Raw genomic sequence first — 69,622 nt, 5'->3', positions numbered from 1 at the left:
CTGGGGCTGTTTCTAGCTATCCCTGCTGGCAGTGCTCCCCACCCCACCAGGTTGAGGACTTCTGTACTAAATAAAGGGTTCCATGTGACCTCTTCTTCTGCAGACTCTGGTCTCAGAGCAATAGTTAAAGCAGGAGACGAGGTGGGGGGCGATGAGTCACTGCCTCACTGAGCAGGAAATGAACACCAAGGGAGCCTAACCTGGCGGCAGGGCTGGAACAAATGGATTAGTGGCCTTTTGAGCCGCTGGCGAAGGAGGCTCCTGTGGGCGAGCTTATTAATGCTTCCTTCCGCTGACCGCCAGTGCAAACCCGAAATGACCAGCACTGTCGAAAGTCGAGTTCAAACCTGCAAAAAACACGAGTCCTGGAGTTTCAGAAATTCCAGAGATTTGGTGGCACCTGGGCATAGGGCACCTAGGGTTAGTCCCCGGGACAGTGTGTGACCCGGCATCTGCCTTCTTTCTCTGGGCTCCGTTCGGTCGGTACACAGGGAGGCAGAACAGCTTCCAGCCCTGACATGGTGCTGCCACGGGGGCCTTTGTGATGGACGTGGCCTTAGGTCACTAAGCAGAGGTAGTGGAGGCTTTGGGGGGAGCACGAAGAAGAGCGGGAAGATGGTTTCTCCAGCTTTTACCCCAGAGCAGAGGTGGACCGCCTGCCGCTTTGGTGGCGTGTGTGTGGGGAGGTGGGTGCTACGTGGGCAGTGGTGGGATTCATCACACTGAGGCACAGCCTTGGTTTTCCCTGGTGGGGAGGGGAGGAGAGGAGGGGGCAGACAGAGCAGCCCAGGGTCAAGGGCAGCGGGGCGGTGGACGTTAAGAAGATTGAGCTGGCCGGGGCTCCTGGGTGGCTCAGTCCGTTAAGCCTCTGACTTTGGTTCAGGTCATAATCTTGCGGAGTGCGGTTCGTGAGTTCGACCCCCACGTCGGGCTGGCTGCTGTCAGCCTGTCAGTGCAAAGCCCGCTTTGGATCCTCTGTCCTTCTCCCTCTGCCCTTCCCCTGCTTGCACTCTCTCAGTGCAACATTTAAAAAAAAAAAAAAAAAAAAGAAGATTGAGCTGGAAGAAGAAACAAGATCAGGGTGGGGGGGGGTGCAGGAAACACACCCCCAGTCCAGAAGCTGTGTACCTCAGGACTGGGAGGAAGGAGCTTGGAATCAGCCTGGCATCGCGGGTCTCCCAGGTTGTGGGACTTGAGCAGATTCATGGGTGTGGATTGGCAGAGCTGGGGCCAGGCCAGGCCCTGCACCTGCCCCTGGGCCGCTGGGGTTAGAGTCCTACTTCCTGTGATTAGGACCTAGAAACCAGGAAGCCCCTGCCACGTAACTCTTTATCCTTTTTATTCTTAAAAAGACAACGAGAAAATTCTTTTTTTTTTTTTAAATGTTTTTACTTATTTTTGACAGAGAGAGAGAGACAGAGCATGAGTGGGGGAGGGGCAGAGAGAGAAGGGGAGACACAGAATCTGAAGCAGGCTCCGGGCTCCGAGCTATCAGCACAGAACCTGAGGTGGGGCTTGAACTCACGAACTGCGAGATCATGACGTGAGCCGAAGTTGGACGCTTAATCGACTGAGCCACCCAGGCGCCCCAACAATGGAAAAATTCTTAAAGGAATCCCAGTACCTGCTGGCTCTGAGACAAGGGTTTCTATGTGCCCTCCCCTCTCCCCACCCCCCAGCCTCGCCAAAGCTGAGGCTGCCTTCCCTGAAAGGCCTCTAAAGGCAACAGGTTCTTGTTTCTCTAAATTGTCTGGCTTCCTTTTTGTTATGTAAAGCAACCAGATTCACTCCAAGCTTTCTGCAGTTGCATCTCCACCTGGAGTGGAGCAAAACACAGCAGCATTCCGTTTTCCTCGGGAAGGAAATGTGCTGGGGCTGGAGGAGGGGGGAGGGAGCGTAAATCCGTTTTTCTCTCTTCTTTTCTCTTGGTGGGATCTTTGTACTCTTTTGCAAAGAAGGTTGGGGGCGGGCTGGGGGTGTCTCTTCCTACTCGGAACCCAGCCCTGTGTTTCTCCTTCTGCTGTTGCAGATGGGGGTGCCTGCCAGCATTTCTTTCCAGGAAGCGCTGGGACTTTGGCCCTGTCTTGGGGGGGTGGGGTGGGGGGTGGGATGCTTAGAAACAATCCCGTTCCATTTTCCCAGAGTCTGAGTCTCTGGCAAGTATGGGTGGATGGAGGCGTGTGTAACTAGGGTCCCCCTCCTGGGTACATCTGCCACCCGTCCCCCACCCCCTAACCAAACACGCAGAGATGTCTGGGCAGCTCTGAGAGTTTCCCTGTCGCCGACCTTATATTCTGGGGTCTGTGAGCTGCTGGGGCCTTGGGCCAGCCTGTGCACACAGGAGGCAAATTATGGGATGTGCTCATGACCTGGGTGGAACAGTCTGCTTATACCAAAGGGTGTGGTCAGGGCTCCTCCTCCTCGGGGAGATTGACCCCAAGGACCACTGAGTGGACCTGTCTTTGGGTCCAGATGACCCTGGCACTATCTGACCACCACTGGTCCTGTTTCCTAGGGGCCAACGTGGCTCTGAGCCAACTTACTGAACAATCGGAGCTGGATGGGGTGCAAGGTGGGAACAGAGGGTCCCCCTCTTCGTTTGCTGCCTTTCAACTGGTTCTGTTCCCAAGACCCTTCCTAGGTCCCTCTCCTCTGTTCTGTCTCTCTGGGGACAGGTCCTGCAGCTGTGGCTCCTAAGCTAGAAGTTCCACCAGCGGGAGGCCCTGGTGGGAGACTGACTAGGGAGGGGGGTGGTGTCTTTGCCCTCCTCTCTCTCCAGCAGGGACGGACAGGCCTGCAGAGGTCCAGCTTCCCCTGTTGAGCCTGGCCACTGGGTCTGGGAACACCTTTTCCTTTCGCTGTCCCTGGTCCTGGACTGGAAGTATCTTATCTGCTATTGCCCGGTGCCTGCCTTCTTCTTAGTTCCTCCCGCCCCGTGAACTAGGGGGTCTCTGTGCTAGCACCCCAGGGTTTCTGCTTCCTGTATCCGGCTGGTTCGTTTATCCTGGCCCTAATGACACTGGCAGCAAATCTTACAATCGCTTTTTGATTACGTTCGGGTATTAAACAGCCCCATCAGGTTAATTTAAAAGTCCCTTCTGTCATCCACTCCAAGGTTTTCCTCTCCTCCCAGGCCCAAGGTCCTGGCCTGGAGATAAGTTGGGTTGGCTTCCCCTCCCTGCCTGCTCTCTGCACAGGCTCCTGGAGGCCAAGCTGGGGTGGGAGAGGGATTGAGGAAACATTTTTCTGCTGATGTGGCCTGTTCAGGCTGTGCTTGGGCTCTGGATGGCAGATGGCAGATGGCAGATGGCAGATAAGTGAGGCCCATTAGGTTGAGGACAAGGTGGAGAGCAGGGAGCTGTATGGGGACCCTCTCCTGCTGGGTCAGGGACATATATGCAGAGAGCAGGGAACTCATGGTTGGAACTTTGGGGTCGTATGATGCTCAAAGATGTCGAGGAAGTACATGAAATTTTAGGTCTTACATTAAAAATACACAGGAGTCCTAGGGGCGCCTGGGTGGCTCAGTCGGTTGAGCACCTGACTTCAGCTCAGGTCATGATCTTGTGGTTTGTGGGTTCGGGCCCCGCGTGGGGCTTTGTGCTGACAGCTCGGAGCCCAGAGCCTGCTTCGGATTCTGTGTCTCCCTCTCTCTCTGCCCCTTCCCTGTTCACGTTCTGCCTCTCTCTCTCAAAAATAAATAAATGTTAAAAAATTTTTAAAAAAATAAGTGGAGGTTCTATATGCTTAATACTATCAGCTTTGGGCTTTACAGAAGATCCATAGACACTGAAAACCCATTCTCTTGGGACTTTTCCAGGCCTTGTTCTCATCCTTTGGGGTTTGTTTTTTTAAGTTTTTTTTTTTTAAATTAATTAATTTATTTTGAGAGAGAGAGATACAGATTGTGAGTGGGGGAGAGGCAGAGAGAGAGGGAGACACAGAATCTGAAGTAGGCTCCAGGCTCTGAGCTGTCAGGGCGGAGCCCAACTCGGGGCTCAAACTCCCGGACCGTGAGGTCATGATCTGAACCTAAGTCGGAGGCTTAAACAACTGAGCCACCCAGGCTCATCGTCCCCCACCCCCCAATTTTAAAAATGGCTGAGAAAAACTTTGTTGATTTTAAATATTGTATCAGGTGTTATAAAAGTGCTTTGTCCAAATCCTATAATGTTTGGGCTCTTTCACCTTTTTACTGCCATACAAATAAAAGCTTCCTGGGTTCCTGGAATATGAAGCACAACGAACGTTTGTTTGCTTAATTAACATCCCTTGGGCACCAGGGAACCCAGACTAATGTTGCCCGGACCACAGCCATGCCTTCCCACCAGATTCCCTGGGTAGGAACAGGCAACCAGAACAATATGGCAAAGGCAAGCAAGGTCACACTAATGGCCAGCTAGGGGTGGGTCCCCCAGCCTAGTGGACGAGCCCACGCAGCTTCTCTTTAGGGGAGACTACAGTAGGTAAGGGAAGTGGGGGAGCTTTTCTCTAGCCCCTCCAAAGCCCAAACTCCAGTCTCAGATCTTCCTACCAGTGAGGTGCAAGGCAAGGATAAAATGATGGCTACCCCTCCCCCCACAATTGGATGGATGATGAAGAACAGGAATGGGACGGGTTGGCCAACTCCCAGATCTTCATTCAGGGGTGTGATAGGGAAGAGAGAACTGCATCTGTGGGCTGATTATGTTCCCCATGCCTTCGCTTTGGGATTGGAGGAGAAAGTCTGGGGAGAGGTAGGGACCCAGGAAGAAGCAGGCTGCTTTCTCCATCAGTGCCATCAATGAGCAACGGGAGTCCCTCCCGTTCCCCTCCTTTTCTCTTTTAAAATTTGGATTTTATTTATTTATTTATTTTTCATGTTTTATTTATTTTTAAGAGAGAGACAGAGCATGAGCAGGGGTGGGGGCCAAGAGAGAGGGAGACACAGAATCCGAAGCAGGCTCCAGGCTCCGAGCTGTCAGCACAGAGCCTGATGCGGGGCTTGAACTCACGAACCGCGAGATCATGTTTTTATTTTTTAATCCTGAGAATATAGTACCCATTCGAAACCATTAAAATCCAAATTTTAGGGGCGCCTGGGTGGCTCAGTTGGTGAAGCATCCGACTTCGGCTCAGGTCATAGTCTCGCGGGTTGTGGATTCAAGCCCCACGTCGGGCTCTGTGCGGACAGCTCAGAGTCTGGAGCCTGCTTCAGATTCTGCGTCTCCCTCTCTCTCTGCCCGTCCCTCACTCGCACTCTGTCTCTCTGTCTCTGTGTCTCTCAAAAATAAATAAACATTGAAAACAACAACAAGAAGTCAGCACTGGAGAGAAGGCACCCTGGCAGTGGCTGTGTGGGTGATTATTGCTCTCCCTAGGGTGGGCAGGGCCTGGAGGAACCCAGAAACTGACCTGCCCCTCCATTGCCCCGCCCTCCCCGTCCTTCCCTCTGCTCCACCCTTCCACCCCCCTCCCTCTTCCTCTGAGTGAGGATACATCCAGAAATCAGGTCTGCAACCCAGAGCAGGGCCCTCCCCGTGCCCACGCTGGCTCCCTGATCTTGGACTTCAGCCTCCAGAACTGTGAGCCATAAACTTCTGCTGTTTATAAGGCACCCAGCCCGTGGCATTTTGTTACACACTAATTGTGTGTGACAGGCAACCAATTTCATTAGTATCTTCCTGCCTGTCTTTCTAGGGCATGTATAGACCCCCAAGACCTTTCTCCACCAGTGCAGAGAATGTTCTCGCCCATACAATTTCTTTCACAATCACCTGGAATTGCGTTGTGTGGATGCAGCATTGTTTATTCAGACCTGCAGGATCTCACTAGTAGATGGATATTTGGGTTGCTTCCAGACTTGGCTATCACGGACGCTACTGTAGTGAATCACACATGCGCATGTTTTCCCCGTGTTGGTAGCTAGATCTCTGCGTTAAAGCCCTAGGAGTTGGATCAGTGTGTCACGGGGTAAAGGTGCTTTCTGCAGCGTCTTCCTTGGCTGAATCACTTTGCATGCCCATCAGCGACATCCCAGAGGCCCCGGCAGACTCCCAAGGCGCAGCTGTCGGTCTATTTTTTAAAGCCAATCTGCTAGGTAAATCTAATATTTCGGTGAGTGTCATTTGCCCTAGTAATAGAGGTCTTTTCTGGGGTGGAGTGGACCAAGGTGAAGGGAGGTCAAGGCCACTTGCTTTCTCATCTGAGTGTATCTCACATGCATGACCTACTGTGTGGCCCCGTCCCCTGTGCCTCCCGCAAGAAGCAGCACAAGGAGTGGAGCCTGAGGGGTTTGTTGCCTGTCCCTGAGGGGGCACTTGGGCTTCTAGGTGGGGTTAGCTGGGGGTCCTTCACACAGGCCTGTAAGTCCCATTATAACTAAAAGGGTCAGGCATTAAGCAGTCCCCCTCCTCCTCAGGGATCCAGCGCTGGACGTAGTTGGGGCCACCGTCCCGCGGCCACACGATCACGGGGTCTCTGGACGCCAGGGATGGGTCCTCATCGAAGAAGTTGAAAGGCCGGAGCAGGAAGCCCACGGAGTTCCCTGGTGTGGCAGTGTTAGGGATGTCCTCTGAGTGGGGGATGTGCAGGAAGCCCACTGTGACCCAGGCCACCAAGTCCTGTGGGAAAGAGGGGTGGGCAGGGCAGGGGAAGCTCAGAGAGGAGAGGGGTGGGCAGCCCCCTCAGACCCCATTAAAAAAATTTTTTGTTACATTTATTTGTTTTTGAGAAACAGAGTGAGACAAAGTGTGAGTGGGGGAGGGTCAGAGAGAGGAGACACAGAATCTAAAGCAGGCTCCAGGCTCTGAGCTGCCGGCACAGAGCCTGATGCGGGGCTTGAACCCACGAGCTGTGAGATCATGACCTGAGCCAAAGTCGGAAGCTCAACCGACTGAGCCGCCCAGGCGCCCCCCTCAGACCCCATTTTTAAGGGGCAGACCACTGAGCTTGCCCGCCACACGGCGAGTGGCTGCCGTCCATCTTGGAACCGGGCACAGATCTGGTCTCGGGCTAGGGCTTGGGGAAGGCGGGGCCAGTACCTCATTTTCGATGTTCTCATTGTTTTTAAGAAACTCCTCAAAGACCACAGGTGGGTTCCAGGGGTCATTCTGGTTATAGATGCTGCTGCTGCACACTTCTGATTCCCGGTACTTGGTCACGGCCAGGGGGTACCTGCCCAGAAGAGACACCAGGTGGCTTTGGGGGCCAGGGAACCTCCCAGCCCTTCCGAACGATGGCGGAAAGTTACTGCCTTCCCCCAAATGTGAGATCATCTCCGGGGCGTCAGCCAGACTGACCGAACGTCAACTGAGGCTTTGGTGCTTGGCAGGGCCCTCCCCCCCTCCCCCCTCCCCAAACACAGAGCCCCAGACACACACGTGCTCGCAGGTCCAGAGACACCACCGAGAGGACTCAGAATCTCGTAGATAGAAACATGGATGCACACAGACATTTGAACACTGAGAGGAGCCCGGGGCCCTTCTCTGCCTCCCAAGCCTCCCTTACCTGGCCCAGGTGATAGCCTGCTCCTCCTGCCAACCCAGGGGCAGCACCTGGTCGGCCATGGAGTGGATCTGAAGTCGGTAGCTGCGCTTATGGCCCCAGCGGTTCTCCCTGGGACTGGCAAAGAGCAGGTACTTGGGCAGAGGCTGTCTGAAGCGAAAGGCCGCCTGGCGCTCCCGGTGGTAACTTGTCTGCTCCAGGGTCGGTTGCACCAGCTGGTGTCTGGGGCTCCAGGGATTGGTGATATTTTCTAGCTTCATCTGCAGGGTCTGGAAGCTATTTTTGGTGCCTACAGGTGTGCAGGAAGAAGGAGGATGAGAACCAAGCCCCCTGACCTGAAATATCCTCATTTTGTGCTCGGATCCCCATCCCAGACGCCCTCTGAGAGCAAACCACCAGGAGAGGAGCACAGAGGATCCTGGGGATGCACACCGAGCTTGCTGTAAGGGTAGGAGGAAGGGATTAAAACCAAGAAACCGTGGAGGAATGAGGAGAAGACTCCGAGTCAGGCCTGTTCTGATAGTGATTTGAGGTCAAGCCAAGTCTGTCATGATGCCCCTGCCATATTCTATGGGGACATCATCAATCCAGGAGACAAGGAGTATTGTGGATGACATCTTAGGGTGCTGGGCAGCGACATTTCCTATACTCCAAGGCAATGTCTCCACCGTAACCCTCTGCAAGTGCACCTTTCTGCCTAATCCATCCCCTTGCGGGGGGGCCAATGCAGCCCCCCTGCTGGGGAAGGGCAGGGTGTCACATTCACTGCTTTTCAGGGGCTCACAGATTTCTAGCAAAGGCTCCTGATTTTATGATGCAAGTGTTTGGTGGGAGGGTCTTTCCAGAGCCCAAGTCCTACCTGCCACATCCAGGTCGACGCGGTAATGCACTAAGTGAGTGTGCATGTTGCCAAGCAGGTGTGTGTGCAAGCGGGTCCCATGGCGCAGCCCCTCTGGGGTATAGAAGGTGGCGTGGACGTAGCCGGTGGCATGCATCTTGGCCTCCATCACCCCGTTGGGGTAGAAGATGAAGTCCCAGATGTAGTCATAGTTGTAGACTGTTGACGTTGTTCGTAGCACCAGCACCTGGCCCTGCAGGCCTGCATAGAAGTTGAAGCCGCCGCTGAAGTTGGAATTGAAGTGTCGCCTGAGGGGCACTCCCGTGGGCATCTCAAAGACACAGAGGGCTCGGGGGTAGCACACCGGGTCATCGGCATCGTAGTAGTGGAGGGCATCTAGGAAGGTGGCTGTGTCCGGGCAGTCGATGCCAGGGGCTAGCTCATGAGTGACGCTGCCCAAGCCCCAGCCCACGTCGATGTACTTGGTCTGCATGCCCGCAGGCGTGTGTCCTCCATACAGCGCCACCGCCTCCTGCACGCTCACCTCATAGGCTACACGCTCGCCCCCGAAGTGCGCGTTCAGGACCTGTAGCCCTGAGGAGGAACGCAGCCTGAAGGAGAAGCTCCAGCCGCCGTAGAGCACGGTGTTGCCCTCCAGCCGGTAGCGGGGACCTTGGGGCTGGACCAGGCGGGGGCCAGTCACATTGATGGGGGTGGGCAAGTCCCCACGTGGCTTGTAGGAGGAGAAGAGGGGTGGTTCCTTCGTGCTCTTTTCACTCTTGCCTTTGGGCGATGGGTCCTCCAGAACCACCACGTCTACCTCTCCGTCCTCGTACTTCCGCGCCAGCTCTTCCGGGCTCCGGTAGAACTTCCCATTGTACCAGACCCGCTCCACCGTCCAGTTTTGGGCGTCGGTGCTTCTGTGATCCAGGAGGAGCTCCAGCCCAGTGGGGTGCAAGAAGTAGCCTTCTACAAAGCGCTGCAAGATAAACCAAGAGCGGCGCTCGCCGGAGGCCAGGCCCCGAGGCGCCACGTCTGTGAAAGTCAGGCATCGGGAGTGACAATCTTGGTAGGAGAAGCCTGTGGTATCGAGGAAAAACTGGTGCAGGGGCTTCGTGGCCTCCTTCAGGGCGTGGCCCAGGAGGGCATACTCCGCCGAGGAGATGGGCCTGGAGGCCCAGGTGGCCTGGTGCCCAGGCTTGGGGGGCAGCTCTCTCATGTAGTAGGGCCATGGCAGGGGCCCCACAGCGAACTCGGTGATGTTGGGGTGCTCCTGGGCTCCGAAGAAGATGACGGCACGTGCCTCCCGAGCGGGAGGCCTTCCACCTTTGTCCAGAAATTTCAGTACTTGTTGCTTCTTGGGCAGCAGCATCTCAATGAGGAACACGGAGTTCTTGGCCATGGTCGGTGTTCGGGAAGGCTCCAGCCTCAGCTCCTTATGGGACCAGAGGAAGTTGCGCACGGCCTTCAGCTCTTGGGCACTCAGGTCCTCGAACACCCTGGCCTTGTGGTGCAGGGTCCGTGGGGTGCACTTGGTTGCGGCCACTGTCTGCAGCGCCAAGATGGTGGCAATGGCCCAGCCAAGGGCCAGGGTCTCTCCCTGCATGGCTCTGGAATGGAGTAGCAGAGATGAACTTAGTTGTTTTATGGGAGGAAGTGAGTTTCCACGAGCCCTGCACAGCGATGTCCCTTGGCTGGGTGGTTTTCCTGCAGCCGCAGCCCCCTCCCTCACCCATTCCTGTGGGAGCCAGGCCTCCATGGCAGCTGGGGCCCCAATGCTGCTCAGGTCTGTGCTTCCCATCAATTGTAATTGTGCCCTCTCCTTGCTCATCTGCAGGCCTCTGCGAGTCCTGTGCATTTTCTTACCTAATGAGCTCGTTTTGCCCTTTTCTGTGTATTTGCTCAGCAGGGCAGAACTTTGGGTTCTTACCTCTCCACCTTGAGTGCTAGTTGTGTCATTAGGTATTGACAGCAAAACTACATTTCTGATACAATATGATATTTTTCATGTAGATACATTTTGAAATTTAGTGTAGAAGGTCAAAGAGTCAGCCCCAGGGTCAGGCTGCTTGTGCTCGGGTCCTCGTATGTGCTACCACTAGGACCAGCTGTGTGACCTTGGGCAAGTGGCTCAGGGTCTCTGGGCCTCCACTTTTTCAACTACACAATGGAAATAATGACTGCGACAGCTACCTCTAGAACTGATGCAAGAAACAAATTGGACAATAAAGATAACGTGTTTAGAACTATGCCTACCTTCTAGGAAGCACCCAAGAAATGCTAGCTACTCTTCTTTTTAATTTTTTTTAAGTTTATTTATTCATTTTGAGAGAGAGAGGGAGAGAGAGAGCGCATGAATCAGGGAGGGGCAGAGAGAGAGAGAGAGAGAGAGAGAGAGAGAGAAAATCCCAAGCAGGCTCTGCGCTGACAGCCTGATGCGGGGCTCAAACTCAAGAACCATGAGATCATGAGCTGAGCCGAAGTCAAGAGTCGGACGCTAAACTGCCTGAGCCACCCAGGCGCCCCTCCTCTTCTTTTTAAAGTCAACTATGAAGATACGGTCTGTGATACCAACATACGTAAAAATGGAAGCAATGTAAAGTAATTCGACTGTGATTAGGCTGTAGACCTGTGGCTCTGAGGGTGCGGACGGGGTGGCCAGCCCTGCTCCAGAATGTTTTGACACTTCTGGTGGAGCCCCCAGCTTGCGGCTGCTGGACCATCCACGCAATGTGGAGCCATCCCAGGTGGCATTCAGGGAGATGCCTCTCCCCCTTCCATTTTGGGGGACTGTGTCAGGCTTTTCACGTCATTTCCCCCCCCCCCCCAGGGCAGCCACTAGAGCCCCCTCTGGGTTTCTTATCTTCTCCCCTGGCCCTGGTGGGAGGGCCCTAGGGACTCACAGGAGACTTCGGGACTGCTGGGTGAATCCAGAGCCAGCAAAAGGACATGGGGTGAGCGTGTGATCTGCTATTAAATTTGCCAAGGCTCACCGCCCCCCGCCCCTGTTTTTTAGTAGATTTTACTTTTTAGAGCAGTTCTAGGATCACAGCAAAATTGAGCACAAGATACAGAGATTTTCCGGGTACCTCTGACCCCTACTCATATGCAGCTTCCCAATGAACAATGTTCTTCTCTAAAGTGGGTCATTTGCTATCATCTATGAACTCACACTGACACACCAAGGTCACCCAAAGTCCACAGTCGACATTAGGGGTCACCTTTGCTGTTGTACATTCTACGGGGTTTGGCAAATGTGCCATGACATGCATCCATCATTATAGTATTGTACAGAGCATTTTTTTCTGGCCTAAAAATCCTCTGTGCTCCATCCATTCATCCCTCCCTTCCCTCAAACCTGTGGCCACCACCGACCCTTTTATTGTCTCCAGAGTTTTGCCTTCTCTGGGATGTCACGCAGCTGGAACCCTACACTGTGCAGCTTTTCCAGATCAGCTTCTTTCACTTAGTGATAAGCATTTAAGTTCCTCCGTATGTCTCTTCTCGGTCAGGCTCCCCCCCTTTTTTTTTTAATAATCTCTCTCTCTCTTTTTTTTTTAATAATCTCTTAGGTCCAGATTTCTTTCTGCTTTGCTAAGGAGGGAGATGCGGAGGAGATCCGTGGTCCTTTCAACCTGAACTTGGCTGTTCTTTTAGCTTTTACCTTTCCTGGTACAATCTTTTTTTTAATTTTTATTTAAAAAAATTTTTTTTCAACGTTTTTATTTATTTTTGGGACAGAGAGAGACAGAGCATGAACGGGGGAGGGGCAGAGAGAGAGAGGGAGACACAGAATCGGAAACAGGCTCCAGGCTCTGAGCCATCAGCCCAGAGCCTGACGCGGGGCTCGAACTCACGGACCGCGAGATCGTGACCTGGCTGAAGCCGGACGCTTAACCGACTGCGCCACCCAGGCGCCCCTCCTGGTACAATCTTCTACTCTGACATCCAAGCGGGCAGCCGGTGAGGTGGACAATGGCAATGAAGCCCCAGGAGGAAGGAGAATTGGTAGCCAGGGAGAGCCCAGGCCGAGAAACGTGAGGCATGCCCTTCTTCCCCACTTCTCATCCCCAGCACCCTGAGAACAGCATCCATGCCCTCTCTGTGCCTTTCCTATCTCACCCCTGGGCGGTTTATGTTGCATACGAGTGTGCTGCACCCTGGAGTCATTTCCTCTGGGTTCTTGCCCCTTGTATTCTGGCTCACCCACCCCTTGTGTCTGTGTTTCTCCTGCCCCTTCCCTCCACACCTTTCTCCCCCTGCTTCCATCCCCACCAGTCACCCCTTCACCCCTTCCCCTGCATCCCCCATCAGAACGCACCTGTGTGTTCCCCTGTGGGCTTGCCTCCGCTACCAGCCTTTGCCTCTGACTCCTTGAGCTTTATGGCTCCATGGACCCCGCCCTGGAGGGAGGGACAGGGCGAGGCATGGACTGACCAAGGTGAGGAACTGCAGCTCAGGGGTTCCACAGTTGGCATAAAGCAGCGTGAAGACGTGCATGGGGCTCTGGCTGCTGCAGCCAGGAAAGATCTTGTTACACCTTCAAGGACCCACGTCTGGAAACTCCTCAGTCCTTCACCACTGTAGTGACCAGAGTCCACTTCTGTTTTCCCAAACAGCACATGGTCCTAGATCTGTCTCCCTATCATTCCTCCTGCCGCAGGGGACCTTCCATGAGACTTGTGTGCTATCTTCTCCATTTTGAGCTGCGTGCACAATGCCGTCATCTGTTAAAGTAGGTGGTGAGTTTCTGGGGGTGCCTAGGTGGCTCAGTCAGTTAAGCATCAGCTTTTGACTTTGGCTCGGGTCATGATCTCACGGTTTGTGAGTTTGAGCCCCACATCGAACTCTGTGCTAACTGCACACAAAGACTGCTTGGGGATTCTCTCTGCCCCCCACCTTCTGCCCCTTCCCCGCTCGTGGGCTCTGTTCTCTGTCAAAATAAATAAATAAACTTAAAAAATTAAAAAAAAAAAAGTAGGTGGCGAGTTTCAGAGGTCAGAGATAAAGACCAGGGCAAGTTTACTAGTAAGGAAGCAGCCTCACTCGAAACAGTTACATGGACAAAGGCAGGGGCTGGTAGAGTCAGACACCAACATCAACAACAGAGAATGTGACGCGTATGTAGAATAGGGAACCAGAGATGGAATAGCTTGGGAGGGAGAAGCCCCTAAGTTAGTCAGAAGGTCTTACTAGCCATCTCTATGGGGAAAGGAGGGAGGAGCTGGCTGGGGACAAGGTCGGTCAGGATGGCTGGGGAACCTGGGAGTGGGGAGGGGAGCAGCACTGTGTAGCTCAGGTTTGATGGTAAGGGGAACGTGGGCAAAGGAGAGAGCTCGTGGTCAGAGGGAAAGAATAGAATCGGGAATAGTGAGCGGCTTGGAAGGAGAGGTTCATTATTCCCCCCATCACTACGTCTTGACTTCCTGTTCTTTTGTTCTTATGTGGCTTTTGTATTTCTCATCATTATCTTCCTGTTACTTGTATTGCAAGTGATTTTGGTATTTATTGGCAGCTAGATCAAGGAAGGAGAAAACAGTTAGTCAACCTGTTACTTGTTTGCAATTCCGGAAGGCCTTTGGTGTCTCTAAGGAAAGGGATTAGCTCTAAAGGTTAAACTGATTGATGTGATGACTTCTCTTACATCCTTTCTCCTTCATTGTCTGAAGGATTGAGGGTTGGTTAGTCTCCATTATGGGCTCACCAACACCATGGAGACTTGAGGATGTCCAAAAGAGACAAAGAGAGTTATAGGAACAACTTGACATTGAGAAGTGCAGTCTGTTTCCGTTCTACAAAAGACCTCATAACCAGGATAATGGGGTGAGGACAGATCAGGAAAAGATACTTGTAAAGATTAGAACAGAGAGGGACCACACATAAAAGAATGAAGTTTGACCCTTAGCTCACACTATACACAAAAGTTAACTCAAAATGGATCAAAGACGTCATGTAAAAGCCAAACTATAAAATGCTTAGAAGAAAACATAGGAATAAGTCTTCATTTTTTGAGTTCTTTTTAAAAAAATTGTTTATTTTGAGAGAGAGTGAGAGCAAGCAGGGGTGGGGCACAGGGAGAGGAAAAGAGAGAATCCCAAGTGGGCTCCACGCTCAGTGTGGCGTCCCGAGTGGAGTTTGGTCGCACGACTGTGAGATCACGATCTGAGCTGAAATCAAGAGTTGGACACTTAACTGACTGAGCCACCCAGGTACCCCAGAATAAATCTTCTTGACTTTGAGTTAGGAGGGATTCCTAGCCATGGCTCAAAAGCAGAAACAACCGAAGAAAAAACAGACAAACCAGACCTCACCAAAATCATAAACTTTTGTATTTCAAGGGACACCATCAAGAAAGTGAAGACAACCCAGAGAATATGAGAAAACGATTTGCAAATTATATATCTGATAAAGGACTTGCAACTCAATAAGAAAAAAAGACAACTCAATGAAAAAAGTGGGCAAAGGATGTGAATACATATTTCTCCAAAGAAGATACACAAATGACCAAAAAGCACTTGAAGAGATGCCCATATCATTAGCTATCAAGGAAATGCAAATCGAAATTATAATGAGTTATGACCTCACACCCACCAGGTTGGCTGGAGTCAAAAAGCCAGATAACGAGTGTTGGTGAGGATGTGGAGAAATCAGAACGCTCATGCACTGCGGATGGGAATGTAAATGGAGCAGCCACTGTGGAAATTGTTGGCACTTCCTCCAACAGTTAAACACAGAGCTACCATCTAAATACCCAAGAGAAATGAAAACATATGTCCACACAGAAACTTGTAACAGATGTTCATAGCACAGTTACTCCTAGCAGCCAAAAGGTAGAAAAAACCCAAAGGTCTGTCACCTGATGAATGGATAAACACTGGAATGGTATTTGGCATTGAAACAGGGTGAAGTGGGGCGCCTGGGTGGTTCAGTCGGTTAAGTGTCTGACTTCAGCTCAGGTCACGATCTCGCAGTCCGTGAGTTCGAGCCCCGCGTCGGGCTCTGGGCTGATGGCTCGGAGCCTGGAGCCTGCTTCTGATTCTGTGTCTCCCTCCCTCTCTGCCCCTCCCCCATTCATGCTCTGTCTCTCTCTGTCTCAAAAAATAAATAAACGTAAAAAAAAAAGGTGAAGTTAGGTCATGATCTCACGTTTCATGGGTTCGAGCCCCACATCGGGCTCTGTGCTGACAGTTCTGATCCTGTGGCCTGCTTTGGATTCTGTGTGTGTCTCTCTCTGCCCCTTCTTCACTCATACTCTGTCTCTCTTTCTCTCAAAAATGAATAAAAACATTAAAAAAAAGAAAAGAAGAGTGAAATACTGATACATGCTACAGTATGGATGAATCTTAAAAAATATTATGCTAAATGAAAGAAGCCAGTTAAAGAAGACTACATAGTATATGCTTCCACTTAAATGAAATGTCCAGAATGAGCTAATCTATAGAGGCAGAAAGTAGAATTCGTGATTGTCGAGGGCTAGGGAGCGGGGTAGGAGTGATAGCTAATGGATATGGAGTTTCTTCGTGTGTGGATGACAATGTTCTAAACATGACAGTGGTACATGTTGCACATTTCTGTGAACATACTAAAATCCATTGATTATTAACTTTACCAGTGGATTGTATGGTATGTGACTAGCTCAAGAAAGCTGCTTTTAAAACAAAGTGACAGGGACTATATCTAGGAGCTCCTACAAATAAGCCAGGAAGAAGAAGCAAGGAACCTCGGGGCAACTTACAGAAGAGGAAACCAAAATGGTCCAGGGACATGAGGAGATGCTCCCATGTGGTGGGGATTAGAACGATGTGATTATTCGACAACAAGATCTCATTTCATGCCCGTTGCTGGCAGAAATGAGAAAGCGAGGTGGTGGAGATGTGGCGAAACGGGTAGCTCGAGCAGAGGCCGTGGGGAGGCATGCGGATGATAGAGCCTTCGGGAGGGCCGGCCCAGTATGTGGGCACCTAGATAGTTGCACACCCTACGGGACTCAGGGATGCTACTTCTGGCGAACACGCCACAGATTCACCCACAGATCCACCAGGTAGGACTCAGACACACACTGTGGTGGAAATGGGAGCTGGAGGCCATCTGGGTGTCCATCACCAGGATAGGCAGCCAGCGAGAGGCGGTCAGTGTGCACCGTGGGGTACCGTGCAGTTGGTGGAAGCAACGGAGTGGTCCACATAGCCACTCACTGGGGTGGGTCTTAAGAATGTAAGAGGAGGGGCACCTGGGTGGCTCAGTCTGTTAGGCTTCCGACTTCAGCTTAGGTCATGATCTCACGGTTCTGCTTATGGGTTTGAGCCCCGCATGGTCTCTCTCTCTCTCTCTCAAAAATAAATAAACATTAAAGAAAAAAGAACGTAGGAAGAAACAGGATGAATGATAGAGCACAATACCATTACATAAATTAAAACATGTGCACACAGAGCAACTGACATATTTTTAAGAACAGATGCAAATAAAAGGATAGATGCTTCCCCAGGAAATGTTGCCTGGGGAAGGTGGAGTGGGGACACACACACACATGCACACACACCCACAAGCACGTGTATGCCCACATATATGCACACACACACATGTGCGTACAGACACATCCATGCACCCATATATATGCATATGTACATACATACACACATAAGAGAGACAGGGGAGACTTTGCATGGCCAGTGATGATTAGGTCTATGCACTGGGGTACATGCTTAATTCTGTAATGGATGTCTGTAAATACATAAAAGAAGGGTCTGAGAAGAAAGGCGAGTGGCTGCACGTTATCATCCTAGGGTAGAGGGGACAGGGTGGAGAGGACAGGTAGAGAGGACAAGGTAGAGGGGACAGGTAGAGGGGACAGGTAAAGAGGACAGGATAGAGTGGATAGGTAGAGGGGACAGGTAGAAAGGACAGGTAGAGAGGACAGGTAGAGGGGACAGGGTAGGGGGTACTTTTGTAGGCAGGCAGGGAGGTGGGACGTACAAGCCTGAATCTCCCTTTTCATGTAAAGGCCAACCCAAAGTGTACACGGAAAGGTAAATCACAGGACAGGTAGCACAGAATAAAAGTGACACGAGCCATGCCCGAGGGTGAGTTCTGCCGGAGTTTAGAAAGAGATGCCCCTCGGGACTGCAAGACTCTCCTGGTCTAGGCTCCGGCCCCTTCACACCACATTCCCAGGGCTGTGGCAGCCAAGCACGACTAACTGCGGGGCTTAAAACAACAGAACACTTTTTCCTTACAGTTTTGAAGACTGAAAATCTGAGATGAAGGTGTTGGCAGGAACAGGCTCCCTCTGAAGGTCCTCGGGGAAGTCCCTCCTGGCCTCTTCTAGCTTCTAGGGTCACAGCCAACCCTTGGTGTCCCTTGCTTCCTTGGCTTGTAGACACATCACCCCACCTCTGCCCCCATTGTCACCTGGTGTTTTCTGTGGTTCTCTGTCTCTGGGTCCCTCCTCGTATAAAGACACCAGTTACTTAATTCAGGGCCTGCCCTACTTCATCTTCACTGATTACATCTGTAGCGACCCTATTTCCAAATAAGGTCACAGTCTGAGGTTCCAGGAAGGATATGAAATTTGGGGGACATCATTCAATTCATCACAACCTCTTTACATGTCCCCCCTTTCAGATTCCAGTCCACGGCAGGCGAGTGAATTCTGAGCCCTGAGCTCAGGGCTGCTGACCCAAGGGCTCACAGATAAGAGCCTGAGTGGGGTCTTGGGGTGTATGAGGGACTGAGGAGGAGGAGGGTGCCCTGGGCAGGGGTCAGGGAGGAGCGGAGCCTTGGTGCTGAGATGTAGTGTGCTCCTGGGACCCTGAGTAGGGTGGGGGTTCTAGGCAGAATGGGGCACTGTGCCCAGGAAGGCAGAGGTGGAGATGTCCCAGATGGTGTGGACGGGGTGAGGACCACATTGTGCACTCCTGTGGAAATGTGGGGGTGGGAGAAGCCTGAGGGAATGCAGGGGAGACCATGCGGGACAGAGGTGTCTTTAGGAACGACCTCAAGGGACCGGAGACCAAACGAACACTTCTTGGGCAGAGTGCTGGGTGAAGCCATTGGTTTTGACTTAGGCGGGGGAGTTGAGGTGTGAAGTTCTGGAATTCGGCCTCATTGCTTTGTTAGCAGCTCTTTTCCCTAGCTCATCATGCTCTGTGTTTGGCTCTCGTCCCTCCCCATTGTGGGTGACCTTGGTTTCTGAAATAAGTCTCTCTCTTCTTGGGGTTAATGATTGACAACTGTTACAGATAACACTTGGGCAAAGACTGAGTCCTTTAAGTTCTGGGCCACCTGCCTCTCTTAAAGGGGCAGAGCTGATGGCCTTGGGGATGACGTAGGGGGCAGCAGGCCTGTTCTGGCGGGGAGGGGCAGCGGAATACGTGAAGATGGGTCTAGTGTCCAGGGTTGGTAGGCCAGAGATCACAGCTCAGTTTTCCCATTGCTAAATCTTGACGCTGTTTCTAGAAAGTCACAGCACACCAGAGATAATTGGAGATAATCTAGAGAGTGGGAAAGAAAGAGCTTCACAGGGGCCTCCCCAGCTTCACTGGGGGTCCCAGAGCAGGGTGGGGGGCTGCAGGGGAGGGCAGCTGAATCCCTTGATTAGATCTCTGGGCTAATGAGGGACATCATGAGCTTTATCTCTGATTAGGGAAGGCTGGTTTGCAAAGGAAAAATTCCACCACCTTCTGAATGCAGGGTCATTGGTCATGAGGGACCCTGGTACTATTGATATTTTGAGTCTGACAATTCTGTGTTGTGAATTCTGTCCTATGCACCATGGCACCTTTAGCGGCATCCTGGCCTCTATTCACTAGATGCCGGTCGCCCCCGCTCCCCGCCCCGGTTGTGACAACCAGAAAAGTCTCGGGACATTGACAAGCAGAGGCCTATTTGTTTTCTTGTATTTCGCCATATTGCCCCATGCAGATACTGCGTTTTATACAAATGGAAGGTTTGGGGCAACCATTGCATTGGGCAAGTCTATCGGGGCCGTTTTTCCAACATTTGCTCACTTCGTGTCTCTGTGTCAGATGTTGGTCATTCTCACATTATTTCAAATGTTTTCATTATTATTGTATTTGCTATTGGTGATCGGTGTTTAGGGATCCTGGATGTGACTGCTGTAACTGTTACGGGGCATCTCAAACTGCACCCATATGAGAAGGTGGATTTAATGGCTACACGTCACGGGTGGTCTGGCCGCTCCACCACCTGTCCCTTCTCCCATCCATCTCCCTCTGCTCAGGCCCCCCTAGTCCCTGAGATGCAACAATATGGAAATGAGGCCAATTAACCACCCACAGTGGCCCCTAAGTGTGCGAGTGAAAGGAAGGGTCATATGTCTCTCACTTTAAAATCAACAAAACTAAAAGGCAACTGAAGAAATGGGAAAAGATATTTGCAAATGACATATCCGACAAAGGGCTAGTATCCAAAATCTATAAAGAACTCACCAAACTCCACACCCGAAAAACAAATAATCCAGTGAAGAAATGGGCAGAAGACATGAATAGACACTTTTCTAAAGAAGACACCCAGATGGCCAACAGGCACATGAAAAATGTTCAATGTCGCTCCTCATCAGGGAAATACAGATCAAAACCACACTGAGATACCACCTCACGCCAGTCAGAGTGGCTAAAATGAACAAATCAGGAGACTATAGATGCCGGCGAGGATGTGGAGAAACGGGAACCCTCTTGCGCTGTTGGTGGGAATGCAAACTGGTGCAGCCACTCTGCGATGGAAGTGGAGAGTGTTATGCTAAGTGAAATAAGTCCTAAGAGAAAGACAGATACTATATGTTTTCACTCTTATGTGGATCCTGAGAAACTTAACAGAAGACCATGGGGGAGGGGAATGGGGAAAAAAAGTTATAGAGAGGGAAGGAGGCCAACCATAAGAGACTCTTAAAAACTGAGAATAAACTAAGGGTTGATGGGGGGTAGGAGGGAGGGGAAGGTGGGTGATGGGCATTGAGGAGGGCACCTGTTGGGGTGAGCACTGGGTGTTGTATGGAAACCAATTTGACAATAAATTTCATATTAAAAAAATTCTTATTCAATTAGGGGAAAAAAAAAAACTAGACGTGACTGAGCTCAGTGTGGAAGGCATTTTGAAAACCAAGGTGGGTCACAAGCTAGGTCTTGGGCATCAGTGAGCCAAGTTGTGAAAGTGGAAGGAAACGCTCAGGAAGGAAATGAAAACGCTCCTCCGGGAACACATGGGTGGTAAGAAGGCAACAAGGCCTCCTGCTCCTGTGGAGAGAGTTGCAGGGGTCTGGACAGAAGGCCACACCAGCCACACTTGGACTCCTCAGATGGATCTGAAGGCGACTGAAAACCTTCTGGGAAGGATTCACCGTTCTAGAAGCCATTAAGAACATTCGTGATTACAGGAAGAGATCAGATTATCAACATAATCCGGAGTTTGGAAGAAGGTGATTCCAACCCTCCTGGTGAGGACATGGAGGGTTCAGGACCTCAGTGGAGTCACTGTAGACGCGGTAGAAACAGCAAGAGAACTGGGATCAGAAGTGGAGCCTGAAGAGGGGATGGGGTCGCCACCATCTCAGGATGAAACCTGGACGGATGAGGAGGGGCACAGAAAGCGACTTCCTGAGGTGGCATCTCCTCCCGGTGGAGATGCCTCGAAGACACGGTCACAAGGGATTTGGAACGTTCCGGAAGCCTGGCTGGGGAAACAGCCGCGGGGGCTGAGAAGACAGACCCCGGTTCGGGGAAAGTTCTCTGGGTAAAATGCCATCAAACAGCACCGCCCGCCACAGAGAAATCATTCGTGACGGGAAGAGCCACCCGGTGCAGCCAACGTCCCCGCTGTCTTATTTTCAGATGCTGCACAGCCACCCCGGCCTTCAGCGCCCACCACCCTGCCCGGTCAGCAGCTGTCACCGTCGGACAGGACCCCCTCCAGCAAGAGGATTAGGACCCGCTGGAAGCTCAGACGGTGGTTATCACGTTTCAGCAATAAAGTCTCTTTTCACGGAGGTGTGTCCACTGTCGTTTTGGCCGCGGTGCTGGGGCACACGTCACACGCCGCAAACGTGTGTGGTGCAAACGTGCCTTCCGTGCACCGGGAAACCAACACCTCCCTTGACTCACTTTATTGCAATATTAGCTTTTCTGCAGTGGTCTGGAACGGAACCCGCGATATCTCCGAGGTACCCCTCTATCTCCTGGGGGGCAAAAACGCCCTCCTGCAGAGAGCCATTGGTCTGTGTGAAGCCCTCCTGATCTGTACCTGGAAGCGGGTGGCCTCCCCCTCCGACTCTCACCTGGATCTCCCAACCTGTTCTCCATGCTTTTGTGAGAACACAACTCTGACTGTGGCCCTTTCCCTGTTTTGGGGGGTTCCAGCTGCCTACTGGGTAAAATGTAAACTTATTTATTGGCATGAAACACCCCTGACCACCCAGCTCAATCTTCCTGTTTTTCTTGGAACACCACTCACCTCCAAAGTGCCTCCCGCCCCCTGCTCCTTCTGTCTAGCCTGGCTTGGGGGGCCGCTCCTGGACCCTGCCCCTTTCTTCCCTCGCCCCTTTGTTCTCTCTCCTCCTTCACTTACCGGCTCCGGCAGTCAAGGCTCAGCACCACGGCCCTCTCTTGACCTGTTTTACACGCTCCAGGCAGCTGTGGTTTCCCTTTGCATCCAGGGCACACGTCTGGCTCTCTTACTGTGTTCTTCTGTCACCGGGCAGGTCTCTGGTCACAGGTTGGCCTCCTCTGCCACCTCCTTGTGGGCAGGGACTCAAGTCAGCATCTCCATTTTTTCAAAGCTACAGAACCCAATACAGTGCCTGGCATACAGACAGTGGGTTCTCCTGTTTTGTTTTCAGAGTGAATGGATAAACAGATCATGTGGCAAAGGGGGGTAGAAGACATGTTAGAAGTCCAGAGGTCAGAAGAGTTTTGGTTAATTGCTGTTGGCAATCTAAGAAAAAAACCCTGCTCCAGGGTGAGGTTTCAACCAGGTTACTATTTTTTCCCAGATTTATTGGAATATCATTAACTTACAACATGGTATAAGTGTAAAATGCACAACACCTTTGATTGGATGTACTTAAATGTTGCAATGCGATTACCACTGTAACCTTAGCATATCCTCATTGCATCACACAGCTACCATTTCTTTTTGTGTGGTGAGAACACTCAAGATCTCCTCCTTAGCAACTTTCAAGTATATACTATGGTATTGTTATCTATAATCCCAGGGCTGTGCATTAGATCCCCGGAACTTGTTTGTTCTGGGTAAAAACTGGAGCTTTTCACCCCCTGACCAACATCTCCCCCTTCTCCCCACCCCCAACAACCACCATTTTCCTTTCTGTTTCTATAACTTTGGATTTTTTAGATTCTGCATATAAATGAGATCATACAATATTTCTTTCTCTGTCTGGTTTCTTTCACTGAGCATAATGCCTTCAAGGTCCATCCACGTTGTCACAAAGGGCAGGACTTCCTTCTTTCTTGTGGCTGAAAAATATTCCATGTTTACACGCATGCCTATGCACACACATACACACAATGGAATATAAAAATATTCACACACACACACACCCTACATCTTCTTTATCTATTGGGTGAATGATATTTGGGTTGTTTCCACATCCTGGCTATTGTGAATAATTGTGAAAAAACATGGGGTGCATTCAAGATCCTGATGTCACTTCCTTTGGGTTTATACCCAGAAGTGAGATTGCTGGATCATATGGTGGTTGTATTTACATTTATTTTTTTAAATCTTTTTTTTAATTTACAGAGAAAGAGAGAAAGAGAGAGTACGTGTACAAGTGGTGGAGAGGGAGAGGGAGAGGGAGAGGGGGAGGGAGAGGGAGAGAGAGAGAGAGAGATTCCCAAGCAGGCTTGATGCTCAGTGCAGGGCTTGATCCCATGACCCTGCAATCATGTTCTGAGTCGAAATCAAGAATTGGACTCTCAACCGACTGACCACCCCCCCCCCGGGTGCCCCTGTATTTTTAGTTTTTTGAGGAACCTCCATACTATTTTCCATAATGGCTTCACCAACTTAGATTCCTACCAACAGTGCATAAGGCTTCCTTTCCCTTCATATTCTCCCTAACATTGTTGTATCTTGTCTTCTTGACGATAGCCATTCTAACAGGTATAAGGTGGTATCTCCTTGTGATTTCAATTTGCATTTCCCTGATGTTGAGCACTTCTTTAGAAAAGTTTCTGTTCAGGTAGTCTGCTCAGGTTTGAATCAGATTTTATTGTTATTGAGTTGTATGTGTTCTTTATATATTTGGGATATTAACCTCTTGCCAGATATATGATTTGCAAATAATTTCTCTTGTTCCTTAAGTTGCCTTTTGATTTTGTTGATGGTTTCCTTTGCTGTGCAGATGCTTTTTAGTTTGATGCGGTCCCTCAACCAGGTTACTGTTAAGATGACCACACAGATGGGGTGTGGGGTGATCAACTGGAAGAGAAATCTTTGTATGGTGTCATAGGCCCCTTAGGTTGAACACACGTGAGAGTGATGTGAGTCAGCTCAGCTTCAAGGACATATGACCTATGTGGTCTTCCAGGGTCCCACACTCAGACGGGTACTGCCCTTAACTTATGCTTTACTATCGCTGTCTTGAAATTCTTAACTTTTGAACAAGGGCCCAACAATTTGATTTGATACTGGGTTGTGCAATTTATATAGCTGGTCCTTGCTTTAGAGGATCAAGGGTTAAGTCTGGATATAGAAGGCCAAAGAGGGGGTAGGGCAGGGAGACAGGGTAGAGGGCAGCCAGGCTAGCTCAGTGCCGGAATGAAGGTAGATGAACAGGGTTGATAAGATTAAGGGGTGAGGTTGAATTGCAGAGGGACCCAGGTCAGGGGTCAGGAAGAGAGGCTCCAGGCAGATGGTGGCAGCAGCAAAATTGTACCAGGTGACTGAGGCCAAAGTCTCAGAGCCTTTGCTTCCAAGCCTGACCCTTGCTGGCTCCAGTTCATTATTTTTACTGATTTGGGCTTTTTGCCCCATTCCTCCTATATAGCTCCCCATTTGCTGAAGCAAAGAGTGCCGGGCAAGCAAACGGCCATTTGTGAAGTTATAGCACATGGGTCTGGAAGCTCTGGGGCTGCTTGAGAACCCACGCTCCAGTCTACAAGTGGCACCAGGAAAAGCAGGAGAGCGTGTCAGGCTCCTCTGCCATTGAACTTGTGTCCCAGGTCCTTCATTCCTCTCCAGCTTAGAGACTTAAAAAGAAAAAAACAACCCACATTTATTTATTTATTTTGAGAGACAGGCAGGGAGAGAATGAGCTGGGGAAGGGAAGAGAGAGAGACAGAGGGAGAGAGAATCCCAAGCAGGCTCTGAGCTGTCAGTGCAGAGCCTGATGCCAGCCTCAAACTCATGAACTGTGAGATCGTGACCTGGGCCAAATCCAAGAGTCAGACGCTTAATTGACTGAACCATCCAGGTGCCCCAGCTTAGAGACTACTTATTAAAAAAAATTTTTTTTTTAATGTTTATTTATTTTTGAGAGAGAGAGAGCACGGTGCAAGCAGGGGAGGGGCAGAGAGAGGGAGACCCAGAATCTGAAGCAGGCTCCAGGCTCCAAGATGTCAGCACAGAGCCCGACACGGGGCTCAAACTCACAAGCCGTGAGATCATGGCCTGAGCCGAAGTCAGATGCTTAACCGACTGAGCCATCCAGGCACCCCAAGACTTCTTATTTTTTATTATCATTACTACTTCTATCTCTGTTATTGTTTTCCTTTTGCTAAAGATGAAAAGATGATATATCATCATGCATTATCCACATCAGTACAGGGACGAATGAGGTCCAGGCAGCCAGCTCAGATTAATAGCCAGACTGATAATCAAGATCTTAGAGCCACGATGGGGCTGGGCTCAGGGAAGACAGAAGGAGAAGGGGCTTTGTGGGCCTTGGCTATGCAGGATCAGCCCCCCATGCTCCGTGCACCCGGTTTCACCCTTGTCCTCCTGTCCTCTGCCACCAGGATCTGGCAGTTTTGTTTTACAATCGTCAGCCTGAGTGAGCTGGGACAAGGGCCTTGCAGTCAGGACATGACATGGGAGACACAGGCCATTGGCCAGCTCCTCTCCATAGTGAGGAGAGGCCCTTTCACACGAGCACGGGAAGGTCTGTGTCTTACTAATGAGTGAATACCTACTGCCACACCCACCTCTCCCGGAGGCCCAGGCTCCACTGTGCCAGCGACCCTATGTGCATTGACCTTACTTAATCCTAGAGATGATTCTGGAAACAGGCATCATCCCAAGGCACAGCTGGTCAGTGGCAGAACCAGGATCTTCACTCAGGTCTCTCTGTCTCCCTAACAGGGAGGTTTTTCCCTATGACAAAGTGGTGTCGAGCCCCATAAGGGGGCAAATGGGCACTGTCCTGTAGAAGAGTCCTGTCTTGAGCCCACTTCAGCAGCATGGGGAGCCCTTCCGTGTTGGTTTCTAGAAAGAAGCTTTTGTGTCTACGCTGGGGTGAGTGTCAGCAAAAAGTCCCATTGCACTGGTGAGTATGCTCCTGCTTTTGTTTGTATTTATTAAAAAAAAAATCCTTCGAATGTTTGAGTATATCATTTATTCAAGTTTATCTCTTACCATCTCAATGACATTATAACGTTTCCTAGAAGGCAGAGCCCAAGTCTGAAAAATTAGCTCTTTTGGGTAAGGGTTAGATGTTCTCACACCTAAATAGATGCTTAATCTCTGATTTTAAGCCACTGGAATCTGTCCTGGATAAATTCAGATTCCATACATGGGAGGGTACATTTTCAAGCTCCTGGTCCCCATTCTGGACCAGACAGAGCAGGTAGCTGAAGGGACCCTCAACAGCAGGGGTTTAGCGGTGCTCCACAAGGCACTCCTGGTGGTTCCGTACATGAGAAGGTTCCCTACTGACGCCAGCTGGCTGGAGCCCCACCGCGTTCCCCAGAGGCACAGCACTGACTTCCCAGTGCACATGATGAATGGTCTGCCCAGTATGGATGTTCAGGTCTGTTAGCAGGCTACCTTGGCTTTGGATTCAATTCGAGGCTTTTCTAGACTTGGAGGGGCTGATTAGCCAGTGTTTTCCGTAGGCCTCCACAGCTTTGGGGATTTGCGAGCGCTCAGGGCAGAAAAGGTTTCTCTGCCACGGGGCTCTGACACTTGCCAAAAGAAGCAAGGTCTTGGCTATGTTGTGCGTCTTGGGTGTCAGGTTGGCTAATCCCTTTACGGGTTTCCATGCCAAGAACATCTCTGTGAGTGTCGCTAATCCCTGGGTTTTTCTGTTGCTCAGGAAATGGGCCACAATTCAGCTTTTTCCTGGGTTTGCCCTCGGCTGTCATGGACAAGGGCCCAGGATGTTCATTGTCTTCCTCTTCCAGTGGTGTGACCTCCACGGTGCCCCCAGGTCTCACGAGAGACTGTCCAACCTGCCTTGTCTTTGAGACTCCTTTCCGGCATCCGCATTCTTTACCATTGTGGTTTCCAACAACATCCTTGAGAGTCCTTCCCAGAATCCGCGTTTTTTAACGTTGTGGTTTCCAGTCACATCCTTGAGAGTCCTTTCCGGTATCTGCGTTCTTTAGCATTGTCGTTTCCAGCCACAACCTGGACACCCTGCTCTGGGTGTCACTCATTGGGAAAACGTGACTGAAAGACATCATGCAGACCCTAAGGGATGGTTCCAAGTGCAGATATGAAAGCCCTGGTTCCTGCTCTTGGGGATGTGGTCCTGAGTGGGGAGAGACAGGCCTGTAGACAAGTAAGGGTCACACATGGTCAGATGCGGAGACCGATGTGTGCCCGGGGTACAGAGAAGGGATGGACCACTTCTCCGGGGGTGGGGCAGTGGTTTACCAAAGGCTCCCGAGGGGGTCTTGAAAGAGGTACTGGACCTTGAAAGAGGACCTGGAAAGCCAGTAAATGTGGTGCTGATTGTGTGTGAGAGGAGCTTATGCAGGGGCAGGCAGTTACTACGGGCCGAAGGAGCACTGTCAGCAGCTGGTCCAAAAGTACAGGCAGACAAAAAGTGGGAACAGCTCGAAGTCCACCAGCAGGTGAATGGATAAACCAATAGTGGCCTGTTCATATGATAGAATGCTGCTCAGTAATAAAAAGGAACAGACTGATACTGATACCTGCGACACGGATAAGTCTCAGTGACATCATTCTAGTGAAAGAAGCTGGAAACAAAAGACAAAACACTGTATAATTCCATTTGTAGGAGGTTCTAAAAGGGGCCAAAAGATCTGAACCGTGGTTGCCCCTGAGTGGTGGGAGTGGGAGGGGGGACTGGTGAGGAGGGAGTATGAGAGAACTTTCTGGGGCATATCAGGATGTTGTCCCAGGGCTTGCCAGGGGTTTGGGTTACACAGGTGTATGCATTTGTAAGAGCTCATTAAATGGTGCATGTGCCAGGCTGAAAAATGGCTCTCCAAAATGACCACATCTTAATCCCCAGAACCTGTGAATGAATAACTTTGTAGCAAAAGGAACGGCACAGATGGGATTAAATTAATGACACTGAGATGGGAGGTTTATCCTGGATTATCCAGGTGTGACCACAGAGTCCTCGTGAGAGGGAGGTGGGAGGTCAGAGTTGGAGCTATTTGAGGATGTGGGGCGGAGGCGGTCCCGAGCCAAGGAATGTTCTAGAAGATGAAGATGGCAAGGAAATAGATTGTCTGCTTACAGCCTACAGAAGGAACAAACTGCTTACACCTTGACTTTGGTCCAGTCTCATTTTGGACTTCTAACCCATAGAATTCTGTGCAGGAGAATAAATTTGTGTTGTTTTAAGACATTAAATGTGTGAGGATTTGTTACGACAACAAGAAAACCGATACATGCTTCTCAGATTTGTACCTTTTGCTGTATGTTAATTCTGCCTTGAAGAGGAAAAAAAAAAAAAAAAAGAACCAAAGACAAATGTGAAACTCTAGTTAATAAGGTGCATGCTGAAGTATTTAGAGGACGTGTATAGATGTCTACACTTTACCTTGAAATGCATAAAAAGCAAAATGGATAGAGGGAGGGATAGCTATGTGATAAGGCAGAGCTCATAAAACATTAATTGTAGAGTCTGAGTGGCGGATATATGAGCATGTGCTGTAAATGCCCCTCCAACTTTCTGTATGTTTGACAGTTTTCACAGTAAAAGATTGGGGGGAAAGGCAGTCGACTGACCCTCGCTGGAATGTTCAGGAATGGTGAGCAGGTCTGCCCAGCTAGGTTGTTGGGTTTGTGGTGGGAGTAGTTGGTGCAACTGGAGAGGTAGATGAGGGCCGGATGTGGACTTCATCCTGGAGGCATTGAGGAGCCAACAGAATGCTTTAAACAGGGAGTAACAGAAGTGGGTTTGCCTTTTTACCTCTCTGCACAAGTCACACCCTGCTTGAATTTTCTGAACAGCTGTTTACTTGACTTGAAACACAAACCATCTGGAGTGCGGTTAGGAGAGAGCAGTTAGTATTAGTTGAAGGGTTTCCTCCCCCTGTGTCTGCCTCAGTTAGTGGGGGTGACAAAACTAAAACAGTACAGATTTGAGAGCTCACAGTCTGTAGCAAAAGGGCAGGCAATTCTAGCCTTATCTTTATGGCTTACTTGTTCTTGGAGGCAAGCAACATGAAGAAATAAAAATAAAATCCTGGTATAGACTGAATCACAGAGGAGTCCATTCAGGAAAATGATGTAGAAAAAGCCCAGGATCAGGAGTCAACCATCAGTTATGACATTTCCTGGCTGTGTGGCCTTGGGCAAATCACCGAAATTCTGAGACTGGTTTCCCATTTGTAAAATGGGGATAACGCCAGTCAGTGCCTCATAGGGTTGCTGTGAGGGCTACCGTAAGTGAGGGAAAGGTATTCGGCAGAAAGTCCTTGATATAGTGCCTGGCGTGTAGTCAGTTTGGAAGAAATGTTCAGTGTTGTACTTACTGTTCACTGGTCCACTTCTCAACAAATAGCATTGCAGTAGGAAGCTTATCTGTACTCGTGGCCTATGCCATTTCTCTAACGTCTTTAAAATGATTATTAAGTGTCTTACTGTAGTCCGGGCTATTCGGAGCTTTAGACCTATATACTGTTTCCTCATGGGTGTCTTCATTTGCTTATCCCATTGGTACCACAAATTCAACAAAGTCCAAGCAGAACACATCATCCGCACAGGTTTCTTGCCTCCTTTATCATGGGAATGGCACCAGCCCCCCACCCCCCCCATCAACCCAAATGGCCCAGCCAAGCATCTGACAGTCCCACCAGACTGGGACCTCTTTCTCTGGCAGCCTCCGCCCCTGTGCGACTTGTGAGCAGCACGCAGACGCTTGATTTTTCGTCTGCACTCTGGTCCCCCTGCTGTGGGCATTACGGTTCACCTCCCTTCCCACAGGAGACCCTTCCTGACCTCCCTGCTCCCAAACTTGCCTCCTCCAGTCTGTTGGTCTCTGCCATAATGGAGATCTGACCATCCACTGTCCCGTCCAAGTCCTCCAGAGGCCCCCACTGGGATCCAAGGGCTTCCACAGGTTGGCTTCTGTGACCTCTGCAGTGACTGCCACCTGGGACTCCTATCGCTCTTGCAATGTCCAGTTGCCTGCAGCTCCCCCCTGCACCCCATATCTTTATGCTGCCTCTGCCTGGAACCATTCTAACCTGTCCCCTATCTTTGCCTGGCTGCCTGTGCCTCTGTGATGCCCCCTTGACCATTTCCATCCCAGGCTGTGCCCCGGCCGGCACTGACCTCCAACGCAGTCATCATTGTCCATGACATTGACTGTCTGTAACCTCTGTCTTTCATCTTTGCAACCCTAGTGTGTAGCTTTGCATCCTTGGCATATTGTAGATATTATATTTGTCTGGTGAATGAGGTTGACTCTAGGATCAAAGGAGAGTAAAAGAAAACTCAGCATGTCAGCTAGGGGCCTGTTAGGAAACAGATGGCATTCTCCCAGGGGGAATGAAAAGACTTTAAAGAAGGGACTATTTTCAAAGGTGAGGCAGGGTTAAGGGAAATCATCAAGGGACAGTGAAGCACCCTGAGGCCAGCAGCAGTTGGAAGCCATTTTTTAAAAAAAAAATGTTTATTTATTTTGAGAGAGAGAGAGACAGAGAGCATGAGCAGGGGAAGGACAGAGAGAGAGAGAGGGGGGAAGAGAGAGAATCCCAAGTAGGCTCTAAGCTGTCAGAGTAGATCCCAAAGTGGGGCTTGAGTCCACCAACTGTGAGATCATGGCCTGAGCTGAAATCCAGAGTCAGATGCTTAACAAACTGAGCCACCCAGGCACCCCAGTTGGAAGCCATGTTCACCCCTAGACCCGAAGGAGGCAGAAGTGGTTCTAGAAAGAGGGAGACTTGTAGGACAGAGCCGCCTGACAAGATCTGTGGCCTTTGGTAGAAGGACACTGCCATGTCAAACTAGGGTCTTGGACGGAGGAAGCCAGGGGACCAAATACCTTGATCTCATTTACCTGTGAGGGCTACCTGCAGACTGAATCCATGGCACGAGGGAGTCCATGAATGCAGTCCATAAAGGCCAGCCTGCCAGGGCACAGGGCAGGGTGGAAAGGGTGGGAAGTACATTGGAGGATCAAGAAAATAGGCACTTAGGAATCCCGGTCTCCTGTCCACAGACTGGGTCTAGGTCCCTGAGACGGAGCATGGAGGAAGGAAGGCACTCACATCCATAAGAGCACAGTACTTCCTTTCTTCTTCCGGCTTCACCTTTTCAACCAGAAAAAACACAGTGGCAAGTGAGGAAGTCTGGAGCCATTCCTAGTCCTGGCACAGTAGTCACCAGGGCTCCTAGAGACAGACGCTTGATATCCAGTCTCTCCTGGACATTCCCAGCGAATTCTGTGGAGGCCTTCCTATGGTGAGCTAGCGTTCTCTTCTGAAACCATTAGAACCTGGGGCTAGTTTCTGTAGCTCACAGCAGTCAGGAGTGAGTCCATGTTCTACTGCACGCTCAGCATAAACTTTAAGTACCCCACTTTTATTTTTGACTTCAGGTCTGGCCACATGCTCTGTTAGGAAGGAGCCTCCTAAACCAAGTCTCTAGGGCTGCACCTAATTGGTTTCCTCCTCTTCTATTCTGAGCACCCAAATTCAGCCCATGTGCCTCAGGCGGGCTCAGTTCATGCGCCTTCAGGCAGAAAACATCATGTTCGGAATCATGGACAAGACTAATCAGAAGTAGTTGGAGTCACTCTGTTCCCCCTGCGATCCACTTTTCTTTCCCTGGTAATGGAGTGACAGGAAAGACTCATTCTGTTATGATCGGGCACAGGGAACCAGCATTGTCCCAGGAGTTAGGCTGAGTTGGGTAATGTGTAAGAGCCCCCGCCCTCTGGTAAGGACTGCCGGGAGATGCAAACACACCTGAGCCAGTCCTGACTTCAGGGTTTATGTGCTAGTTGGGGAGGTAGGGGGGGCTACAGAGAACACGCAGGGTGGAAGTGTCGGCTGGGGGCTTCCCGAGCGAGGGAGGGTCGCCTGCTTGCGAAAGGGTTGTAGACGTAGATGGGGGCAAGTGGGGTCAGCGTGATTGCAAATACGAGCTGGGCGCGCAGCGGGGTGGTCCCTCTCCCCCACCCCCCCAACCCCCGCGCCTGATCCCAGGCCCTCCGGAAAGGGTGGGTGCTCCCGGGGCAGCCCTTGGAGGTTCCGTCCTGCAGGGTGCCGCGGGTCAGGACGGGCGGCGGGGTATGGGGCTCGGGGACCGGGTACGGCCTCAGGGGCGGGAGCGCCCTTCAAGGCCACACCCCACCGCGCCCGCCTCCGCTAAGTGCAAAAGATCCCTTGCTTCCGGGGTCAGAGAAAAAGCCCACCGCGCGTCGGGGCGTTTCCTCTCTCGAGGCCACAGCTCCCTGCTCATTGGCTGTCAAGAGAGTGAACAGCAGGCAGGTTGTCCATTGGCTACGAGAACATGGCCACACCCTCTCTCTAAGCCCCGCCTTCCCACCCCGTGATGGGGAACAGCGCCACCTCGTGTCCGGGTAGCGCGGCTTCGCGGGGTTCAGAAATGCTTCTGTTCCGGTTTTGGTTGCGCTCAGCAAATGTTGAATGCATGCCCACCGTGGGCAGGCACTATGCCAGGGGCTGATTTCCCCTACATGGCAGGGATAGGCTTGTATGCTACTCGGGATAGCACCACCCTTCTAAATTCCTCTCATCTCATCCAAACCACGCGACCCTTTAGGAATTCAGCAATGGAATGAGAAGTTTCTAGCTACGGTGGCATATCATTTCCTTCAATCCTTACGTCTAGCCTCAGCTTCTTTCACTGCGTTTCCTTTTTCTGGCTTTAAACGTTTTGGGAAGTTGAGGCATCCCTGATGTTGATTTTACTTTTTTCTCCAAGAAAGTGCTGCTCCGCGTATGAATTCATCTCTAAGATTGTGGTTCTCAATTTTGGGGAGTGTGTTTTCAGTTTGCTGCGACTTCTAAACAACTAGAGTACCTGATTTAGATGTGTCTGCATCCATATCTGTCACAGTAATGGGACACCCTGAATCTTATTTATCATCCAAAATAGGGATTTTAGAACTTCAAGGAGGTGGTCGGTTAGCGTTCCCTCTTGGATTTGGGTCATATCATTTCTGATTTTCAAGTCAGATTATAATCTATAGATTTCTAGCCAGGTCACTTACCACTTCAATGGAATGTGCATTCCTGTTAAGATTTGTTGAAAGAGCTTTGAGTTTGGCAGAACCGTGACTTCTTCATCTTTCTTAAAATTTTTTTTTAATGTTTATTTTTGAGACAGAGAGGGAGAGAGAGAGAGAGAGGGAGGAAAGGGCAGAGAGAGAAGGAGACACAGAATCTGAAGCAGGCTCCAGGCTCTGAGGTGTCAGCACAGAGCCTGATGTGGGGCTCAAACTCACGAACTGTGAGATCATGACCTGAGCCGAAGTCAGTTGCTTAACTGACTGAGCCACCCAGGCACTTTGTCTTTCTTTTTAATTGTACAATCTAACATATAGATAAATACACATTAAACATATAAATATGGTTGTGTGATTAATTATAAAGCAAACTTACATACCTCTAAATCAAGTCATTGCTCAGTGCCCCGAAAGCATCTCCAATATCCTCATAATGACGTGCCCTCCTCTCCCTCACTCCACAAGAGGCATGTGTGCTGACTCTTGCCAAGCCACTTCTTTTCTCCAGACTAGTGTTCTGCTGTCTATGTGTGTGTCCCTAGAGGTTATAGATTGGTTTTGCCTGGTTTGAATTTTGTATAAATAAAATCTCACGGAAGGCATTTTTTTTTTGTATCTTGCACATTTCGCTCAATTTCATATAGTTGTGGGTTGTTCATTGCTATCTCATTTTCTACTTTGGGAGTTTGCAACAATTTATATCTCCATTTTATCAACACTAGATATGACAGATATTAGGCTTGTTTTCGGTTTGGGAATGTTACGAACAATGTTTCTATAAATGTCTGGTGCTGGTGAATATGTGTACCTGAGTGTATGCCTCAGAATGCAGTGGTGGTCCCATTAGCCATGTATCTCAATTTTTCTAGTTCATGCATGTTTTTCAAGGTAGTTGGTGCCAGTTTACTTTCCTGCCAGCGGTGTGGGAAACTGTTTATTGCCCCACACATCCTCACCAATATTGTCAGACTTAAATATTTTTGCCCAATATGGATGATTATTTTAAGTTATGTTATTGTGGCTTTAATTTACCTCACCCTGAATATTGATAAAGTTGAGCACATTTTGCTTTTGTTTTTGTTAAAAGATTTAAAAAAAAATGTTTATTTATTTTTGAGAGAAACACAGCGTGTGAGCAGGGGAGGAGCAGAGAGAGAGGGAGACACAGAATCCAAAGCAGGCTCCAGGCTCTGAGCTGTCAGCACAGAGCCTGATGCAGGTCTTGAACCCATGAACTGTGAGATCATGACCTGAGCTGAAGTTGGACGCTTAACTGACTGAGCCACCCAGGTGCCCCAGTTGAGCACATTTTGTAAGCTTATTCATCATTTGGATTTCCTCTTATGCAGTGTGTCTGCTCAAATCTTTGATCATTTTTCAAATTGGGTTGTCTGCCTTATGATTTGTAAGAATTCTTTTTTTTAAAGTTTTTTTGTGTATGTAGGGGAAGGGGTCAAGAGGGAGAGAGAATCTGTCAGGGCAGAGCCCGATGCGGGGCTCGAACTCACAAACAGTGAGATCATGACCTGAGCCAATATCAAGAGTTGGACATTTAACCGACCGAGCCACCCAGATTCCCACCCCCCACTTTTTGAATTTATGTATTTAGAGCGAGAGGAGGACAGAAAGAGAGAGAGGGAAGAATTCTTTATGTTGGGTTAAACCATACGAAATCTCTAGTATTTGACCATTTTTGACTTACAAAACAGGTGGTTTCATATGGTTCAACTGAACACATTCTGGATACTGGACCTTTGTTAATTATATGTATTGATAAATATTTTATCACACTATATGGCTAATCTTTTTGTTTTCTTCATTTATTTTTTGAGGGTCAGAAGTTTCTAATTTTAATGTAGTTGGATTTTCAGTTTTTCCTCTACATGGCTAATACTTTTTATGTCCTGTTTCAGAAACCCTTCTTGTCTTTTGTGCTGAAGGTGACCAGACTGTGGGGGCTTGGAGCTGTGTTCCTAGGACGTTCTGTTCTGGGGCCTGGGTCACAATGCTTCCACTGTGGGGTAGACAGATTCCTTTGACACCTAAGACTTGGCTGGGTTGGGTGGAGGAGAGAGACCACTCCTGGGGTTCTTCTACCATGGATCCCAATTTTCCAAGAAGAGCTTTCCAGAAGGCTGCTCCCCCACCATTCTTATGAGTGTGGAAGGTCTTCTCAATGAGCCGACCTGTGTGCCACTTGGGGCAGGACTGAGCTAACATCTCCGTGGATGCTCAAGCGGGGTGGGCTGTGACAGGGTGAGTCCAACTCAGAACTGGGATATCTGGTTCCTGAATTGTGTCCCTGGAGCAGATGAGGTGGCACAGGGAAAAAACTGGCTGGAGACAGTAGAGCAGTAGGAAGCACCCTTCCCCCTCTATATCTGGAGTATTGGGAATGTAATAACATGATTCTGACCAATTGGCTCACGAGGAGCAGGTGGCCTAAGGACATGCCTGATAGAGGAGGGGGAAAATGTCATGATTTATTGGATCTTATTCCTCAGTGTCACCAGGGTTGGGCAAGGCAGGGAACTGTCCAACCTGTTTAGTTTCACTTCGACTATCCACAGTGCCTGCCACATGGAGATAATAGTAGATATTTCTTCAAAAGTGCATTCATAGTTTTCAAAGAATTGTGTGAAAAAAGAGTTATTTTTTACTCTTCTAGTTTCATCTGAACAAAACTTTTAGTAGCCACTAGGTGGCGAGGTTAATCACATCTGTGTGGCTTGTAAGGGGGATTTCTGTTTCGGGGATTTGAATTTAAATTGAATCTTGTTTTAGTTTTGTTTTTGAACTCAGTCATTAAGTTTGAAAAGCATACCGTCATAAGAACCAACTGCAAAGTTGAAATAAAGGCCCTGGTGAATTGCTTTCTTCCTCAAGCTAAAGATGGTATGAATTTCTCTTCCATAGTGTTTCTGAATCAGTCCTTTTATGGCTTGGCTGGATGTAAATTCTTTCCATTCTTTATTCAGATAAACGAATGTCAACTCAGTTTGCCCTTCTGCACAGAAGTCTTTTACTGTCAGAATCTGGCAACCTCCTTTGTTTATTGCCTCTGGCAGATCTGAGTCTCTGAGAAAAACCTGGCCCATTTACAAGTCACCTCCACGGCTCTTCCTCAGCCCTCCCCCCACTCCCCCCTCTTCTGCCCCAACAGCCTCACAGAGTCCCGGGATCTTTGGATTTCTCTTCTGCAGGAAATCAGAAGTCACGTCATCCCTGCTTTTTGTTTAAAACAAAACAAAACCCAAAAGCAATTTGTTTATTTGAAAATACAGCTAAGATCAGTTTTGAGGTATTTGGTTTTTATTTTATTTTATTTTATTTTATTTTATTTTATTATTTTATTTTAATTTTGAGAGAGAGAGAGAGAGAGAGAGCACAAGCAGGGGAGGGGAAGAGAGGGAGAGAGAGAAACTCCTAAGCAGGCTCTGCACTGTCAGTACAGAGCCCAGTGCAGGGTCAAACTCACAAACTATGAGATCGGACATGATCCAAGATCAAGAGTCAGATGCTCAACCCACTAAGCCACCCAGACGCCCCTTGAGGTATCGGTTTTGATGGGGAAAATGAAGATACACATCTGGAAATGACTCTGAGACTTTGAGATAGAGATAGGCAAATTACCTCAAATTTATCTCATTATTATTATAGTAAAACTGACTTTTTTTCCCCTGTGAACAGTTCTGTGAGTTTTAATGCATGCATAGATTCATGTAATCAACACCATGATCAGGATAAAGAATAGCACCATCACCCCCAAAACTCCCTTGCACTACACCTTGTTTAGTCACAGTTTCTGTTCCACATTGTGCCTGTACTCAACAATTACAAAAAATATTGTGCCACTTCCTCTGGCCATCATGGTTTCTGATGAGAAACCACAGAAATTTGGATGACTCTTCTTTGTAGGTAATGGGTCACTTTTGTTGGGTTGTTTTCAAGATTTTTCCTTTGTCTTTAGTTTTTAGCAGTTTGATCCTGATATGTCTGTGCTTGCTTCTTGGAGTTTGTTCTGTGTAGGGTTCACTGAGCTCCCCGAATCTTGAGGTTTATGGCTTTCACCAAATTTGAGAAGTTTTCAACCATATTTATTCACACAAGCAAAAGTCATTCTTCTGGATAGCTTTCATTTACCTCTCCAGATAGTCTTTCCACCTTTCTCTAGCCTTCTGTGTGCCCCAAAGGAGAGTCTCGTATTGATCACATCAGTAAGCTCTCGTGTTCTATGACTTCCCACTGGGTTTGGCCAATAGGAAACACTAGCAAGAGATGGGAGGGGGGTACTTTGGGTATTTACTTGCCAGGATTCCTCCCTGAAAGTTCATCTCAGGCTGGCTGTGTCTCTCTTGGAAGGGGACAGCTCAAATCAAGCACCATCCCTGTCAACTTTCTCGGTGTCTGGCTGAAACACAGCAATTGCTTCCTTTCCTCATCTTTTGGGCCGAGAAGTAATGATACCCTCCCTGATCCCCCTAGGTTAAGGACCCCAGTAGGGCATGATCACATACAGTTCCCTACAGTTTGCTGGCACCCTTGTACATAGCCCCTTTATCAAACACTTCTCAAATGATCCACTTCGAGTGTGCTGTCCATTTTTTGCATGGACCCTGACAAAAAGAGTGGTTTTTTTTAGGACCACAGTTGGCCTGTCACCCCCATCATTCCTAAGGACTCATCACCCTTGAGCAGGCAGCTGTCTCTCATTGTTCCTACAGGTTTTGGTACTTTTCCGAGTTGGGCATCCTGAAGAACAAAGGTCCATTCAATTTTTGCTGATAGGTTTTACATCAATAGATTTGATGAATGACTTTTGCACTAGTCATTATTGCATATTGTTTTGAAATTAACTCAAGCAAAGGAAGTCCTGATATGTACTTTTTATTGTGATTATATCATTCAAACGAAGGGGGAAGAAAATGTTTATGTGCAATTTTTGTAATCACAATCATAATCATAATGCGTCTACCACCTAGGTTAAGAAGAAACTATGACCACTACTGCAGACCTCTATGCAATTCTCCGTAGACATACTTTCCCCCTCCCCATATCTGATTCCCCTACCCTGGTTTTCCTCTTATCCATCTCCCTGCTTTCCTTTTTAGTTTTGAGATATGTAATTATAAATAACACATTCTTTTATTTTGAAGTACTGAGGGGCAAGTACGAAGCTGGGTGTGTCAGGAATGGTCAAGACGGCCATCCCTGCGTGAAGATCAGAGACTGGATTGCCCTTCAGCAAGTCATGGGAACCCTTTCTGACAGAAGTCGGTACAGAGTTAGGAGCAAGTCTAGGGAAATGTAGAAGTCACCAGATCTGAGGCTGCTGCCAGGGCTGTATTATGGGCCAGAAGGAATATGGTCAGTGGGTCACCATAGCTCACCTCCCACTCACTGGGCTTGGACAGAGCAAAGCAGAGCCCTTCTTTAGGGGGTGATAGGACCATCCTCGGCATACCCAGGTGGTAGGATACTAAGGGGACATGCACAGGATGCAGACAATTCAAGTAAAATAAGAACCTGACCATTTCAGTCTTTGGTCTGATGCTGGTTGATCATACCCCACTTTTCTTCTATGACTCATGTTATCCACGTAGGCCCAAACAATGCTTCTTTAAATATATATAACCAGGGGCACCTGGGTGCCTCAGTCGGTTAATTGTCAGACCCTTGATCTCAGCTCAGGTCGTGATCTCACAGTTCATGAGCTCTGTGGTGACAGCATGGAGCCTGCTTGGAATTCTCTCTCTCCCTGTCTCTCTCTGTTCTTTCCCCACTTGTGCTCTGTCTGTCTCTCTCTCTCAAAATAAATAAACTTAAAAAAAAAAGATATATAATGAGCTTTCAATTATCTATAATCAAGTTGTGCTTTCCAGCTTCTGCTCTGGGAGATACTCAGTCTTTTTTTTTTTTTATGTTTATTTATTTATTTTGAAAGGTGGGGGGAGGGACAGAGAGAGTGAGACAGAGAATCAGAAGCAGGCTCGGCTTTGTTCGAACAGAGCCTGTCTGACACAGGGCTCGAATTCATGAACCGTGGTCAGATTATGACTTGAGCCCAAATCAAAGGTTGGATGTTGAACTACTGAGCCACCCAGGTGCCCAACATACTCATTCTTTAGATGAAGGATTTTATCCACAATATGCTGACTAGACAGGCTTAGCTCTCACTCTTTTGAGGGGAATTGTATTAATTAGAGTAACATCTGGCTGTAAGTGACAGAATATGTAAAATAACCCAAGTTTCTTTCTCACATGAACACTTAGGCGAGCAGCCCAGGATTGAGTATGTTGTACTATGGGTTACACTTTTTCTGTCCTGTTGTTCTCCAATGAATGGACTCTAGTCCCAAATCACCTTCTGGTCTAAGAAGGCTTGCTCTGGACCCAGCTATCACACCTGCATTCCAAACATCATGAAAGAGGGCACAGTGGGAAGAGGACACAACCCCTCAATGGGTGCTGCAGGGAACTGCACGTACTACTTTCTCCTAAATCTCATTGCCTAGAATTGAGTGACTTGATCATACTTTGCTGGAAAAGAGATTGAGAAATCTAGTCTGCATTCTGAGAAGTTATGTGCCCAGTTAACACCCAGATGGCCTATTATAAGGAATAAAGGAAAAATGAAAACTGGAGAACAATACTAATCTCTGAGGAAGGGCACCCCATTGCTATTTCTAGGCACAGCAGACCACACCTTCTACTGTGCCTGCACAGTTCAGGTCCACTGATGGCTTAGCTCTGGTCTCCCTAATGCAAATCTAGAAGTTCAAAGGAGGGGATAGTATTTCCATTTGGGGATGTTATTTTACCTCCTTTGAGGGAAGGAGGAGAGAGGATTTGGGGATTGGTGAGTACTTTCTGTTCTCCCCAATTTTGTCTCCAGTAATCCACATTGCTTTGACAAATTTGTACTGTGGGGTGTCCAATTTTTTAGACAGTGTTATATTTATATTTATCACTCAATCCTTACATTAACCATGGATTTTAGGTACAATTGCCTCTGTTTTACTTTATTTTTTAATTTTTAAAGATTTAGATATTTTTGAGAGAGACAGAGAGACCGCAAGCGGGGAAGGGGCAGAGAGAGGGGCAGGACAGAAGATATGAAGCAGGCTCTGCACTGACAGCAGTGAGCTAGATGCGGGGCTCAAACTCACAAAACTATGAGACCTGAGCCAAAGTCAGACCCTTAACCGACGGAGCCACCCACGTGCCCCCAATTGTCCCCATTAAAAAAAAATTAATGTTTATTTAGTTTTGAGAGAGACAGAGACAGAGTGCAAGCAGAGGAGAGGCAGAGAGAATGGAAGACAGAATCTGGAGCAGGCTCCAGGCTCTGAGCAAGCTGTCAGCACAAAGCCTGACGTGGGGTTCAAACTCACAAACCGTGAGATCATGACCTGAGCTGAAGTTGGACGCTTAACTAACTGAGCCACCCAGGTGCCCTGCAATTGTCCTCATTTTAAAAGTGAAAAGACTATATTGCTCAGGAGGTAATTGTAACTGACTCAATGTTGAGGAGCTAGTAAGTGGCAGTGCTGGGATTTGTACTCAGGTCTTCTTACTTCTGACCCAAAACTTGTCCATTCCTGCATTATTCTCCCTGTTGTCTCTGGTTTGACTCTGCCAGCCAGGGAGCTGTCTGGTCTGAATGCCTACCTGGTCCAATTCCCCACCCCCCCTTTTTTTAAAAATGCTTATTTAGTTTTGAGAGAGAGGGAGAGGGAGGGGCAGAGAGACACACACACACACACACACACACACACACACACACACACAGAATTCAAAGCAGGCTCCAGGCTCTGAGCTGTCAGCACAGAGCTCGATGTGGAGCTCCAACTCACAAACCATGAGATCATGACCTGAGCAAAATCAGATGCTTAACCAACTGAGCCACCCAGGTGCCCCTGGTCCAACTCCTTATTTGAGTTTCATGGGACAGTGAGATTGTCTGCTGATCTTGGTCTTTTTTTTTTAAGCTTATTTATTTATTTTGAGACAGAGCACGTGCACTTCCACACGTGCACGAGCAGGGGAGGGATAGAGAGAGAGGGAAAGACAGAATCCCAAGCAGGCTCTATGCTCAGCGCAGCACCCAACTCAGGGCTCTATCTCATGAACTGTGAGATCATGACCTAGCTGAAACCAACAGTCAGACACTTAACCAACTGAGCCACCATACGTCCCTGTTCTTGGTCTTTTGATCTGTATCAATTTGAGAATTGGCTAAGCAAGAACTAAGAAAGGCTGTTGAGTTTTTGATTGGAATTTCATTGAATTAATGAGTCAATTTGGAGCAAGAAGCCATCTTTACAGAACGGAGTCCTCCCTTCTGTTGACATGGTGTATGCATTTCTATTTATTTAGGTATTCATAAACAGTTTCCATTAATTTTATTAATGTCTTGAATATATAGATTTGATCTTAGGTAACTTACAGTTTCCTTGTTATTGTAAATGGTTTCTTTAAGAAGTTATTTTCTCTTTTTTTTAATCAGTAAGGAAATAATTTTTTTCATAGACAGATATTAAAAGGTAAGCAATCCAAGGCTGGTTTGGCACATGCAATCATGCTGTGGAAGGCACAGGCTCCTTGGGTCTTCCTTTGCACCATCTCCATCCTGTGGATGGTACCCTCCTCATTATAAGACAGCTCTTCCAGCTGGAAGTACAGGTTCCTGCTTCTGGGAGAGAATGAATAAAATGGGAGAAGGAACAAGTTCTGCTGAATTGACCACTAGTGGCCTTTTCTTCTGTAGGAATGCTCTCTGCCTTAAAGTCTGATTTTAACAGAGCCAGAGCAATTTAATTCTTATATAACAAAATATTTGTATTATATATAAAATGTGTAATTGTTTAAAAATGTTTTTAAGGGGCGCCTGGGTGGCGCAGTCGGTTAAGCGTCCGACTTTAGCCAGGTCACGATCTCGCGGTCCGTGAGTTCGAGCCCCGCGTCAGGCTCTGGGCTGATGGCTCAGAGCCTGGAGCCTGTTTCCGATTCTGTGTCTGCCTCTCTCTCTGCCCCTCCCCCGCTCACACTCTGTCTCTCTGTCTCTCAAAAATAAATAAACATTAAAAAAAATTAAAAAAATGTTTTTAATGTTTTTATTTTATTTTTTTTAAATTTTTTTTTCAACATTTATTTATTTTTGGGACAGAGAGAGACAGAGCACGAACAGGGGAGGGGCAGAGAGAGAGGGAGACAGAATCGGAAACAGGCTCCAGGCTCTGAGCCATCAGCCCAGAGCCTGACGCGGGGCTCGAACTCACGGACCGCGAGATCCTTACCTGGCTGAAGTCGGACGCTTAACCGACTGCGCCACCCAGGCGCCCCTAATGTTTTTATTTTTGAGAGAGAAACAGAGCGCAAGTGGGGGGAGGGGCAGAGAGACAGGGAGACACAGAATCCGAAGCAGGCTCCAGGCTCCGAGCTGTCAGCACAGAGCCTGACACGGGGCTTGAACTCACAAACTGTGAGATCATGACCTGAGCGGAAGTTGGATGCTTTAGTGACTGAGCCAGCTAGGTGTCCCTCTTGTGTTTTCTTAATTCAGAAAATTCCTCAGCCTTTATGTCTGATTTTCTATTTACTTTTCTCTTTCTTTCTATTTCTTCCTTTTGGAATTCTGTCTATACATGAAATCTAAATATCTCTTAAGTAGTTCTCTATTTTCCATTTCTTTTTTTCTGTCTGAGCTGCATTTCAGATAAATCTTTTAGACCTATCTTCTAGCTTAGTATTTCTCTCTGCAGCTATGTCTAATTTGTTTACTAGGGTTTTTATTCTAATGACTATAATTTTCATTTCTAGAGGTTGTCTTTGGGGTTAAAAAATCTAATAATTTTTGCCAAGCTCTTATTTTTGCCAATACTTTAATTCCTTTTTAAAATTTCTTTAAACATATTAAGCATGCTATTTTTAGATAAGAAAATAGCAATGACTGAAGGATTTGTGTTCCTGATTTGATGTTTGTAAATTTATGCTGAATTTCAGTTTCTTTTTTCTTTTCTCTTCCTTTCTTCTTTCTTTCTTTCTTTCTTTCTTTCTTTCTTTCTTTCTTTTCTTTCTTTCTTTCTTCTGTCTCCATGAAACAGTGTTTTTAGGAATTCTTAGAGGTCCAAGGATGTAGGTGAATTTCTCCTGACAGAATTTGCAATTGGTTTCTGACAGGTGTCTAAGGTCACTACCATCTTGAGGACTTTGAATTCTTTTCTCAGGGTCTCAGATCACCCAAGCAGTAGGAATTCAAGCCCCAAGTCTATATTAGAGTAGATTTGCTTTCATGGGTCTCCAGTCACTTCTTTCACCTAGAGTTTGCTCGTCACATACTTTGATAGGGTGGATTTTCCCCCTAGTTGTTCCCTGAAATTGCAGATTTATATACAGGATTCTTCACTTTGACTCCCCAATTTAAGTGACTCTAGGATTTGATGGCTGCCTTTAGCATGGTTATGAATTGCAGTTTTGGGTTACAGAGTTTGATAGATGCCTCCACAGCAGTGAGCAGGAAACATTAACATAGAGGCTGCTCCTTGCAAGGCCCTGTTCGAAGGACTAGCTCTGGGCTGCCTTCTCCGAATTTGGTTTTTGGAATGTTGTTATACTGATAAGGTTGTTTTGTGTGCTGGAAGCACTGAATTGCATTGTATCAACTTTCCTGGACTGTACAATGTGATTTGAGGTGGACACCTGCTTTTCTTCTGAGAGCCTTGAACTGTGGTCATTGTGCAAGTGGAGAGACTGTCTACGTGAACAGCCTCCGGTAAAAACCCTGGGCTCTGAGACTTCAGTGGGCTTCTCTGAGCAGAAACACTGCATATGTGTTTGTAGGAGTGCTGATAATAGTGACTCCATCTTTGGTCCCCCATCTTGTTCATGTTTGCTAGATCAGAAATGCCAGCCAATGTCGGGATGGAGGAAGCTTGTTTTGCCCCCCCATACATCTGTTAGAGATAACATAGTTTTTCCCTTTCCTGATGCCCGGGTGGTGCCTCAAGACCTAATAAAAGGGTATCTGTCAATTAGGAGCATATAAACCATCTGAGGTGCATGTGAACCCTTTGATCTCATGACAGAATCTGTGGACTGAGGTCTGGACTTTGTGGAGAGTAACTTTGCAGCTGTCGTGGACCCCTTGCGAGTATGTTAGCCTGAATAAAACTCTGTGTAAATGCTATGGAGTGCCTCCTTCATTTTCCAGTCTCAAAGTGCCTTCCAAGGGATACTTGATTATCCTTCCCCCACCTTTGAACTGTGTTACTGTCCCTCCCTTACTGGTAGGAGGATATCGGAAGCCTGAACCCAGACTCCTCCCGAGTCTACCTGATACACTTTGTCCCTGGTTGATACTGCTGTGGACCCTTTTGCTGTAATAAATACAGCCATGAGTACAACCTTGTGCCAAGTTCTATGGATCCTTCCAAGGCAGCACTGAATGTGTGGGTGCTCATAGAAGTCCCAGACAGGCAGATCATAATATCAAGACTCAGTTCTCTGAATTCATGCTCCTACTTCTATTGTAGCCTATTCAAGTTAGCCATGAATTTAAAAATACATGATTCATATAGTTTCCAGAAGTTCTAGGTATTTTTTTCATGGGGCAACTATTCAGGGTTTCTATTTCCTCAACTGTCTTTAAAAGAAAATAATTTCCAAAATGATTACATCTTCTGTTTCTCACTTTTTCGAAACAGCCAAAAAACCAAAAAACAACCCCTCCCTCCCCCAAAAAATAAAACTAATTCTCAGTTTGCCCAGCATTCACTCTGTTAAATCTGAATCATAGGGAGCAGGGCTCAGAGCCCCCCGCTTGCCTCATCCTTTGTACACAGGCACTTGGATGTACAGTTCCAGAACCATCCTCAAAGAGAGGCTACTTTCATGGCCAGTGACTCCAGACCCAGATGGAAGGTTGGGACAGGGAGGAGCATCTTAGGTTTGCATCAGCTCATTCTCCTCCACCTCTCCCAGCCAAGAGAAATTCCCTGGAAGAATTGTGCAAGAAGCTGGGAGCAACAGCAGGACATTTATTAGCACCACTGCTCAGGAGGGACGGGAAGCAGAGCGGGATGGTGAAGGTGAGTCAGCCAGAAGAGCTTCTGTCACGATCAGTGGGGCATGGCAGTGGGCACGGCAGTGGGGGCAGGAGCTGCTGCAGAATCTCTTTTCCCCAGTCTTGTCCTTCTCCCAGGAGCCAGAGGCAGGAACATGCAGTCCAGAAAGAGTCCAGGCTTGAACACTCAGGAAAAGCAAGGCTAGATTTCACTCACATGAAGCAGTTTCTTCTGGTCTGTTTCCTAAGGGAAGCAGAGGGGCAAGATAGCCCAGGGAGAGAAGGTGCAAATCCTTTCCTCCAGGGCAGCTTAGTTCTGGAGCCAACCAGATCCAACACTAGCCTCATGGTACCTGACGCAAAGATCCCTAGAATCCCACCATGGATATGGACTTCCCTGCCTTCCTGGGGTCCTTATCGTGGGGACCACTTGATCAAGGAGTGAGGCTCTCTGAACTGGGCCACCAATGGTGTAGAAAGACAGGCATGATGCCCCTTGGGACTCGCTGTAAGGGCCCTTTTCTCCTCCCCAAGCCATGGGCTCTCCATCTCTGTCTCCTCTGGACAGTCTCTCCACCCAAACACAGAAGCATGCTTTAGGGACTCACCTTACATCGGAGCCTTTTCCAGCAGTACAGACACACGGGGACCAGAGATGCCAGAAGCAGCAGAGCCCAAACCCCCAAGAGCATGGCCTGAAAACTTATGAACAGGACCTGGGGACAGAGGACCAAATCTGTCACCACCAAAGTGCTGCCATCTGTGCTCTGTGCTGTCATGCATTTCCAACCTAGGGTCTCTCTCTACCCCTTCATCCTCAAGTCTGTAGCTTCTTGAGGGGCTGAGGAAGGAGCTGTGCATGGGGGGTAAACGAGTCCAGCACGCAGAGAGCAGCCAGAAACCCCTCTCATCAGACCTCAGTGTCCTTGTTCCGACAGTGAAGGGCTCGGGCTACGATTTGGTGCCCCAGCAGCCCCACGGCTTGAGAGGATCAAGGGAGAACATGCATTTAATGCCTTTGCAGTACTTTGCACACTCACAAGGTTAATTCATTTATTATTATTTCAGTGTTTGTATTTTCCACAAATCTGTAACACCCACAATCCCAGGAACTATTTCTAGTTTGTTTAATGCCACATTGGTGGTGACACTAGTCAAGCTAGGTGTGGAACAGGTAACACAGCCTTACTCTTGTGTTCCATCTTGGTCTTTCCTGCCCACTGCCAGCTGCACCCCTCCCTCTTGCCCCCCTACCTTCAGCATGTTCAGATAGGAGAGACACAGGTGCAGCCTTCTGACTTCTTCTGGACTCGGAGTGCTGGGGGGCGGGGTGCCCCTGTACCAGGTGCTCGAGGAGACATCACAGATAAAGTCTCCAAAATCAAAGTAGCCCTTATAGAAATTATCAGCCCCAATGATGATAGCAGCAATGGCCGTGGAGAAAGCTGCCAGGGCGAGCAGGGTCCTCAGCAAGGCCTGGTGAGCAGAGGAGGCAGAGAGAGACCTTGGAGACTCAGCGTCTCTGGGAACCCAGTTGGGGAGAGAGGGGTAGGCCCATGTAGCCTATGTGTGTTTGAGCAGAAGGCTTGGTTGGGTGGCCTCCAGCTTCTGGGCCTGGTGCCTACTCCTGCCCTTCCCCAAACTCACCCAGTAGATGCCACCCCGTTTCTCATAAATGAAGGCAACAGCTCCAGCCAGCACAGCCTGGGGAGAGATGGATGAGAGCAGGGCTAACACAGCAGATACAAGACTTTCAGCTGCCAGTAACCCCATCAGACAGAGCCAGCCATGGGCTGGTCCTTCCTTGGCGCACTGCAGGTGGGCCTGAAGTTTTGAGCTAAGCTTTGTCATCTGTAGTAAGCTAATGGTGATGGTTGGGCCAGGATCAAACTCTCGAGGTGACAGGATCCTCTGTTTTAGGGACATTGGAGAGCCCTCCCTCCTTTCTCCAAAACCTTCCTTTTAAAGCAATGGTGCTTTGTGAAAGTTCCAGATGGTGGATGCCCTAGGATATTGGAGAAGCTCTCAGTGCAGGATGAGTCTCTGGGTGGTCTCTAGTCCAGGCACCTGTCCCAGCAGGTGCTCAGCAACCCCACAACCCGGGCTGATAGACCAGGACATCTAGCACATCATGGTAGACAGATGGATTCGAATCCTATCTGCAATTCTAGAACTAATCTGAGTGTTTTGCCTTTGGGTAGATGAGGATGATTACTTTTGGCTCCTCTCTCAATAAATGCGTGTGTTTTGCTATTACTCTGTGCGTGTGGGCATGCCAAAGGGCCCCTCAGTGCTACCATGACCTGCCCCCAAGCCCTTGTTGCACACACCCATCTGTTGACATTCATCACTGTCATTCAGTGACCCCTATTGGATTCCCACTGTGTACAGGTCCCGCACAGGGCACCAGGAAATGATGAAGAGTTGACTTTATCTTGTAGAGTATACACTCTCTAGTATGTTCTTCCTCCTCATCTCAATGCAAGTGTCTGGAAATCAGCTATGTCCTAGAGCCTTGGTTGATGTTTGCTGAATTGGGGTGAAGTGGCCCACCTGGTGGGAGAAGGCCGGGGTGGGAAACCAGGATAGCTGGCCAGTCGACTTTGGACAGACCACTACTTTCCTTGGCTGTTTTTTCATCTGCATTCTCAGCCTAGAATAACTGAGGGACTTTTTGATTGCTGACATTTTATAGTACCATGGATGATGGTGCTGGTGCTGATGGTGGTGGTTTATCACCTCTGATAGGAGGTGACTCTGCCCCTTCTTGGCCTGTCAACCATCCCCTTGCCGCACTCACCACAGCCCCTGTCCAGATGGCAGCTCCTGAGTTGCACAAGGGGGAAGAGTAGAAGATGTACAGGAAACTCCCTAGCACCCCACTCAACACCCCCAGCACGATCTGTACCACCTGGAGGAAAAGAGAAGAACTAAGAGCTGATTCCCAGATGCCTGGGCCCAGGAGCAACCCTCTGACCCCAAGTCTCAGGCAGCTTTGAGGATTCCAGGTATAAACAGTTGGAACCCCCCATGGAAGAGAAATGGAGAAGGGAGAAGAGAGGAGGGAGAGCCAGCCCACGCTGGGTCTGGAGGAGGGGAGAGGATGGCTCAGGGCTCCACCAGGTGGGACTTTAAATGGCCATGTCTCTCCTGCACCCTTTTAGCCCAAAGCCCACTCTGCCTACAGCTTTTATGGAGAAGCCAGTAAGTACATAAAAAAGTCAGAAATGGAGCACAGGAGATCTTGATTTCTAATAAGATAAAACTGGCTCAGCATCTGATTCAGAGAGGCTGGTAAGGAGTGTGCACAGCAAAAGAAAGTTCTTCTTTTCCTGATGTGGGGAGCATGGGCACCCCTCTGGGCCCCTACTCACCCAGGAGGCCACCAGTATCCGGCTCCTGCTCCTGGTCTGGGAGAGGTCGCTGGAGATGGGGGAACGAAGCAAGGAGCATCCACTTATCAGGAGTTTGGCCAGAGCTGACTCCTGGTGGATGTGCACATCAATGTGGGTGGGCTGCAGGGCTCCAGGGGCCACCTCATCACTGTCTACTGTCCCCATGCCCGTGGACATCTTTCTGGGAGGGAGGAGGAAGGGAGTGTCAGGGAGAGCATTGGCAGAATGTTTCCAAAGATTTCACTGGCCTTTGGGATTGGTGGAGGTCCCTGATCACAGAGCAACATCCCTGGCCCTTTCTTGAGAGGTGTCCTGTCAGGACAGCTTAACTCTCCTGGTGCTGTGGCAAATGCTGAGCCCACTGGAGCCTCCCCCTTCACCCTCAACCTGCTGTCCCCCCATCATCCCATGGCCTTGAGGTCTGCACCAAGCAGTGCCCTGGATTCCTCACCTCTCCAGACTCTTCCCAACCTGCATGTGCCATCGCGGTCCCCACCCGGAGCCCTTGGGCTCCTGGGAAGAACCCAAGTGACGGGCTTCCAGGTGAACTTCTGTTGCCGCAGGTGCTCCACAGAGGGCCCGGGGATCCCCCTCAGCCCCTAAACACCTCCCTCTCTACCAACAGCCATTCAGCTCTGCACGGCCTGTTCAAGCTGCGCTCCCCACTCCCACACACATCACACATAAGGAAGGACCAAGTTGTGTGCCTGTGGAGGTGGAGGTCAAGGCCAGACTGACTTGGTATCAAAGAGGGACACACCTGCCTTCTGCTCCTGCCACCTTCCTGGAGTCCATTCTCCACAGGCAGTTGGTCCCTCCCTCCCACCATCCTCAGCAAGTTCTGGACCAGGCTTTGGAGGCTTGTGAGGGGGCGGATGGGAGTCCGGTGGGGAAGGGTCCTGGGAAAGGGTTGCCTGGCTGTGGGCTTGCCTCACCTGCTCTCTCTTTGGGTTTCCGGATGGGGGACGGCAGGGAGTGTGCCAACAGGGAGGGCTGAGCTGGAGCTGGGCACCAGGCGGATGGAGAAAGAGGTTGATAGAACACCAGAGGGGCAGGGTGGAGGAGGGGCAGGCTGAATTTTAGCCGCAGCCTCTCTGGAAGACAGCCCAGGCAGAAGGGCCCCTGTGTGGGGGGTTTCCAGCTGCCAGTACATCCTTGGGCTCCAGCTTGGAGAGCATGGGGGCAAGGTGGGTGGACTGGGAGTCCATAGAGGTGATCAGCCCAGGGAAACCCTGGGAAGCTTCCCTCTCCCCCATGGCCACCTGGGCAGGTGCTTTCTGAACACAGATCTGCCAGTGCTGTGAGTGTGTGTGTGTGTGTATGTGTATGTGTGTGCACTCCCATACACACAGTCTCTTTCTTCCACCCCTCACCAGCCTGGTTATCTACTCAAGACTGGACCCCCCCCAGAGGGGCCCCTTTGCCTCAGCCTTTTTCTGGGAAGTTGCGGTGCTGAAGGTCAGGCCCTCCTCCCTCTACCCCTGGCTTCTGCTCTTCTTCTCCTTCCTACCCGCTGGCAGGGGCTCCCAGAGGACAGCAGGTGAGCAGGGCCCCCACAGGCCAGGTGGCCCCTTCCCTGGAGACTCTCACCACAGGACATTTTTCTCTTGCAGAGTCTCCAAAGCCAGTTCCCAAAGCCCCCATCCTATCTCACAGGATGCTACTTGCCCCCATTCCCAGTTCCTATAGGACCTGCTTGGGGGTGGCGGGATGCCCTAGACAGAATGTGACCTGGGGAAGGGAGGGACATGTACTGGCTGCAGCAGCCTGGCTCTCTATCACCTCACCAGGCCTCACCCTACCTTCATTGCCAGTGCAGTAGCTGAGACTCAGGTGGTTTGGTGGTGAGAAGTCCTTCAGAGTGAAGCTGGAAAGTGGAGGGCCTTGATGTAGCAGGGGTCTGGTGGTGTGGGAGGGGAGTTCTCATGGGATTGGCCTGGTCCAGAGGTAGAGCAGGGGGCTCAGCTGAGCTGGGATTGTAATGTGTTGGGGGAAGTGGTGGTTCCCAGGAGGCTCAGAGAGGGCTGTTCTGTGATGCTGGCTCCTGGGACCCCAGGGGAGATCTGGCTGGAATCCAGCCGGACGTCCTTATGTATGTCTATCAATAAGTCTGAACCTCCTTGTGTGTCTGCAGAACTGTCAAACACCTGTCCTTTTACCTCCAAAAAGAACAGGTAGGTGCAAGTATGGCACTGCTCTGAAAAGAACATAGAATACAAAAGGAAGACTTTAGGATTGCCATCATTGTTGTTGTTAGAATTGTTACTGATATGATTATGATTTCCATCATTGATGCTGAAGTAGGATGCCCATTAGAATTACTATGGAGGGTTGCTTTTGGAGGTGGGCAAGTTGATTCCAAAGTGCATATGGAGAAGTAACCTAGCAAAAATGGCCATGAAAGAAAAAAATAACACGAAGGGTTATGAAATAACTCAGTTAAATATCCTCATTTTTACTCCATACTCTTTAAAGATTTACTCCATATTCATTTAATTAAAAATTTTTTACATTTATTTATTTTTTGAGAGACAGAGTGGGAAAGAGCACGAGTGGAGGAGGGGCAGAGAAAGAAGGAGACACAGAATCTGAAGCAGGCTCCAGGCTCTGAGCAAGCGTTCAGCATACAGCCCGATGTGGGGCTCGCACCCACAAACTGTGAGATCATGACCTGAGCTGAAGTCGGACACTTAACCGACTGAGCCACCCAGGTGCTCCTCATTTAATTTTTTAAAATAAATTTACTCCATACTCATTAAAAATTTTTTTAATTTTTTTTGGAGAGAGAAGGGAGAGGAGCAGGGAAGGGGGCAGAGGGAGAGAGAGAAAGAATCTTAAGCAATCTCCATGCTCAGCACGGAGCCCACAGGGCTCCATCCCATGACCCTGGGATCATGACCTGAGCCGAAATCAAGAGTCAGACACTCAACTGACTGAGCCACCCAGGCACTCCATAAACCCTATACTCATAATTAAAATTGTGGCAATGGTACCCGACTCATCAGAAACACCAATGGGTGGAGTATAAAGACTAGAATAGCCCTGAATTCCAATGAGAATTTCGTTTTTGTTCAAGGGAACATTTTTAATCAGTAGGACAAAGATAATATATTCTTCAAACAGACCTTATCCTTCAGAAGTTAACCATCTGGGGGAAAAAAACCCACAACAACTTGTACCCATACATTCCAACTTACAAGATAAATCCCAGATGGATTGACATTTAAACGTGAAATTGTAAAGAAATATTTGGAAATCATATCACAGATGGCAATTTTTTGAATACGCAAAGAACTCCTACACAAAACAAAACAGTAAAAATGAGAAGGACATAGGATATGAACAGAGAGCTCACAGAAGAAGAGAAAAAAATGGCTCTTAGACATAGGAAACAATGACCAATATCATTCATAATAAGAGAATTGTGGATTGAAATTATACTGGAATAGTCACAGAAAGCAGATCAGTGGTTGCCTCAGGCCAGGGGTTGGGAGGCTTACTGGGCAGGGAACATTGCAGAACCTTTTGCAACATAGAAATGTTCTCTGTCTTGATTGTAGTTGGGGTTGTACAAATGTATGAATTTGTCCAATGTCGCTGAGATATACACTGGAAGGGGGCAGTATATTACATAAAACTAATTAAAATCTAAAATGAAATGTAATTTTCCTGATATGCATTCGAAAAAGACTTAAAGATTTGCTGACACCTTCCTCTGGTCATGGAGAGGGGCAGTGGACCTTCTTCCATCTTGCTCCTAAGTGTGAATTTCATGGGGTAGCTCCATAGAGGGCAGTATCTATTCAAGTGACAAATGCTTATCCCATTTACCTGCCAATTGTTTGTAACCAATTATTCACTGGTTTGTAAGAGACAATTATTGTTTGCAAGAGAAAATAAATGTCTACCAATAGAAGACTGCTTAAAATTCATGATGCGTTCCTACAACAGAATACTTTGCAGCTGGACAAATGAGTGAGAAAGGATCATTTTTGAATACAGTTCTGTGAACAAATCATTGTGCAGACAGTGTATGTAGTATCCTGCCATTTGTGGACAAAGGGGGAAGAGAATATTTTTATATGTTTTTGTGTGCAAAAAATGTCACTGTAGGATATAGAAGAAAATGATAATATTAGTTTCTGACTAGAAGGCAACTTGGTGGTGGGAGAGCAAGAGAGGGAGGGTTTTATATCTTTTATATCTTTTGAATTTTTTCACCATATGGAAGTGTCATGTGTAAATATGTATACTAAGTAAATAATTCAGATTCCTTTCTTTGTCCAACCCAAGACCCAGACAAACCATATCAGACAATTCTGGGGAGAGACCCAAGAATATACGTGGTGAAGAACTCTAGAGGTGATTTGGATTTGCATCCCAGATTAAGGCCAGGTGACATTGATACTTGCTCTGGAAAGACCCTTTGGATGTTGACAAGGGACTGTTTTCTCTCCTTTCACTCAGGTGACATATTCCTTTTTATCTTACTTGGTTCCCAGACCTCACTTCCGTACATCTTCTTCCCAGCAGGAAGGATGACCCAAAATATGGTGACTGTGAATGGAGTCGATGTGGCCTCTACGCTGTCCCAGCCCACTCACATCAACATCCACATCTACCAGGAATCAGCTTTGGCACAATTGTTCAAAGCTGGGGCCTCCCTGAAGGAGCTTTTTTCTCATCCTCTGGACACTAGCCCTTTCAAGGCCAGGATGAGCTATGGGCAGCTGGCACTGGGGGTAAGAGTGGCAGGTACTGCAGAGGATGGTAACTCTCCTTCCATAGGATGGAAAAAAAGTGGGTTGACTCCTCATGAGAACTTACTAATTGTATCCCATCTTTTTTGGGAAAAGAAAGTTTTAGCAGGTTCCCCACACACTTAGATGGAAAAGAATGATGGGCCTCTTCTTTGGTACATACAGCACGGGCTGTCCCAGCTGGAGGTGGGGGATAGGTGGAAGAATCCCTGGGGGCTGTTAGCTCAGTTGAATGGAACCCATGTGAACTGAGGGCCTGCAGATGTGAGGCAATATCATAAGCACTTCAGGGAGAATTACAGAGAGAATCCCTAGGCTGTAACCTAAAAGTGCTCAACATCCATCAGAGGGGATCAGATCACTACACGCATAACTAGAATTAAAGGTAAAGCAGGTGAGATCCTTGGGAATTGACCTGCAGGAGTTGGCATCTGAGCCAGACCTTGAATGGAGGAAGAGTGCATGTAGACAGAGGTGAAAGATGGAAGAAAAAAAAAAAATCCCACGTCAGGAGAATGGCAGGAGCAAGGAGGGAGAAGAGAGTATGCATCGGGCAAGTCCCATCAGAGATAAGAGAATGAGGTTTCTGGCAGATCAGACTGGAAATGCAGCCTAGGGCCCTATTGCTGAGAGCCTTGAGTGACAAGGTGAGAAGTTGTCCTGAATCAGCATCAGTGGTGGGATGGCTGTGGGTGGCTTCTGAGCAGGAACCTGGGCTCTGGGCTGCCTCACAGCTGGGAATTGTCCAGATAAGAAGGGTGGAGGGTCTGCACCTCCTGTGCCTGGGTCACAGTAGAAAAGACAAAGAAACAGAGGAGTCAACATTATCTGTAAATGATGTCTCTGTTACTTGGGAGTGGGTGGGCTTGCGGTACAAAGGAGGAAAGGAATCCAAGAACATGCTGAGGTTTGGAGTGTGGGTGACCAGGGAAGTGAGGTCCTGGAAGTCAGGAGAATAAGACACTGGGGGTGCAAGTGAGGTGTGGAACTTGGACATGACAGATCTGAAATACTGCCGGGATGTGTAGGTGTTGACGTCCAAGAGACTGTTGGGTCTCCAGGAAGCAGGTGCTGAGTCAAGAGTTCAATGTGCAATGTCACAGTGTGACAGCTATGAAATGAAAAAGAAGGGAGCAAGATTGGCAAAGGGAGCCACCAGAGCATGATGCAGTCTCGATAAGGTCTCTGCCAGCCCAGTACAGGGCTCCAGAGCAAGGACTGCCCATTATCGGATGCCATGTTGGATGAAAGTGGCCCTCATACCACTGCCCTGCTTCACCAGTGGCCATTTGGCCATCCCCAAAGAGTGTGCCCATGGCTTGAAAGATGAGGGGACCCTGAAAATGCTGACCACTGAAAGCTGTCAGCCAACACAACTCTTTTTTTCTCTTGAAGGGAGTCCTTTCATCCCATCTTGGATGGGATGATGGGATTCCCAAGGGACAATGAGGAGAAAAAAGTGAGAATCATCAGGTAGGATGACAAAGTGTGATATTTAGGAAAAAGTAATGATAAGAATTCACATCAGAGGGATGGTGAAGAGCCATGATATGCTTGCTGGTTCATGGATGTAAAGGGGCCAGAACCTTCTAGAATCAGAGCTGCAGAGAGGTCAAGACAGGAAAAGGAGAGGAAAGACAGCTAGGTAGGAGCTGAGTGGCCATTCCTGGGGCCTGTGGACTGGTGGAAAGGGACCTGGCTTTTCACCTTGTCTTTCAGGTGACCCAGATATTGCTGGGGGCTGCGAGCTGTGCCCTTGGAGTGTTGCTGTGTTTAGGGCCCTGGATAGAGCTGTGTGCCTCAGGCTGCACCTTCTGGGCAGGGTCTGTGGTGAGTAAGGAAGGGGCTGTAAGCTCAGTGGGAGGCAAGTGGTTATGGGTGAGGAGAAAGTTCCTTTGGATCTGGGTCAGAGATTTGGGGAAGAAACCAAACACCCAGATCCAAATGCCCTTTGCCATGAGGAAGGTGCCTTAAGGGACAAGCAAAACCCTTTTACTCTCTACTTCCCTCCATAAGGCCAGGCTGGGAAGGATGGGGTAGCTGTAGTGGAGCCCATCACAAGTGTCCATATGCTTACTTTCTTTGTCAGTCCTTCGGATCCTGCTTCAAATCTGCAGTCCTGGGAATAAATGAGGGGTCATTTCAGGAGGGTAAACTGGAGGCCTTTTCCTGTGTCTTGTCTTTCCAGGCTATTGTAGCAGGAGCTGGGGCCATTGTCTATGAGAAGCACCGGGGAAAACTTTCAGTGAGTCTTGGGTGTCCTCTGCCCCCTCCTATGTCTGTTTTTCTGCCCTAGTTTTCGGTCTTCTTCCCTTTGGTCCCTGATACCTTGGGATCTTTGCTACTGGGGGGATGGGGAGGGATTTCTGGGCCAGGAAGTGAAGAAGAAGAGACAAGTTTGGAGCCAGGACCTTATGGCTCTATCCTTAATAAGGAGGGTCTGAGCCCCTGCACTTCTCCCTCTTAGGGCTGCATATCAGGTCTGCTCATGCTGGCTGGTGTCGCCACAGCCATGGCTGCTGTTGTCCTTTGTGTGAATAGCTTAACCTGGCAAAGTGATGGCTTCTATGACATCGACTATGTGTGTGATTACCCAGAACCTGCTGCCACAACCACTCGGTACCAAGAGACATGGCAAAGAAGTCACAAGTCACATTGGACAGAGGATAGATGTAAAACCTACATGCAAATACTGATGGTGAGAAGAGTCCAGTCTTCCAGAGATCTATCACAAGGCTCTATTCGCAAGGAGCTAGGGCACCAGAGGGCAAAGATGTAGGCTTTTTGAGCGTGGACCTAGGTCTGTGGTTCAGGAGGTTTTAACTTAGCTGGAGACATATTTCAGACCCTCATGGCATATGAATTCCCTGAATCAAAGGGAATGAGGGGCAAAGAGGAGACACTGAAGAGAGGACATCATGGAATTCCTTTCTAGCTTTCCTGGTGTGCCCCTGTCCCAGTTATCTATTGTTGTATAACACAACACCCAACACGTTGTGGCTTAAAACTGTAACTTGTTATTATTTTTTACATTCTGTGGGTTGGCTGGACTCAGGCAGTCTTCACTTGGGTTTTTTTTCATGCAGTTGTAGTCGGATGTCAGTTGGGGGTGAAGTCGTCTGAGAGCTCATTTGGGCTGGATCTCCAAGATGGCTCTCACATGGCTGGGAGCCCAGCTGAGGCCATCAACCAGAGAGCCTACAATGGCTCCTGCATGCGGCTTGGGCTTGGGCTTCTCACGGCATGGCAACTAGGTTCCAACAGGAAGTATCTCACTGTGCATATTTTAAGAGGCAGGAAATGGAAACTGCCAGGCATAGTGTCACCCTCCACTGTATTTTATTGTTCAAAACAATTATAGGCTGTTCCAGATTCGAGGGGTGGAGAAACAGACCTGCCTCTTCATAAGGTGTGGTAAGGTCACATTGCAGACCACTATGGCGTAGAGCTGTCGCTGTCCACTAGTTGGAAAATGCACTCCGTTTTTGTGGGAAGTAGTTGGTTGGACAGAGTCTGACACCTGGCTGGGTTGATAAGATGGTTGTAAGAGCAGAATCAGAGGAGCAGACTCCTGACTATCTCTTTTTCTTCTTTCATCTCTAGAACTTGTTCCTAGGAATTCGTGCTCTGCTCCTGGCTGTCTGTGTCCTGCAGGTCATTGTATCTTTGGCTTCCCTGAGCGTGGGTCTTCGAAGCTTGTGTGGCCAGAGCTCTCGGCCCCTGGTGAGTTTTCGAGGATGCACTGGGGAAAGAATGGGTCTATTTGGTGAAGCTCTGGGAAAATGGAGGGTCATCAGGGAGCACGGCTCAGTTGCTTTCTGGAACATGGCTGAGCCCTTTGCTGTGCGAGGAGCACGTGCCAGCACCGTGTCTGGGTTGGCCTCTGCCCTCTGCCTCTCCAGGCCCTCCTTTGCCCCTTTCTGTCCCAGATCTCTGGCTAGCTCACCCTCCTCTGTATCTTTTCCTTCACCTCCTCTTTCCTTTCCCAATTTCAAGTTCTATGAAGCTAACAAGGTCCTGTCTTTTCTCCCACAATTATTGACTTCTCCCTGTTTTTTTCAGGATGAGGAAGGGACAGAGAAGAAGCTACTGGGAGAGAATTCAGCGCCTCCCTTCCCCTCCAAGGAGAAGACCATGGATGCCATCATCCTGTGAGCCGCCAAAGACCCTGCCTGGGCTCCCACATGTCCCTGATGGGAGTAGCCCAGCGCTACTGGGGAGGACAGCACCCACTCCCCAGGACTCTTTGCTGACCTGCCCTTCACACTCGCCTCTCTTTTGGCCACTGTCCCGGCCCTCCTCCTCTCCCCACTGTTCCCATCGCAGTGGCCTCAAGTCATTGAACAGGTGTTGTCGCATTTTCTCCAGCGCTAATTAAACAGAAACAACAGGAAACATCATTTTGCCCAGAAAAGATGTGGTCTCCCTTTGCTTATGCACACAGTGTGCTGTGAAGCGACTTACTCTGTGTTGATACATATTGAATTAAATGAGGGCCAGTTTGTGACATGGAAACAAAGTCCCACTAAGACTAAATTTAATTATGTTCTGCTCTATATCCCAAGTGGCAAACTTCCTTTTTTTGATTTCCTTCTATTCAGTGTAAAGTGAAAATAATTCTCATATACTGTACTTAGAATCTTTTTACCTATTGAATTTGTCTTTAAGCATCTATAATTTTGACTATAACTTTCTTTGGGATTTATGGGACTATGTGAGGCATGGAGCAAGACTTTTTTTTTTTTAATGTTTTTTATTATTTATTTTTGAGAGAGAGACAGAGCACGAGTGGGGGATGGTTAGAGAGAGAAGGAGACACAGAATCCAAAGCAGGCTCTGGGCTCTGAGCTGCCAGCACAGAGCCTGACTTGGGGCTGGAACCCACGGACCGCTAGATAATGACCTGAGCCTATATCGGATGCTTAACTGACGGCTCCGAGCTCTGACTGAGCCACTCAGGTGCCCTTGGAACAAGACATTTCCCTCCCTCCCTTCTTTCCTTCTCCTTCCTTCCTTCCTTCCTTCCTTCCTTCCTTCCTTCCTTCCTTCCTTCCGCCTCTCTTTCTCTTCTTTCTGCAGTAATTTGTTAGTTCTTTCCCTCTACACACACACACATGCACATACCTATTATTTTTCACTTTCATTTTAAATGATATGAGGAATTTTTACAACTTTTTTCATTTTCAGGGTGCCCGAGTGACTCAGTCGGTTGAGCATCTGACTCTTGATTTCAGCTCAGGGTTGTGGGATTAAGCACCGCATTGGGTTCCTCACTGAGTGTGGAGCCCACTTAAGATTCTCTCTCTCTGTCGCTCTGCCTCTCTCTCCTCTTGTGCATTTTTCCTTTCTCTTTCTAAAAGAAAAAGAAAAAGAAAAAGAAAGGATAATAGCTAAAATTTTTTTCACTTAAAAATTTTTTTTAAATGTTTTATTTATTTTTGACAGAGAGAGAGAGAGAGACAGAGCATGAGCAAGGGAGGGGCAGAGAGAGAAGGAGACACAGAATCCGAAGCAGGCTCCAGGTCAGCACAGAGCCCAACTTGGGGCTTGAACTCACAGACCGCGAGGTCATGACCTGAGCTGAAGTCAGATGCTCAACCGACTGAGCCACCCAGGAGACCCTTTTTTCACTTTCTTTATACACCTATAAAAATATATTATAAATATATAGATGTAAGCATTTCTGAAGGGTAAGAAAGGAGGTATGGTCTGTAGAGTTAACAAGTGATAGTGAGTCTGGCTATCTGATTCCAACGTAGCCAGTGGCCTTGTACCTCCATGTGGCTTTATGAAATCTCTGTGAGGTGGGATTTATCACTCCTTAGCAGACCACGGGAATAACTGGTCTTCAAATCCAGGCAGACTGGCTCAGAGCCTCAACCTTCACCAACCACACAGTGCTGCCTCACTGGGTTGTGCTGAACAGATGCAGAGCTGCTAAAATGAGTGAAGGATGGCCCTGCACATGGGGGTTCAGAATGGAGGGTCTGTGTCTGTCTCCCCAGGGCCCCTTACCACCTCGTCCTTGATAGAGGGTTGTAAATAAGCTTGTGGAAGAAAAGGTCACAGAGACGAGACAGAAATATGTTCAGAGAACTGAACAGGGGTTGGCAAATTTCACTCTGAGGGTCAAGTCCCATCTGTCACCTGTTTTTGTCAATAAAGTTTTATTGAAACATAACCACACCCATTTGTTTACACATTGCTTCAAAGGCAGAGTGGAGTGGCCTCAACAGAGACTGAATGGCCCACAAAGCCTAACATATTTACTAGCAGACCTTTTACAGAAAAAGTTTGCTATCCCCTGGTGTAGGGGACCACAGTGGGGAGAGTGGCTAGTTCTACCGGGTGACTGACGGCAGCCTATATTCTTTTTTTGGTTTGTTTAATTTTTTAATGTTTTTATTTATTTTTGAGAGAGAGAGAGAGAGAGACAGACAGAGAGAGAGAGAGACAGAGCACAAGCCAGGGAGGGCCAGAGAGAGAGGGAGTCACAGAATCAGAAGCAGGCTCCAAGCTCTGAGCTGTCAGCACAGGGCCCAATGCGGGGCTCAGACTCATGAACTGCGAGATCATGGCCTGAGCTGAAGTCGGACACTTAACCAACTGAGCCACCCAGGAGCCCCAGGAGCCTATATTCTTGCTGCCTCAAGTGTGAATCTGCCCCCAGATACACTGGCCTGTGTCACAGGCAACTCAGGGAGATTGCTAGAGATACAAACCCTGCCCCATCCCAGACCTGCTGGATAAAAATTTGTATTTTCACAAGATGTACAGGTGGTGGTTCATGTGCTGAACACATTTTGAGAAGCATAGGGATAGATAATGACACCTTGCTGGGGAGAATTCAGATATGGAACATGGCCCCTTGAATTAAATCTTTTTGTTTTAGTTCTTTGTATGAGCTTGTCAGATGCTATTAGTTTCTGTGCGTCAGTGTTTCTAAACCAGTCCATTTATGGCCAGATCAGATAGAAGTGGTTTTCATTTTTCATTCTGGTAAATAAATGTCAACTTGATGAGACGGTTTTTTGGGGGGTTTTTTGGATGTTGTTGCACGAAATGGTCTCTTACTGTCGGAGTCTGGCAACTTCCCCCTGAAGTTGCGAAGTCTCTGAGGGTGGTGCTCCCTCCATCTCATCCCTCTCCCCTCCCCCATTTCCTCTATTCTTGTCTCCCCTGCCCTCCCTCTCCTCAGTCTGTGACTAGCCCTGGATGTTTCTGAATCTTTTTCTTTTCTGTAGGAAATCAGATGTGAAACCCCTCTCCCCTTGCTTTTGTTTACTTAGAAAAACCAACAGCTATTGGTCTATTTGCACAGCTTGGTCTTGGTGGTGAAACTGTATATATAGATGGAAATAACCTCATGGCCCTGACATGGGGTCAGGCAAGTAATCCTAAGCTTTATTTACATTTATTGAAGGATTTAAAACCAGAGTATAAACAGGAAATGGTTCTATTTTTATTCCCTAATCACTGCTTTTAACTGTGTTTTTTCAACTCGTCATTTCCTCATTGGATATGAGGTCCTTCAGCATCAGGGCCAGGTTCCAGATTCCAAAACCTGCACATGGTCTCACATTTGGTGTTCAAGACCCAGTCCTATTCATTTTCATTAGTTTTTTATTGTTTATTTTTAAATGTTTATTTATTTTGAGAGAGAGAGAGTGTGTGTGAGAGTTTGAGCAAGGGAGGGACAGAGAGTGAGGGAGAGAGAGAGAGAGAGAGAGAGAATCCCAAGGAGGCTCTGCACTTTTAGCACAGAGCTGGGTACGGGGGCTGGAACCCATGACCGGTGACTTGGTGATCTGAGCTGAAGTTGGATGCTTAACCGACTGAGCCACCCAGGCGCCCCACTGTCCATTATTTAAAACTTCACTGGTCAGAGCTTGGCTCCCCTGCTCCAGTGTAGACCAGGATGCTAGACTGGGAGGGACTGGAAGGAACTGTACCCCACTCTGGGAGGCACCAGGCAATTCCCCCGCCCTCTGTTCCATTTGCTGCAAATGGGAAAACTTCCTGGAAAAGTACGTCCAAAAGACAGCGCCAAGATGGTGGGAAGGGGAAGGCTTTCTGGCAATGGGAATCTTCCTTAACTATTTCTGGCCCTTGCAAAACACAGTCTCTTCAGATACGTTTCTGAGAACAAGGTCAAACCCCATTGTCTCAAATCGCACAAAGAAAGCCCTGGAACCTCAGGTCCAAAGAACTCTCTCTCTCTCTCTCTCTCTCTCTCTCTCTCTGTCTTTCTCTCTTACACACACACACACACACACACACACACACACACACACACACACAATGTGCAATGAAAGTTTAGGAAAAACTGTGGACTTTATTTTAAACATTCCTTCTGAAAGTTGGAAGGAGACATGACAACTGTTCGTTTTCACCGCTAGGGGCTGCTGTGGCCGTCGTCAGTATTTTCTGGCTGAGTTCATTTCTCTCTCTCCCCTCTTGAGGCGCCCCCTCCTCATTCATGAGGATTTCTTGTTTTGTTTTTGTTTGTTTTTGTTTTTAGTGGATTCCCTTGACATCTTTTTTTTTAATTTTTTTTTTCAACGTTTATTTATTTTTGGGACAGAGAGGGACAGAGCGTGAACGGGCGAGGGGCAGAGAGAGAGGGAGACACAGAATCGGAAACAGGCTCCAGGCTCCGAGCCATCAGCCTAGAGCCTGACGCGGGGCTCGAACTCACAGACCGCGAGATCGTGACCTGGCTGAAGTCGGAAGCTTATCCGACTGCGCCACCCAGGCGCCCCATTGACATCTTAAAAAAAAAACCAAATAACAACAACAACAACAACAACAACAAACTTGCGCACTTGACCAAAAGGTGATCAATATCCTATCCTCTATCTGAAAAATACAATGCCTTTAGAGGATTCCTTGCTACATGCCATTCTTGTCTTGAATTTTAAGTTCTATCTTGATTTATTTTAATCTCACAAATTGGATATCTTATTTTTTTGGTGTGCTCAATGTTTGTTCAGATTTGCTTATTTCTTTTACTAAGAAAAGAACTCTCTCCTTTTCTTCTTGTAATTCAGGCCTTCTTTCTGATACTGGTTTTCTTCTTAAGTTACATCCTTTCTAAGTTTCTTTAAAAGTAAAGGTCTCACCTCACATCTGTCAGAATGGCTAACATTAACCACTCAGGCAACAACAGATGTTGGCGAGGATGAGAAAGGGAACACTTTTGCGCTGCTGGTGGGAATGTGAAGTGGTGCGGCCACTCTGGAAAACAGTATGGAGGTTCCTCATAGATTAAAAATACAGCTACCCTACGGACCCAGCAATTGCACTATTAGGTATTTACCTGAAGGATACAAAAATGCTGATCCGAAGGGGCCCATGCACTCTCCTGTTTATAGCAGCACTGTCAACAATAGCCAAGGGGCGCCTGGGCGGCTAAGTCGGTTAAGCGTCCGGCCTCGACTCAGGTCATGATCTCGCGGTCGGTGAGTTCGAGCCCCGCGTCGGGCTCTGGGCTGATGGCTTGGAGCCTGGAGCCTGCTAACGATTCTGTGTTTCCCTCTGTCTCTGCCCCCTCCCCCATTCATGCTCTGTCTCTGTCTCAAAAATAAATAAACATTAAAAAAAACACAAAACAATAGCCAAAGTATGGAAAGAGCCCAAATGTCCATTAACTGATGATATATAGAAGATATATATATACATACACACACACACACACACACACACACACAATGGAGTGTTTCTCGGTGATCAGGAAGAATGAAATCTTTGCAACTATGTGGATGAAACTAGAGTGTAATATGCTAAGTGAAATAAGTCAGTCAAAGAAAGAGAAATATATGATTTCACTCCTATATGGAATTTAAAAACACAACAGATGAACATAGGGGAAGAGAAGGGAAGGAAAAATAAGATAAAAACAGAGAGGGAGGCAAACCATAAGAGATTCTTAAATACAGAGAACAAACTGAAGGTTGCTGGCAGGGTGTTGGGGGGGGGGCAGGCTAAATAGGCGATTAGCATTAAGGAGGGCACTTGGGATGAGCACTGGGTGTTATATGTAAGTGATGAATCACTAAATTCTATTCCTGAAATCATTATTACACTATATGTTAACTAACTTGGATTTAAATTAAAAAAAAAGAATGCATAAAGTACTAAAACAGAAAAAAAAAGTAAAGGTCTCTTGGTGGTAAACCTTTTTAGTTTGTATTTATCAGAATATTCTTTATTATACCCAGCTCAAGATAAACAGTTTCACTGGACATACAATTCTAGCTTTTGCTAAATGCAACCGATTCTGGTTGCTCCTTAAAATCTTTTCCCTTTCTTTGGTGTTTTCAAGATTTTCTTCAAAATGTGTTGGTGCATATGAATTTATTTTCCCTTGAAAAAGCCTTCCTGAGGAATTATTTTAAAGAATTCTGAGTCTTGGAATTCACACTTTTATTTTTATATTATTTTTTTATTTTAACTTTTTTAAATGTTTATTTTTTGGGGGGGAGGGGCAGAGAGAGAGGGAGACACAGAATCTGAAGCAGGATCCAGGCTCTGAGCTGTCAGCACAGAGCCTGACACGGGGCTCAAACTCATGGATTGTGAGATCATGACCTGAGCTGAAGTCGGACGCTTAACCAACTGAGCCACCCAGGTGCCCCCACACTTTTATTTTTAAAACCTGGGAACCTCTGAATTATGTCTTTGATCAGTCCTTTTCCCGGGTTCTCCCCTGTAATTCCTTCTGAAATCAAAATGAGACATGCATTAGACCTTCACACTCCAGCCCCTGATCTCCTTGTTCCCTTCCTGATTTCCATTTTTCAACTCTTTGTTTCTACTTGTTTCATTACGGATAAATTCTTCATAATTATTTACCACGTTCACTCATTACTGCCTAAGTTATAGCAGTCTGCTTTATTTTTGAGAGAAAGAGAACGGGGGAGGAGGAAGAGAGCGCACTCATGAAAACAGAGGAGGAGCATGGGGCGCCTGGGTGGCGCAGTCGGTTGAGCGTCCGACTTCAGCCAGGTCACGATCTCGCAGTCCGTGAGTTCGAGCCCAGCGTCGGGCTCTGGGCTGATGGCTCAGAGCCTGGAGCCTGTTTCCGATTCTGTGTCTCCCCCTCTCTCTGCCCCTCCCCCGTTCATGGTCTGTCTCTCTCTGTCCCAAAAATAAATAAACGTTGAAAAAAAAATTAAAAAAAAAAAAAAAAAAAAAGAAAACAGAGGAGGAGCAGAGAGAGAGAGAGAGGGAAAAAGACAATCCCAAAGAGGCTCTGCTCTGACAGTACAGAGGGAAGCTGGATCTCATGGACTGTGAGATCATGACTTGAGCGGAAATGAAGAGTTGGATGCTCAACCTACTGAGCCACTCAGGCGTCCCTGTAACAATCGGCTTTTAACTATCCTATTACATTTAAAATTCTTATTAAATATCTCTAGACATTATATTCACTTCTTTTTCAAATCTTCCTCTTTTCTGTTTTTTTAATGTTTATTTTTGAGAGAGAGAGAGAGAGAGAGAGAGAGAATGAGCTGGGGACGGGCAGAGAGAGCAGGAGGGCAGAGGATCCGAAGCGGGCTCTGCACTGACAGCAGACAGCCCGACGCAGGACTCGAACTCATGAACCATGAGATCATGACCTGAGTCGAAGTCAACCGACTGAGCCACCCAGGTGCCCCAAATCTTCTGGCTCTCCTGATCCTCTCTTGTTCCTCAGCCATGCCGCTGAGGATCTCTTATATTTCTTTAAAAGCTTACTGCATTATTTATTTTATTGTCTGTAGGAAATAATACCAAAGTTTGAAGGTTTGAAGTCTTTGTTGTTTTCTCCTAACCTACTCTCACTAACGATATCTAATTTATTTTTATATACAACTCTTTTTTTTTTTTTACCATTTTAATCAGTATTAAGTGTACAGTTCGATGGCATTAAGTACATTCACATTGTTGTGTGACCATCCCCACCCTCTGTCTCTGGAATGTCTCATCTTCCCCAAAGGAAACTCTGTCCCCATGAGCCACTAACTCCCCCCAACCCCCACACCCCCTGCCCCCTGGTTTCCAGCCCCTGGAAACCACCATTCCACGTTCTGCCTCTATGAATTTTATGCTCTAGGTGCCTTATATAAGTGGAATCACACAATATTTATTCTTTGTGACTGCTTGTTTCAAGGTTCACCTATGTTGTAACATGTGTCACAGTTCCCTTCCTGTTTAACCATGAATAATATTCATTTGTATGCATATAACACATTTAGTTCAGCCACTCTCCTGTGGATGGACAGTTTGGTCTGTAAATGTAAATTTGGAAGTCAGCAGTGAATTGTAACGGTAAACAAACCTTCCTGTTTTGTATATACAAGAGTGATAGTAGGGAGAGTTGGGAGGAAAGCTTCTAAATATTTGTTGGATGGATCAATAAATGGAATGGATTATTTTTTCTAGCTGTGCATAGAGTTTGTTTGAGCCACTTACATTCAATTTGCATTGGGATTAGTGGGACATGTTTGGGTGGTAATTGAGTAGGGTTGTGATTTCCAGTGTGGGGTTAGAAGAACATTCCTACTAGGAGATACATCAGAACCATCTGGAGGCTTTCTCAAATTATCCACCTTTTCTTGGTTGAAACATTGAGGTGAGGAAAATACTTTTTGGGAACCAATGGGTGAGTGTTAGTATGGAATCTCAGAAGCAGGTGGCCTCAGCATTCATTCTCCCTTTTCCTGAGGACGGCCCTGGATTTCCATTTGGGGATCCTCCTTTTCCTCACTGTCTGGCTATGTGTTCATGGTGGGGCTTTATCTTCAGTTCCAGGGATGAAGTATGTAACCCAAACTTAGACCCCAAATTAGGCCACAGATCATTTCCTTGAGACCATGGTGATTGTTTCACGAGTGGGCACACCTAAACTGGCCACATCAGGGTAAGTCTTAGGGCTACCAGAAAAGACTTTTGCTCTTTATGCTGAACTTGAACCTGGAAGGATGTAGAGTTGGAGCTGTGGTGGCCATACTGTCACCATTAGAGGTCCACCCTAGGAACTTAAGAATGAAGACAAGCTGTGGAGTCAGAGCTGAGGTGGAAAAAAAACCCACTCCAGATGGTATTGCTTGGGCCTGAATTCAGCAGTGCCTGAAGCCAGAGTGACTCTTGATCATTTTAGTATGTGACCAAGTAAGTAATCTTTTCCCTAAAAGCCACTTGCTGTTGAAACAGGTCCAATTAACAGGTGGATAGGGACGCCTGGGTGGCTCAGTCAGTTAAGTGTCCCACTCTTGATTTCGGCTAGGTCATCACCTCACGGTTTATGACTTCAAGCCCCACTTTGTCAGGCTCTGCACTGATAATGCCAAGTGGGCTTGGGATTCTCTCTCTCCCTCTTTCTCTGTCCCTTCCCTGCTTGCACTCCCTCTTTCTCTTTCAAAAATAAATAAATAAACTTTAAAAAAAATAGGTAGAGAGACAGAGATAAGTAACTGGCATTTAAGTTGGTGCCCAGGAGTCTCTAGCTTCCAGATGCTAGGTGGTGCCCTCAAAGCGTCCTGAGCTGGGTACTATTTCTGGGAGTGAATCGGGCACTTGCTTGATTGTTGTTACTTGGTGGGATAAAACATTATGTAACACCAGGGAGAAAATCACATATGCACCAACGTGACTGTCACATTATACTGACACCATTCCCCTAAGTTACCACTCCCTGATGAGCAAATTTGGGTTACAAAACCATATGTGTAGCATAACAGATCGTATATATTCTTTACAATGTAGGCAAATATACACATGCATATATATGTAAATGTATGGATATTTATGTACATATGCACAGGATGGTTTGGGGAGGAAACACCAAAACTGGTGACATTGGCTGCCTCAAGGGGGAGAAACTGAGCAGGTAGGAGAAGAGGTAGGAGGGAGATTTTTATTGTATACCTGTTCCTATGTTTTGGATATTCTCCAATCAAAAAAGTAATTTGAATTAAACATTATAAAAGCTTCTAAAAACTGGAGGAAGTCTTCCCCTACATCCTCTTTCTGCTCCCCGAGCCATCTGGCTTTCTCACTAAACCCATCTGCTTGTGTCATTTTACTTCTTTAAAGCGAGACAACAGCATGGCATCCTACAATCTGTGGGCTGACCCAGCGTGCACAGAGAAGGACCCAGAGGGCTGGCCAAAGAGCAGAAAAACTCATAAACCATTAAAAGCCCTTCTCTAGAATGACTGAGTCTCTTGGGAGAGCTGAGATTTCAAGTGGTCCCCTTTCTTGAGCTGTTTTGGGGGTTGGGAGTCCCTGACTGGACTGCTGGTGTGGGGAGGAAGCCCTGGAGAGAGAAACCCAGGGTTGACCAGGTACCTGAGGAAAGTAGAAGGCTAAATGAGCTGAGAGAAAAGCAGGCTCTAAGAGAAGCAGAAGGGAAATGAAGAACATCCAAATAGCATATGTAGCATCCTTTTTAATGGCTGCGTAATATACCCCTCATCTCCCCACTGGTGAGCTTTGACTCCACATGCTGTATTTTTGTCTCTGGAAACACTGCTGCATTGCTAGAAGGCCCCGACCAGAGCTTTTATTGCTCTTAGAGGAAGTCTTTGGATAAGATTGCTCGTTGAAGGGCATAAATATTTCAAAATGCAATCAATATCATCAGAAAGCTTTCCAGAAAGGCTGTAATAATTTACATTTCACTGGCAGTCCATTAAAGCATCCTTTGTACTTCTCCTTAACCTCCCCACTAATTTGTGCCCGTCGTGGATATTATTACCCTTTCCAGTGTTGGCAAGTTGATATTTTAACTTTCACCTCCTTTACTGTTTACAAAGTTGAGTATGTTTTCATAATGTGGATCGGGTGTTTATTGTGTGCCTTGGAACAGCCCACACATATGGTGCACACTTCCTGGATTTTTGTGAGCTCTTTTTAGAACAGATTTTAAATTTTCATTTTTAAAAAACGTTTATTTATTTTTGAGAGAGAGAGAGAGAGACAGAGCAGGAGCAGGGGAGGGGCAGAGAGAGAGGGAGGCACAGAATCCAAGGCAGGCTCCAGGCTCTGAGCTGTCAGCACAGAGCCAAAATTTTCATCTTTTTTCAAATATGGTGTTTTTTTTTCTCATTTAACTTTATTTATGGCATCTTTGCCATAATAAAATATTTAAAGCTATCATTTATTTATTTATTTATTTATTGGATAACTTCTGTCTCCATGTCTTGGTTAAGAAAGTATACCCAACTTGGATTGCACAGTTTCCTGTATTTTATTTTAATATTTTTGCTTTTTTTTTTAATACATGGGAATTTGATCTTTCTTAGATTTATATATAGTGTGAGGTAGGAGCTCAGCTTTATTGTCTTCTAGTTAGAAAACCATTCAGGTCAGCAACTCTGACCACATAAACTGTTACTTCCCTGCCTTTGTCATATATTAAATTCCATTATTGACTGGGGTTCACTCTGTCCTATGTATATTATTCTATTGAATTATTTGTTTGTTCTTATGTCAATATCAGACTGATTTCATTATACTTAGGCATTTTTCATCCCATGGGGGCCTTAAAGTATTGTGTGATTCTGCACATGAAAAGTTGGGATTTCAGTTGGAATTACATTAAATATCTACCATTTTGGAAGAATGCATACTTTTATAATATAGTATTTTAATTCAAGAAGATAGTACATTTTTCTATTAGTTCAGATCTTGCTTCGTGCTTTTCAATCTGGTTGAATTTTTGTAGTTAAGTATATCATGTATGTGAGTGTATGTATAATGTAAAGAATATCAATGAATCCAGTGTAAGAAATAGAGCATTGACTTTGAGGCTCTTCATCCCAATTTCTTCCTTCTTGGTCACATAGCTCTTCCTCCCTCTCACCCTGATGTAATCACTACCCTGTCCTTTGTGACCATCATTCCTTGATTTTATTTACAGTTTTACTATAAAATTTATGTCTGTTGCTGTAATACATATTTTTAGCGTTGTCCATTTTTAACCTTGACAAAAATGGAATCAGACTCCATATTCTTCTGGGAAGTGCTTCTTTTGTTCAACATAATGTATATGAGATTTTTTCAGGTTGATGCTGATACCTGTACTTTGTTCACTTTTACTGCTGTGTATTTTTCCATTGTATGTGTCTTCTGTGACTTGTTCATCCAGTCTACTGTTGATGGATATTTGGGTTGTTTCTAGGTTCTAACCTTAATGAGCTTTTTTATAAAAATATATCATCATGTGTTTATGTAAGAGTTTATCTAGGGCAATGGTCTTCTAACATTTTTGTTTTTCTATTCACTGAAGAAAATTTATTTATGTATTTATTTATCTATTTATTTATTTAAGTTTTTGAGAGAGACTGAGACAGCATGAATTGTGGAGGGACAGAGAGGGAGAGAGAGAAAATCCCAAGCAGGCTCCACACAGTCAGCACAGAGCTCAGTGTGGGGCTGGAT

General features: G+C 47.7%; 3 protein-coding genes across 11 annotated transcripts; 1 reads left to right on the top strand and 2 right to left on the bottom strand.

The window, feature by feature from the left end:
- Positions 1–5,767: 5,767 nt before the first annotated feature.
- AOC1 (amine oxidase copper containing 1) lies at positions 5,768–22,180 on the bottom strand. The gene is made up of 5 exons (XM_040464508.1): positions 21,902–22,180; positions 8,345–9,933; positions 7,489–7,774; positions 7,023–7,155; positions 5,768–6,602 (listed from the first exon to the last, which is right to left on the bottom strand). Exons 2-5 carry the CDS (start codon positions 9,927–9,929, stop codon positions 6,333–6,335), a joined length of 2,274 nt encoding a protein of 757 aa, XP_040320442.1. The 5' UTR covers positions 9,930–9,933; positions 21,902–22,180; the 3' UTR covers positions 5,768–6,332.
- A 12,843-nt stretch (positions 22,181–35,023) lies between these two features.
- TMEM176B (transmembrane protein 176B) lies at positions 35,024–57,603 on the top strand. Of its 6 annotated transcripts, none has more exons than XM_040464491.1 (9): positions 35,024–35,231; positions 44,958–45,064; positions 49,811–49,974; positions 52,968–53,176; positions 54,914–55,024; positions 55,383–55,439; positions 55,662–55,892; positions 56,798–56,917; positions 57,257–57,603. In XM_040464491.1, the coding sequence occupies exons 4-9, from the start codon at positions 52,973–52,975 to the stop codon at positions 57,347–57,349; spliced, it is 816 nt and encodes a 271-aa protein (XP_040320425.1). In that variant the 5' UTR covers positions 35,024–35,231; positions 44,958–45,064; positions 49,811–49,974; positions 52,968–52,972; the 3' UTR covers positions 57,350–57,603. The 6 variants fall into 6 exon arrangements, with proteins under 6 accessions (XP_040320425.1, XP_040320424.1, XP_040320427.1 ...); XM_040464490.1 differs by having other exon boundaries at positions 52,965–53,176; XM_040464493.1 differs by having other exon boundaries at positions 44,819–45,064; positions 52,965–53,176.
- On the bottom strand, positions 41,323–49,495 carry TMEM176A (transmembrane protein 176A). 4 transcript variants are annotated; one of them, XM_040464498.1, is made up of 7 exons: positions 49,370–49,495; positions 48,414–48,615; positions 47,840–47,950; positions 46,687–46,743; positions 46,294–46,515; positions 45,648–45,755; positions 41,323–41,670 (listed from the first exon to the last, which is right to left on the bottom strand). In XM_040464498.1, the coding sequence occupies exons 2-7, from the start codon at positions 48,609–48,611 to the stop codon at positions 41,629–41,631; spliced, it is 738 nt and encodes a 245-aa protein (XP_040320432.1). In that variant the 5' UTR covers positions 48,612–48,615; positions 49,370–49,495; the 3' UTR covers positions 41,323–41,628. The 4 variants fall into 4 exon arrangements, with proteins under 4 accessions (XP_040320432.1, XP_040320430.1, XP_040320433.1 ...); XM_040464496.1 differs by lacking the exon at positions 41,323–41,670 and adding an exon at positions 44,994–45,283; XM_040464499.1 differs by lacking the exon at positions 41,323–41,670 and adding an exon at positions 44,994–45,283 and having other exon boundaries at positions 48,414–48,611.
- Positions 57,604–69,622: the final 12,019 nt, after the last annotated feature.

This window comes from Herpailurus yagouaroundi, unplaced genomic scaffold (genome assembly GCF_014898765.1).
Source record: "Herpailurus yagouaroundi ecotype Mexico unplaced genomic scaffold, PumYag 483, whole genome shotgun sequence".
Lineage (NCBI taxonomy): Eukaryota > Metazoa > Chordata > Mammalia > Carnivora > Felidae > Herpailurus > Herpailurus yagouaroundi.
This window is presented reverse-complemented; position numbering and strand designations above follow the sequence as displayed.

Coding starts and splice junctions, on each gene's coding strand:
- AOC1 (XM_040464508.1), bottom strand. CDS start 9,929: ATGCAGGGAGAGACCCTGGCCCTTGGCTGGGCCATTGCCACCATCTTG. Junction 7,775..8,344: donor CGTCGACCTGGATGTGGCAG/GTAGGACTTGGG, acceptor GCACACCTGTAG/GCACCAAAAATAGCTTCCAG. Junction 6,603..7,022: donor ATGAGAACATCGAAAATGAG/GTACTGGCCCCG, acceptor TCTTTCCCACAG/GACTTGGTGGCCTGGGTCAC.
- TMEM176A (XM_040464498.1), bottom strand. CDS start 48,611: ATGTCCACGGGCATGGGGACAGTAGACAGTGATGAGGTGGCCCCTGGA. Junction 45,756..46,293: donor CCTATCTGAACATGCTGAAG/GTAGGGGGGCAA, acceptor CTCTGTCCCCAG/GTCCTGTTCATAAGTTTTCA. Junction 41,671..45,647: donor GGAAAAGGCTCCGATGTAAG/GTGAGTCCCTAA, acceptor ATTCTCTCCCAG/AAGCAGGAACCTGTACTTCC.
- TMEM176B (XM_040464492.1), top strand. CDS start 52,973: ATGACCCAAAATATGGTGACTGTGAATGGAGTCGATGTGGCCTCTACG. Junction 53,177..54,913: donor ATGGGCAGCTGGCACTGGGG/GTAAGAGTGGCA, acceptor CTTGTCTTTCAG/GTGACCCAGATATTGCTGGG. Junction 55,440..55,661: donor AGCACCGGGGAAAACTTTCA/GTGAGTCTTGGG, acceptor TCTCCCTCTTAG/GGCTGCATATCAGGTCTGCT.